This window comes from Lissotriton vulgaris, chromosome 2_1, assembly GCF_964263255.1.
Source record: "Lissotriton vulgaris chromosome 2_1, aLisVul1.2, whole genome shotgun sequence".
Lineage (NCBI taxonomy): Eukaryota > Metazoa > Chordata > Amphibia > Caudata > Salamandridae > Lissotriton > Lissotriton vulgaris.
The window spans coordinates 1,536,611,089-1,536,683,177 of NC_141687.1; positions in this window are offsets into that span (position 1 = coordinate 1,536,611,089).

Below are 72,089 nucleotides of genomic sequence, written 5' to 3' on the forward strand. Positions count from 1 at the left end.
TATGATTTTTAAGAGACGCATGTAACTGGGGCGGAGAGCAAGCAATTGTTTTTGTCACAGCGCTGGCTGATTCATGCATTTTAAAGTCCACAACTGACAGTCACTAAAGGAATTGCAGTTTTGGTCAGACAAGGGGTAGACTGTTTAGTTGAGGGTGAGGCGGCTGATGTTAAGGGTAGATGGTTGATTGTGAGTCTTAGGATAAAAGGTCAGTCATATAATATTATTGGATACTATGGTCCAAATCAAGATGATTTGGGGCCTTTAGATGAATTGGCCAGGGAAATATTAGGTTTTTCGGGTACAAGTATTTTGGCAGGTGATTTTAACACAGTGCTGGACCATAAGTTAGATTGATCATCTAATTGTAGGACGTTGGTGAATATGAAAATGTCGAACAGAGTGAATGGATTGATGGTCCAGTTAGGACTGTGTGATATATGGAGACAGAGGTCCGGACAGCTATTAGGTTATACCTGTTATAATATAAAGTAGAGTCATAGATCACGGATAGAATATTTTTTGATAGATCCTAGATTGATGGACAGCGTGACACAGGCAGCTCATGTAGGCGTTCACCTCTCGGACCATTCAGAGGTCACTCTGTCTCTAAAGGTCGAAAGCGGTACTCTGGGCTCAATCTGGAGGTTGGATTGCACAGTTCTTTATGATCAGGAAGCTTTGGATAGTTTAGGACAGGAGATTGAAGTTTTTTTGAATAAGAATGTGGGGTCAGCAAATATTGATTTTGTCTGGGAGACATGCAAGGCTTTTTTGCGAGGCAGGCTAGGTGCTTTGGGAGCAAATAAAAGGAGAATATATTTTAACAGAGTAGATGAACTGGAAAAGAAAATCCGTTAGCATGAGGCAGAGGTAATAAGTGTGGGGGACTTGAAGCAGAGGAAAGGATTGTGCAGGAGTTGGCTGAGTTAAAAGCAGAGCTGGTTGCGGTCCTAAGTCATAGGGTTAAGGAGAAATGGGACGCAAGCCAACTGGCACATTTCGAGTATAGAGAGGGGACAAGTAAACTGCTAGCCTGGAAGGCGAGGAAAGACCAGGTTTGGAATTTGATTAAGGAAGTTAAAGAGGGGGAGTCAGGGCGGGTTGTCACAGACACTAAAGACATTGTGGAAGCATTCTATAGATACTTTGAGGAAGTATATAGAAAGGATCTTAATCCAGATGCACAGGCAGTAGGTGAAGGCGTTGAAACCACTGTAGGAAGAGCTTCAGGAAACCTTGAATCAGGAGATGCTGCAGGGAGAAGTGGAAGGCGTAATTAAGCAGGTGAAGAAAGGGAAGGCACCAGGACCTGACGGGCTTCCTGCGGAGGTTTACAAGGTGTTGACTGGGAGCTTAGCGCCTATATTAACGCAATTATTTAATGAGGTCTTTTTGGGAAAGGCTTCTCTCCCGCCATCATGGAATGAGGCGAATATTATATTATTGCCCAAACCTGGAAAATCGTCAAAGTACATGAACTCGTACAGGCCTATTTTGCTATTAAACTGCGACTACAAGTTTTTTGCAAAGATTATGGCGGATAGGCTTAGTAAAGTTGTCTCCCAGCTAAAACACGAAGACCAGAAAGGCTTTATCAAGGGTAGGTACTTGAAGGAGCTAACTTTCTCCCTCATAGGGAGTATAGATGCGGCTTCTACACATAACCTTCCCTTGTCGGAAATCGTGCTGGATGCCGCCAAGGCGTTTGATCGGGTGAACTGGGCGTACCTACAGGCCCTGATAAAGCATCTTAAGTTGGGTGTAAATTTTAGTTCGGTTTTGGCACTACTATATCACCCCCCTACATCCAGGGTATTAGTGAATGGGATACTAACTCAGCCAATACAAGTAATGAGAGGTAAAAGACAATGGTGTCCCCTTTCCCCCTTTTTATTTGACCTCTACATTGAACCCCTAGCCTGTAGGATTAGGGAAGCAGTGAGGATCCCCCCGTTTGAATTTGAGGGATGGTCAAGGAAGATTGGGCTATACGCCGATGACATAGTCATTTTAACCTCCAAGTTGCAGCAGTCGATGGGTTGTTTAAATGAATTAACAAAGGAGTTTGGGGCTGTTTCTGGATATCTTATGAATGCTGATATGACGGAGGTTATGTCCTGGAATCAAACTGAAGAGGGTATAGCCTGCAAATCGGAGATACCTTATCTAGGAGTGAGGATAACACAAGATATAAGGGAGCTCACTAAAGTCAACTTTGTTAAAGTTAGGAAGGAGATCTCTGCTGCTCTGCGAGGGTGGGCTAATCTCCCGTTAACATTGTATGGTCGAGTCAATCTGGTGAAAATGATGGTTTTACCTAAGATAATATTTTGGTTTAACTCATGCCGCTTTTATTTGAGAAGGACTGGCTCGCAAGGCTGCAGAGCGAGATATGTTCATTTATCTGGGCGTCAAGAGGGTACCGCTTGTCATGGAAGAAGATTAGGAGAAAACTTTTGAGGGGAGGGTTGGCGGCCCTGGACTTTCAGATCTATTCATGGGCTTTTCTGCTGAAGAATTGCAGAATGTTGTTGGGTACGTCGGGGAGTTCATTTATAGAGAAATTGTTGCCTGCATTGCTTAGAATGGAGAATGTGAAGCAACATGGTTTTATGTATAAATTTGCCGATCCAAAGTACTTTAAAAAAATTAGATTAAGAGTGTTGAAAGATCCAGCGATGGCCTTGTTTAAAATTAGGAGGGCAGCGAAAATCCCATACTACAGTTCAATGTTCCGATCTGGGATACGCCAGGAGTCCCCCTTTGGACCAAGGATGCGTTGGCAAAGGCAATGAGAGTGGATGGTCCGCAGAGGTGGGAAGATCTGTTTTTGGAGGGCACCCTAGCTCTATGGGGGTATTGTGAGCAGGAGTGGGGCCAGAAATTTTCCAGGTTTAAACATTTGCAAATCCAAAGCTGGGCGGCGGGCAAGGAAAATCTAATTGGTCATCATAATGACTTTGAAGAGAAGTTAGGGTTGGATTTGCAGATTAAAAAAGAAGTCTGTTGTAGTACTGGTCAATAGTGGAGTTGGAGGACGGCTCTTTTACGCTGCCGGAGACCCTGTGGGGAGAGTGCTTGCCAGAGATTGCTTCAAAAGACCAATGGCAAGTAACAATGTCGATACTGTACAAAGTGGTTAAACCTGCAAATTTAAGGAGAAATCACTTGTTCATCCTCCGAAGGGCATACTGGTCTCCCAGAAAACCTGTGAAGTTCAAGGCTGGCGGAATGGAGGTGTGTCCTAAATGCAAGAGTCCTAATGAAGATGACCTACATATTTTTGTGACCTGCCCAGCGATAAAAAAAATATGGGAGGCGGTAAGTACGTGTTTGTTATCAGCTCTTGGCCAGCAGATAAAGGTAAGCCCTGAACTTGTCATGACAGGACGATTGGACTTACAAGGTAAGGGCTTGGATGACAATGCAAAACGTGTGTTTTATGCCACACTACTGGCTCGGAGAGAGATATGTAAAATGTGGGTTTCTGCTGATCCCCCAACAGAACTGAATTGGTTAAGATCGATGAGAGCTATTGCCAAGTTAGATTTTGTGGATCGGCATAAGAAAAGATTTAGATTTTGGACCCCCTTTCTGTTATGTTTTGGGTGAAGGGTTGGGTTGTAGAGATAAAGGTGTGTGAAGTCCTATGATTAAGCTTTCTCTAAATCTCGGTTGGTTCAAGTCTCGAGGAAGACCGGTTAAGGTGGTAAACTTCCTCCTAAGAGCAAAGCTAACATATGAGATGAGTAGCCCAAGGGCGGTATCGTGAAACTCGGGCGAGGAGAGGGCGAATGAGGACAAAAAAACAAAATACTAGTAATACATGGTGGCCTTTTCAAAGCAGCAAGAAGGAACTCCACAGACAAACTAGCGACAGATGAGGTGCTACCAGCCGTGGCCCTTGCAGGTAAGAGCTGGGAGGCTGTTGGGCTGGGTTTAGGTGGATTGTCACAGATGGTGAGGGAAAATTAAATAAATATTTAAGCTTTCCCTCATCGCCATCGGTCGAAACCCCAAAACGCTCTTCCCAACCCGGCCCCAACGCTCTTACCTGCACGTGCCGCGGCTGGGTGCTACAGATAAAAATTAACATGGGGGAAGCCACACTATATGCAAACATAGGTAATACACAGCAGTTTAGTAGACAGAGGCAGGAATTAGCAAAACAAAGAAGCAAGAGGGAGGGAGGCTTAGAAAAATAACTAACTGACAGAGAGTGACTTTAAGTCCTTCAGCATATACAAAGGGTATGTAGAAATGTAAGATTTAAAATGATTCAACAGAGATATGTACACTGTACATATTTACCACCTTCATGACTTAGCCATTAAGTGCCCCGAGATCCCATGTGAATTCCCCAGAAACAAGGCTGAAAATGCCACTCTTCCATGTGTTCTGGGCAGGGCCGGACTGGCCATAGGGGGCACCAGGCATTTCCCCGGTTGGTTGCTAGGATTGGGGGCCAGTTTTGGGCCCCTGGGGGCTGATTTTGCTACAGGGCCATTTTTGCAGCATAGCTGCAATATCGACGGCTTTAACGAAATCGGCCAAAACCACACCATGGCAAACAGCTCAGCTGCACCCACAACCCCCTGGGGGCTGGCCAAGCACTTTCCCAGGGCCGGGTTTGGTTCCCAGTCCAGCCCTGATTCTGCGCACTCCCAATGGGTCACGATTCCTGGGAAATGTTTACTGAATAAGTAGCTCAACTAATAGGGAAGAAGAAACTACAAAATACTAAATTATACTAGTTTGGGCTCTCGCCATGGCCAAAACTGGAAACCTCCATCTGTTTATTGATAGTCCTATCAATGCTCTTAGCCAAAAGGGCAATAGCCAATAAATAGATGTTACCATAGTTACCAGATGTGGAGATTTGAACTTTACAAATTGGTGCCAATGGAGAAAGATGCGGGCAGGTGACTTAGGCGACGGAACTGGTTGGCAGGCAAGTGTGGTGAATTAGGATTCCTTGCTAAACCCACTTGCCCTTAAATTAGTTGCCATAGAAGGGAGTATGAATAAGTAACAACAGCACATGTATTTTGCTATGCCGACCCTGAAAGGAGTACAAAGAACCAATTGATATAAAAGAAAACTGTATTTGCTGCTTACGTACACATTTCACTGCTCCCATAAAAGATTACTGCTGACCTTTCCCTTTCACATTACACTTGTTCATTAGAAGTATTTCCATACAATGTTTTATTCGCTCAAACGTATTCTTGAATTTCTGGGTGTTGTGTACAGTAGGAAGCTGGCTCTGTATACACTACACCAAAGTGAGGTATAGTGTTCACAGAGACCAGTGGATCCCCAAAGGTTGACAGAGGCAAAGTTAGATAGCACCTCATTCTCTATTTGTTGTAGTGTGATCGAGCAGTAAGGCAGTATCAGAGGACAGTGTTAAGCATTTGTTGTACACACTGAAAGACTGAACTTCAGATCAATTGTTTTTTGTATAAAAAAAATCTTTTGGGTATTTTATTTTCTAGAACCAAGCATGCCTGGCACAGGTAAGCAATAAATACTTTACAGTAGTAATGAAATTGAAATATAGTTTGAATGATAATTGTATATGCACTTTGATTTGATTTACAGTATTGCTGCAGAGAAATGCAATACTTAGTAAATGCAGTACATACAGGTAGATTCATCAAAGTCCCCTTTTGCAAGTCTGTATTAGCGATTTTTAAGGAATCGCTATTACAGACTCGCAAAACGGGATGCATATAGAAATCGCAATATTTTTTGCGATTTCTACTGCTTCCTTATTTGCGATTCGCAAATTGCTAATCGCAAATAAGGATGCGATTTCCGATTCATTCCTATGGGCCTAAAGGCCCATAAGAATGAATGGGGAGTCAATCCTTATTTGCGATTAGCAATTAGTGAATCGCAAATAAGGATGCGATTTCAAGGGTGCCAGGGTGTTCAAAGGACACCCTGTAGCACCCCTGAAATGCAAATATACACAGGTGTTGCGCACACACTTGTCCAAAGGACATGTGTGTGTGTAACATACAACATAGAAAAAGGCACTAAAGTGCATTTTTCTAATTTTTAGCTATTTACCACGAAGTTACACTTTGCGGTAAATAGCGGCCCCATATTGCGATTCGCAATTTTGAAAAGGTTCATGAATAGCATTTAAGGAATCTCAAATTGAGATTCCTTAAATGCGATTCTCCGCAATTTAGCGAGTTCGGTAATTGCGATTTTTGCAATTGGGATGATGAATCCCAAATGCAAAAATAGCGCTCACAAAGGGCCGGAATCTCAGAATCTGGCCCTCTGCGAGCCGATTTTACTTTGATGAATCTGGCCATTAGACTTGAATAGGCTTGTTAGTAAAATAGTAGGTAAGTAACTTTTAAAATTACTAGGCTTACACAGAGTACTATACCTAAACACTACTCTGGGACATTTCCTGAAAACAGGTAAGTAAAGTATTTTTTCTAGATTATGCAATTTTAAAGAATTTCTTTAGTTTCTCAAACTCCACACAGAAACTTTTAAAAGAAAAACAGTCAATGTTATCCTATGGAGGTAAATAGTGTTAGTGGTTTTGAGGTAAGTATTTTGTAGTGGAATTTGAGCTCCTGGGGTTAGACTCAGGGGTCTCTCAGGGTCAAGGATGCAATCTAGTTATACCGTCAACTGCACTAGGGTGGCTAGGTCCAGAGTGCTGAAGTCTAATGTTATCCAATGGGGGATATGGAGCCTCTGGTTGGTGGCTGCTGGCAAGCAGGTCACTTGGTTGAGGGAGTGAAGCTCCTGGACTTTAGCTCAGAGCAAATGGGGAAACATAGTAGCACCAAAGGTGCATCTTCAGCGGCACTAGGGTGGCCGGGTGCATGGTGCTGTTTCGACGTTGGCCACCCTATTGTTTTCAATGAGGAACCTCCAGTTTGCAAAGGCACTGCAGGCCTGGGGACGAAGGTCTTATTGGTGCGATCACCACTTTGAGAGGTAAGTTGGGAAGTTTGGTGTTGGTTAGGCACTGATTGTTTGGGCACACAAGGCTGTGGGGCATCAGGTGCAGGAGTGCCTTTTGGGGCCGGATCTTCTTACCAGCTCCTGTTCGCAGTTGGGGGTACCTTCTGGATTTAGGCTGCAGGCGTCTGCTGGTGGCTTGAGGCAGGTCAGGGGTCACTGGATCTTGGGTCAGGATCACCGGGGGGACCTCCTCGTGGTGTTTGCCCACACAAGCTTGGGCCGTGGTCCACGGGTGCAGAGTGGAGCATATTTGCAGTATCCGGCCAGAGCCCGAGGTTGCGGATGAACAAATCCAGTGTTCAAAGGAGACAAAGTCTTTGGGGTTGAAGGCAGGCAGGTCCTCCAGGGTTTTCGAGGTTGCTGGCTGCGGGACACACTGGGATTTTGCAGGAGCAGGTTCGAGGTGGAGACAGGCCGGTAGGGCTTGGGCCAAGTCAGTGGACATCTTCCTTTTGTTAGCTGCTGCACTGCTGTTCTGTCCTTCTTCTTCTCCTTGTAGTTTCTTCGTGTCTGAGGAAAGAAGTTTCAGGTGTATCCCTAAATACTAGATTTAGGGGTGTTGCAGGTAGGTAAAAGGCAGGAACCAATGGGCCCATTCCCTGGGGTGGGTATACCCCCTATTATGCCACCCTCCAGTAGGAGGGGGCATGAGCCTGTCCCTGGTTGGCTGGGTCCCCTCATCTTCAATATGGCATAGACTGGGAGTTGTGCTTCACCTCACCTCCCCCACCTTAGGGTTGGAGTTGGCAGAGATGGGCACACCTCTCTTCCTCACTTGTTTTTTCCTGCAGGTTCTCTAGCCCAAAGTGGGGGTCAGAACCAGTGGGGACCAGTTGCTGAGACCAGCAAGTGGCCTGGGGAAGCTCACAAAGGGGGCAAGCCTTTAAAGCTTCCCCTTCATGAACCCTGCCCATCCTGGAGGAGTAGGCTTGACACCTCATCCAGGGATGTACATTGTTTAAGGCCCCAGAGAGCCGCAGGCTCTCGACCCAGGGGTCCAGAAACATGTCTGGTGGTGGCGGCTGAAAGCAGCCACTCAGCCTTGATGCTAGCGGTAGGTTAGTTTTCAGGGGCCTCCCTAAGATGTTCTTTGTGTGCATTTTTTATTAAATCCCACACTTGCATCAGTGTGGATTGAATGTGCTGAGAAGTTTGATACTAAAGTTCTCAGTTTTCTTTGCAGCCATTATGGTGCTGAGGAGTTTGTAATGACAAACTCCCAGTGCCATATAATGGCAGCACTGCACTTACAATGTCTAGGAATGGCCTTATATACTGTAGGGCTACAGGGCTCATGCACCTGTACCCTCACCACTGGTATAGTGCACCCAGCTAAATGGGTGACTGATCTATGCCAGGGCAGTGGGTTGTAGGCATGGCACACAGGATGGGTGCCATGTCGACTCTTCACTTTGTTCTGCACCACAACATGCAGCCTGCAAAGGCAGTGTGTGTGTGTAAAGGTCCAGGGCCTCTAAGGGTGGCACAAGAAGTGCTGCAGCAGTTAGAGGTCTTCTAATTTACCAGCGAATGACCTGTGGCCAGAGATGCCAATTGGGTTAGCTTTGGGGAAAGAGCACATGGCCTGGGAACGTGATTGGCAGGGACCCAGGGCACATCAAGTAAGAGTGCATCAGTAGTCTGGCAAAAAGTAGGGGGGTTACTGCAACAGAAACCCACTCTCCTACATGTACCCCTAAAATCTTACACCACAATATCACACCCACGGATGGGTGGGTTTGGTATGGTTTTAAACCTTAATTTCATGAGGCAATGTACCCCAAAATAATGTGTAAAAAGAACACAATAAAAATACAGTCAATTAACTAAGGAAAGGCTCAGAAAGTGAGATCAAGTGTGGAATTAGAAAATTAATAAACAATTATTTCAAACTTTCAATAAAAAAAAATATTTCTAAGTGCAGATACATAAAGTCAATTGCCATAAAATCTCTTTGAAGAAGGATAATACAAAATAATAGGCAAAGTCAAAAATTGTCCAAGTACCAAATAAGAAGTGAAATGAATAAGAAATTAGACAGCATCCTTAGAAGCAAGGTGGTCATCCGGCTCGCACCCAAATTTGAGGGTTTACATAGGAAATCATAGAATGAAGTGGAAAGTGCAGATTCATCATGGGGTGAGCAAAATTAATACATTCTCACCAAATCAGAACATTGATTTAAAGCTGAATTAAATAGTGTCATACACTATCCTAAGGACTATCCCGCTATGTGACTATCATTTCAGCCCCCTCTATTCTAATGTCATCTGGAGATGTCAGAAGAAATAAAATACATATCAATACTGATTCATTGTGAGAGAAATGAAGCGTTGCTGAACCCATGCTTCTGAGTCTTCTTTGAGAACAGCGTCAATCGGAAATAAGGAAACTTTACTTGCTTGACTACATGCAGCAGGAATTATAAAGAGTGAACAACAAGGATGAGACATACTTTTTGAATAAGCTGGCACTGAGGCCTAGCTAATGCCAAGTTACCATAAGCCATGAAAATGCAATTGAACAGGTCATAGCAAAATCATTCCAAAGACAAACACATAAAATAAGGGTACACATTTGAATCCAAGTGCAGATTACTATTCTGCAAATTGTTAATAATAAACAATACAATTAATGCAGAGAAAAAATTACAAATGTATGATTTATATAACATGTAAACAGGTGAAGTAAAGTACACTTAAATATTATTAAACTACAAATTTCAACAAACATTTTTTAATGAAGGTTTTAAAGTGGACACTAGCCTGTCTTTCCCTCCACTCAACTCAGGTTTCCCTGCTTGTATTATTTAGTTAAAAATCCTAGGTGATGGTTTGAACATGAATTGATTGATGTATGGCAACTCCCAAAAATTTAATGAGGGCATGGGGTGCCCAAGAACATTTTCAAAGAATTTAGGAGATTTAAAGGGGGAGCGCTGGAGAGATGTGGTGAAAAAGGAACTATGATGATTCTGTTCACAACCTGCCGATCTATCTGAGACATTAGGGTGTGAAATTTGTGATGCCAGTATTATCCCCCGTCCCCAATCACTAACGGACACTATCTCTTTATTTAGTCCTTTACAGGGGGGTGGGTGTAACTGGCGTAATTTTCTCTAGCGTAATTAATCATAATGACAGGAGAATTACTGGTAAATATGCATAACTATGATAGAAGTGTACCAGTATTTAGCACTTTCTCTTTGTGCAAAATGCATTATTGTTCTACAAATGGGCCAGAGGACACATTTTGCACTAAGGAAATAGCACTAAAGGCTACAGGACATAAATAGCAGTTGAGAGCAGCCGCTCCCTTTCTCTTACATCATTGTTCCTGTGCTCCTGCGGTAGGATTCTTGCCTCAAATTAGTCTTAATGACTCAAACTAGCGTAATTGTGTAATTATGGTAAGCCCACATCACAAAAATAATGCATAATTACTGAAATTGTTTCAAGTAATCAAACATATTTACAATTTTGCCCAGGTCTACAAATGACCCACAATTTTGAAGTACTGAACGCAACAGTACACACAATATATTTAAGAATATCAGGGGGAGAATTTACACAGTGTTTGCACCACAAAAGTGAAGCAAAGCAGTACTTAATAATTGTTTTACTCCTTACATTCTGCTCCAAAAAATTTTCCTAACCATTACTCACCATTTCCCTGACACCTTTAACCACACAAAACATGCACCAGTGGGGCCATAACACTGCACATTTATTCTGTTCACTTACACTTGGCTTCAGGGCTTCTGGTGAATCGCAATGGAGAAATGCTGTAACATTTGGTGGAGGGTCTAAAACCTATTTAATATTTACACTAAACGTTCAAAACATTTTACCATGTTTTTATATTAAACACCTTCATTCAGACACACCACCATAATGGCAATGGATCTGCTAGAACGAAAATTAGGCGTAGGAGCAAACAAAGGCCAGCTTTAATTCTTCATTTCTCTAATTTTTATTCAAAGCAAACTTTTAGTATGTCCGACATTAAGCATTTATTAATTCTTTATTCAGTAAATCTTAAACTTCGTTTCAAATTGATCATTTTATTAAGAGCTCAGAAAAATCGCCGATTATAGAATTCAGTAAAACTTTAGCAAAGAACATATAGTTCCAAATTCGCCCTCACCTAACATCCCTAACTAACACCCCCATCTTATACTAACAGTCCTGCAAAACAAACAAAGAGGAAAAACGTTAGAGTTCTTACATCCAGGAATAGGTCAGCAAACGGGCAGCAGCTCCAGTAGAAATCGGAAAGGTGACCCCTTCTAATCAAAATCAGGGGTTTTTATTCACTATTTTCTAACTTCATCTATCTAAAAAGTAACTAACATCACCAACTCGAGTTCTGATTGGACAAATTTGGGGTAGATGAGCACTTCCTCATCATTACAGTATAATTTCATGATGATTCAGCAGAAAAATAAAGGGGCTTTGTTTAAGACAGTTTGTGGCCTAGGCATTTCCTTTACTTGAAACATAGGAGAAAATTCTCAGGCTTTGAGCATTACATCGTACATGCTTGGCACCCATCCTAGGTTCCGGGAACGGTGTCCATGAACTTCGCATCCAAGCGCAGTCAGCTCACTCGCGCTGGCACAAGATGTACATGGGCAGACCAATACTCGCTCGCAGTGACTCAAAGCGGCCCTTTTCAGACTAGGCCTCACAGGCCACATTTTGGAACTATCATAAAAACAAACACAAATTCATGGTAATTATAGTAATGAAACCCTTTTGTTTACCTCCCACCATTCTAATACTTCCCTATTAATTGTTACCTAGCAAATAAGCCACATATAAGCGTTTTATACTTACATAATCGACCCTCTCTTTGCAAAAAACATACGCAAAAAGCACATTTAAATAGCATTTTGCTAATATCTAAACGGCACATTAGTTCACAATACGATAACATTACATAATAGCCAGTATAATTGCAACATGCAAGCAAAATTAGTATTCCCTGTGTATAATAATAAAAATAATGTGTGCATCTTACTCTATGGCTGATTATTTTCACAAAACATGCAATCAGTAAATATTAGCTTTATGGGACATTGACTTTGAGAGGGGTACACAACATTTTGTGTTTGCCACCTTTCTCCATCAATTCCCTCATCTGGTGATTCTATCACCAAATAACTCCCAAAATTTTGGACACTTTATCAGATCATGTTTCAATTCCCTTTGCTAATATTATCTATACTTTTGTTTCTTTCACTTTTGAATCTTTGGAAAACTTGTCTTTTATTTCTTCCATTTCTATCTCGTTCTTTTCTCTCATACTTGCCTGTTGTTCTTCATTCCTTCTTTTTATTGACTTTCTAAAATCTCTTCTACCTTTGTATATGCAGCATAACCTTATCATAAAATTTACTATCACTAGGATTGTTATCGGAATTAGTATTTTACCTATAATTGAACTACCTATTTCTCAAAACCAATGCTTAATTGCTGAGAAACGTTTACCCAGCCTTTCAAGGACACCTTCAACCTCCAGTGGTTCAATTTTTTTATGCAAATCTGTGATATTTACAATATACTTTTCAATATTCTGACTTTTATCTGGAATATAAGAACAACAATGTTGAACTTTCAAAATTCCACAGACTCCTCCCTCTTTTGCTAAAATTATATCAAGGGCAAGTCGATTTTGCATAACCATAGTTCTCATAGCAAGCATTTCAGTATTTACCATCAGGAATCCTCCTGCTGTATCAGTTGATAATCGATCAACTATTGAGGACAATTTTCTAAGTCTTTTTGCATTGAACGTAATCCCCACTGCTGGTATCAGTGCTCCAAATACGTCACCTATTATTTCTAACAGACTTTCTCGTCTTTTCCGACTCAAAACTTTACCTATTTCATGCTTTACATGTGTACCTCTATCTACATGGAAAATTTTAGGAAAGACCAAACCCACATAACATGTTCCGTACCAGTGGTCCGTCAGTCTATAATAAGCTCTGTTCCCACAAATATAGTAAATCCCAGGAAAAACAGAATCATTTCCTCCTTTGAATCCCCAACCTCCTAAAATTCTATAGGTATCTTCACACTGACTTGCACCCACAGAATAATTATCATACATTGTGTTATCTCTTCTAATACAAGATTTTCCCAACATTGGTGCATCTATATTGATTTCTACATTCACATTTTTATCTTCAATGTTCTCATCATCAAATGTATAATATTTAGACTTTGCAGTTTTTTTATTTTCTCATCACTTTTGTAAGCAATTCTCCTTTCTTCAACCATATTTAAGAAAGATTTCTCTTCAACTCTCATTTTACATGTCAAATTATAAGTAAAGGCATACTCATGCGTTAATTCATCTACTTCTAAAAAATATTCTCCCATTACCTCTGCACGTTTTCCTTTATTTAGTGTATTATCAATTTTTCATTTTGCAAATATTTCATCCACATTGGAATAATGATATTCCAATTTCCCAGTTTTATAAAATAAACTTGCAATTACACTACAAGTTACTCCATATGTAAGAAGAAGGTGATGATATGTCGCACCTTCTGACACTGATGCAGGCAATTTTACATAGACATAACAATCATCAACATTCATTGTTTTGATATATTCAAACAATAATTTTGAAAAGGTGTTACTAGTGAAATCACTTATGGACCTGTCTTAATGCAATTCTGGTTTGTACACGAGTTTCAGGTATCTTTTCTTTCTCAACTGGCTTACTTGAACTCACATTCGCTTTTAATTTTGTTAAATTAGTTTGGAAAGGAATCACAATAACTAAAATCATCCATAATATAATTAGTAATCCCATACAAATTGTAAAGCATCTATACCATTTCCTAAAAATTGAACATTTCGTTTTATAGTTATTCATTGGCATTTTTCTAACAACGTTTCTTCGACCTTATGTCACCTATATGTTTCACTCCACTCAGTACTCTAACAATGTTTCTTCGACCTTATGTCAGTTTCTATTCTAATTATGCTATATTTTAGGTTTTCTAACAAGTTTTCTTCGACCTTGTGTCAACTCTGACCTCTCCTATATTTACAGATACCTTCTCACAGGACTTCAGACTTTTTACTTGAATATCATATACTTTGAGCACCTAACTTTCCTTTTCTCTAAGCTGACCTTTTTACTCACTTTTCACACTTGACTTTGTGTTGTACAGATCTTCTTGGCTACTATTTACTTCAACAATTGGTGGTACGACAATATATGTCCATTCAGGTGATTTATACTTCTGCTTTGGACGTCTTACTCTCTTTGGCCTTTGAATAGTCTCTATTTTCTTTCCGAGTGCTTCCTTTTGACTGGTAATCTCATTTACTTGATCTTCTTGCTCATTTGTTGTGTTCTCTATTTTGAATCTCAATCCTCCAGCTTCTTTAGGCCAATTGTCTCCTTTACAGACTCTTTTAGTCTTTGGCTCTATTGTATTATGCTCCACTCTCCAAGCTCTTTTTCTTGTGCTTTTCCTTAATGGAATCTCATCTGCACTGTCATCAGTTTCACTTTCTGTGTCGTCTACTGTATCATTGATTATGATCTTTACAATGTCTTTGTCTTCTTCAGACTTTGTTTTCTCTACTGTTACTCTGTTAGGAACACCTTCAATAACTGGTACTTGGAATCTCATCTTTGTCATGAGTTATTTCCTCTTCCCCTGTTTCAGGATTTCCGTTCCTGTTTTCGGAGTCTTCAGTTTGCGTTTCAGTTCTCTCTTTTTCAACAGTTTTCTCTTCACCTTCTTTTGCATCTTTTCTGGTGCTTATCTTTACCGATTTTCGATCTTCAGGTTCATCTTTTGAATCTGGTATTTTAACAATCTCCCTTTCACCTTCACCTTCAGACGCAGAACTGGCTTCTGATACTTCCAGATGTCGACGTTCCTGACGATCTTCAGTATCTGGATTATTTTCTGGTTCACCTTCAGAGTCAGAGTCAGTTGTACTTTTACCGTCGTATGGGTATTCAGGTTCAGGCACACGGATGGTGTGACTTGCATGAACCCACCTTTTCAATCCAGCACACTTAACTGCAGTAATACTAACCAAGATAACTTGACGTTGTCTTTGCCACTTTGGTACCAGACAATTTCTTCTGCGATGAACTTTTACTCTTACGCAGGCCCCAGGGTCTAGATCATAAACTGTATTTTTCTCTTTGGAATTTGACTCAGTTCCCACCTGGTGGAGCACAGAAGTTACCACATCAGATAGATTTTCTGATGTAATCCAGTATGATGTCATCATTAATAGTCAATAACTTATTAACTGGCACATAGGCCAGTCTCATCACCTTGCCCATCAAAATCTCATGTGGACTTAATCCAGTTTTTCTGTCAGGTATACTTCCGGGTGTCATCAGAACAAGCGGCAAAACATCAGGCCACTTCATTCCTGTTGCCAAACACATCTTTGCAATTCTGTTTTTAATTGTTCCATTTACTTGTTCAACCACCCCCGAAGCTTCAGGTCTATATGCACAATGTAGCTTCTGGCATATATCCAGAGCTTCACAGATCATCTGCATCAACTAGTTTCGGAAATGGGGGCCTCTGTCTGACTCAATAGTCACCGGAAACCCGAAACGCGGTATTATCTCTCGCAAGAACAGTTTAGCAACAGTTAATCCATCCTTCCTCCGCGTGGAGAAAGCTTCTACCCATTGGGAGAACAAACAGATTATCACAAGAACATATCTGAGTCTGTTGCATAGAGGTAGCTCAACAAAATCCATTTGAACTCTTGTGAATGGGCCACCCTTCCGTCCTATGGTTCCCAAACTTACAACAGTCTTTCTGTTTAGGTTAAATTGCTGACAGACTAAACACCTCTGATTTGCACATCGCCATTGTCTAACCCAGGGTGGTGTGGAGTGCAAAAAAACGATGGATTAGGACCCAGATCTTTTGACTGGGTTGAATGTGTGACATTGATCCTCATTCGGTCCATCACCTGTTGTTTTTGCAGACTAAACACCTCTGGCACAAACTTTCAGCAATCATTCTAAACTTGGATTATACCAAGTCTGCCTAAAGAAATGTATCATGGCGTCTCTTCCAATGTGAGCTTGACCATTGTAAATTCAGGCCATATCTGAAATCATGCTATCAGGCATTACTGGTCTTTCATCTTTGTAAACCCAGATTTCACCTTCCTCCCTTTGTCTACATCCTGATTTTAGCCAAATATCTTTTTCCTGTGCTCCTGCCTCTTCCTGCATCTGTTTTACTTCCTGCCATGTCTCAAGTACTGTGGTTAGCATTAAAGGACTTGGAACATGTTCTTCAGTTTTTCCCCGATTTATTGAAATTTGGTTCTTTGCATTGTGCTTCGCAATTTCATCCGCATAATTATTACCTCAAGTGATATAATCTTTCCCTTTTATGAGCAGAACATTTTACCACAGACAATTTTTCAGGTAATTGAATCACATTTATCAATGTTCTCACAAACTCAGCATTTCGAATAGGTGTTCCTGCAGAGGTCAAATAACCTCTTTGGGACCAAAGCTGTCCATAGTCATGAACAACTCCATAACCATATTGACTATCAGTCACTAATGTTACTTTCACCTCTTTCCCTAATTCACATGCCCATATCAAAGCAATCAACTCCGCTATTTGAGCAGAATGAATTCCTTTCAAACAGGATGCTTCCAGCACTTCTGCTACTGTACAAACAGCATATGCAGCACTTAGAACACCACTGTCTGTTCTCAAACATGATCCATCCACAAACATTACAAAATCGGATTCAGGTAAAGGTTGGTCTTTGATGTCTGGACGAGGCTTTGTACAAAACTCCAGAACATCTAAACACTTGTGATCCAGCTCACCTTTACTTCTACCTCAATAGTGTCAGGCAACAATGTCGATGGGTTGACATTCACACATCTTGTAATTGTCACATTCTCAGCTCCCAAAATTATTTTCTCATAACGAGTCATCCTGCTGTTGGTCATATATTGAGTCTTTGCTCTTGTAAGGAGAATCTCCACTGAATGAGGTACATACACTCTCACAGGAAATCCCATCACAATTCCTTCACTTTGTTCCAGACTTACACTGGATGCTGCTACTGCTTTCAGGCAACCTGGCCAAGCCACTGCAACAGTGTCCAAAACAGCTGAGAAATACGCAATTGTTTTTCTCATTTTTCCATGTCTTTGAATTAACATGGACAAAGCACACCCTTCTCGCTCACTGCAGTACAGTTCAAATTCTTTTTTATAATCAGGCATTCCCAAAGCTGGTGCTTTACACAACTTGGTTTTTAACTGTTCAAATGCTTCCATCTCTGTTTTAGTCAAAACAATAGGGTCTCTTATGTCTGCCTTTGTCAGCCTCTGCAATGGTTTTGCAATCAATGAAAATCCACTTATCCATTGTCTGCAATAGCCTACCATTCCCAGAAACATTCTTTCCTGTCTTTGAGTCTTATGTGACTGCATTCCTTGAATCATTTTATTTCACTCAATTGTAACCTGTCTAATTCCTTTGGCAATCTTGTGACCTAAATATCGTACTTCTTTGTGACAGAACTGTAATTTTGATGGAGACACTTTATGTCTCTCGTCAGCCAAATGATTCAACAATGCTACTGTATCAGTTACACAAGCATCCTTTGTCTTTGATACCACTAATAGATCATCAATATACTGCACTAACACAGATTCTCCAGGCATTTTCAAACTTTCTAGTGACTTCTTTAGCAGCTGATTAAAAATCGATGGACTCTCAGTGTACCCTTGTGGAATTCTACACCACGCTAGGATACGATCTTGGAATCGAAACGCAAAAATTGGTTGGCTTTCTGGATGCAATGGAACAGTAAAGAACGCATTGCATAGGTCATTCTCTGTGTACCATTCTGCATCATGAGGAATCTGGTACAAAATCACTGCTGGATTTGGAACAATCGGGCAACATGGGACAACAATTTTATTAACCTTTCTTAGGTCCTGTACGATTCTAAATGTTCCATTTGGCTTTTTCAATCCCATAATCGGTGAATTACAAGGACTGCTCTCAATTTATCTTAAAATTCCTTGCTCAATCATTTTGTCAATTACTGGAGTAATTCCTTCAATTACCTCTGTAGTCGTTTTATATTGGGGTATATTTGGGTAACTTACACCTTCTTTTATAGATACTTTCACAGGATCAACACCCTTCATCAAACCTATATCTTTTCCAGTGAAATCCCACACGCTTTCTTTTACTGCCTCTTTCAATTAAACCGGAATTTTCTCTTTATCAAAAACAGAGAACAGTTTATCCTGTTCTGCTTCAATCATGAGCATTGTCAATTTATACAAACTGTCTTCATCTGGGGTCTGTAATTCTATGCCATCTGGTGAACAATATATGGCACAGTTCATTTTACACAGTATATCCCTACCTAGCAGATTAATAAAACTGCTGTCGCACACCACAAACCGAAGCATATCCTTGTATGTCCCAATCTCTATTTCAACTGGTTTTTGTCAAAGGAGTATTTATTTGTCTATTAGCTACACCTACAACCTGGATTGTTTCAACCGAGAGAGGAAGATTTTGAATTTCCACTGATCTAACAGTAGAACGGGTAGCACCAGTGTCCACTAGACAAGTTATTTCCACATCATTCACTTTTCCGCTCACAAATGGACCTGACTGATCTACCTCAAGAGTGGGTCCAAGCATACACTCTTCTTCCTTCCTCAGGCACTGTCAGAAACTGTCATGCGGCTCACTGCCATCCTCTTCTTGCAACCAATACTGAGGACACGCATTTACTTTCTGCGGTCTTTTTACATGCTCACCTCCGCTGAATCCTGTCTCTGCACTGTATTTCTGCTGATTCTCACTGTATGGCAGTGGCAGTTGCGGCACCTGACTTTGCTGGTTTGCTATCTGCTGTTGTTGCGGTTGCTGTTGATTTACCTCAAACTGCACCAGCGAATTCAATGACGTATGCTCTGAGTTAACTCTTGGCGGACATTTACACTCTTTCTTCTAATGCCCTAACTTGCCGCAATTAAAACAAGGGAGTTTTTCCTTATATTGATCTATGCTTCCCACTAATTTTGGTTTTCCTTTAAAATTTCCTTGATTCCCTGCGTTCTTATTTTCCATTTGCGCCACTTGCTGCTCTGCAACCTTCACTTGTGCCCACATAGCTTTTTCTTTCAACTTCTTTTGTTTAGCATCTATTTCCTCACTGCAATATTTTGCCTGTCTTAGTATCTTATCGACTGAACTCGTTTGCCAATCCATCATGCTATGTTTAATCATGTCTGAAATTTCTGGTCTTAATCTATATACAAATCTATATATGAAGTGGCTCATGTCCTTTTTATTTAATTCTTCAGAGCCACTGTACTGTTTGAAAACTAACAACAATCTTTCGTAAAAAGAATGCACAGATTCTTTCGGTTCTTGTGTAGGTCTATCTATTTTTACCCAGTCAGTTTCCTTTGGAGGTATTTTATTTTTCAACCATACTATTACTTGTTCATACTTTTTCATCACAACTGGTGATGGAGCTCCTGTTACTTTGTCCCTTGCAAGTTCTTCTCTTGGCCAATCTACAGCAATTTTACATTCTGTCCACAAATCTGCTGGCACTACTATATCAAACAATCCATCTAAATCAATCCATAAAACTTTTGACACTTTTACAAATCTGTCAACCTGTCGGTACCATTCTACTGGTTTTTCTCTCAATCTCGGGAAGTCGTTTGTAAATGATAATATATCCTGTCTAGTCCAAGGAACATGTACATATCCTCCTCCAGGTATTTCTCTCATGGGGCACTCAGTAATCACTACTTCTTTCTCTCTGATCGGAAAAGCTAAAGTGAATTTATAACTGTTTATTTCTCTTTTCTTTGCCCATTTGAGTCTCCACTTACTCAGATCTCCCCATTTTTCACAAAACAACACAATTAATTCTTTTATCTGACCTATTCTCTCAGCTGTATTCATATTTTCAATGTCTTTCTCCACAAAGTCCACTCTGTACGATTTTTGCAATGTTTTGAATTTTGAAAATTTCACTCCTAATTCACTAGCTAAATCTTCTATTTAGTCATGCATTATTTTTGTTCTCCATGTGATACTTTTGCACATAAACATAAGTTCATCATCCTGATATGTTTTTAATCTATCCGTTCCAATTGTTCCGATTATTAATTCTTCCATATCTACTTTTAGTTTTTCTACATCTAATACTTTTAGTTCATTTTCTTTAAATTTTAAAGTCTTAATCCAGTCACTTAATTCCTTTTCTGATGGTCCTATAGGAGTGTGTATCAAATCTAATTTATCTAGGCTTTTCTCTGGAGTTACAGAGTCAGATTCAGCACAAATCGGGTAACTATATAATGAACTTTGGTTAAGAGTCAATTCAGGCGGATTTACATTAACAGTCCTATTTATTTCCGACAAATCAGGATGAATATTTCCTCTCACTTTCTGTAAACCTTGTTGTAACGGGATTGTCATACTTGGTTCTTTTATTCTTTGATTTTCAAACACTGGTATTACTGGCCCTATTGTCACAGGGACAGTCACTGCTTCCATGTTTTTCGTAAGGTTCTGAATTAATTCATGTGCAGAACGTTCATAATCAGAAATACTCGGTTGCACATCACTTCGAATTTCACTGCTTTGTACAATTTTATAGGATTCATTTGTACAGAGGTACCTGCAATTCTTGCTTCCACAACAGGAGTGTTCGGAGCATATCTAACTTCTACTCTGTTCGGCATATCTTTTAAATTTGAATATTGTCTTGTGGTTTCACTAGTTCTTTCAATTGCAGACGGGGCACTTAGAGTAGTACATAAAGAGCTTTGGTGATAGGGCGGTCTCCTATTTAATATTTCTTCTAACACAGTATCCTCCGATTCACTCTCTCCATAACTCTGATTCGCTGTTTCTATATTCTTCATCTTTTCTGTACATTTCCGACCCTCATATTCATCCGCTAATCTAACTGGATACATACCATCGCACATACTACTATTTCTCTCTCTTCGCATTCTAGTTTCATGTGTCTCACCCCACAAATCTTTACCTCTACCTCTTGGTCTAAGATGCCTACTCAACCTTTCACTCTCTAGTTGATGCATCTCATCTTCCCATTCAACCAATGCTTCAAACTGAGTTGGTCTAGGTCTCGGTTCAAGATTCATCATTTTTGTCTCTCAAATTTCTCAAAATTGCCACTAATACACCATCAACTTTAGTATACTGTACCCAATTCTCCAACCAAACACACGTATGATAACCATATTTTGTCAACATATAGGAAGCAGGTGTTTTGGGCGAAGGAAATATTTTTCCCTCTCTCGTAACTACCTCTTTGTCTTTTACAAACATATTTTTCAGCCTTTTTGACCATGAAGGTTTCTTCTTGTCATCATCATAGTAGTAGTATGACATTTTCGGTAAACTTTTCCTTCTTTCAAAAGATCGCATACTTATCTTTTGCTCATTCCATAACACCAACGTATCACAGCGCGGTTTGCACTAATGCACCAGTAAGAACACGATATGTCACTATCATGATTAACCAATAGCTTTTGCTGCTTTCTGTGATGAACCTTTCAGCGACACTTTTGACGTCACCAACGCTCCGGCTTCTGCAGCGCCGATTGACCCCTCCTTTACAGGGTTTTTTGAGAAAGCCGTATTCACCAGATATTTTATTAAATCAATTAGTAACTTACACAAAACAATTCCACTACTCTGTTTCGCTAATAAAGTGATAGAATTTTCAATCGCACAAGTATTCTGTAACCGGAGTAGACAACGGTTATCTCCTCAGAATTTTTAGACTCGCCGATAAAGCAACACTACTGGCTTTACCCTTCTGTCAGGTAATAACGAACTCTCTAGGAAAGCACATACAGAGATATTTTTCACCTCCTTAGAGACAATCCCAGAGTTTCACCTGAACGCATATTGCAATTTCATTTACGCACATTCATACAGAAATCCCTTTCTCAAATATACCTGAACTCTGTATTACCAGTAGGCAGCACTCCCGTCTAACCCCCCACAGAATTCCAGTATTGATAGCAAAAGAGAGACGCCACTCCCTTTACCCTTCAATCAAGCTTAGGTTAAGACCTACTTATTTCTTCAGCGATACGTTTTAGTCAGAATACATATTGATCCCTATGCTTGAAAGCTGAGATTTCATAGACTGCCTTTGCTATACATTTATCCTTTCACACCTAAGGTCCGTAAACAGTGATATACGACGATAAAACTGCAGTATTCGGTGATACTCCTTTTTGAAACAGACTAATGCACTGTGTGACTTTACCTTGCCACACTTCCTCCGTCTGCAGACAGAGGCACTAGCTTCACGCAACACTTGGAAGCTTTTTCTGAACTACATATAACGTAATACGAACTCATCAGATGTTAGTCATAATTCTGTACATCAAACTCTATACATAATCCTAGCTATTTTCCTTAGCAACCACTACTCTGCTACCAAGATATAACTGCTACAGCTTGGCTCCAAAAAATATTTCTAATCATTACTCACCATTTCCCTGAAACCTTGAACCACACAAAACATGCACCAGTGGGGCCCATAACACTGCACATGTATTCTGTTCACTTACACTTGGCTTCAGGGCTTCTGGTGAATCGCAATGGAGAAATGCTGTAACATTTGGTGGAGCATCTAAAACCAATTTAATATTTACACTAAAAGTTCAAAACATTTTACCATGTTTTTATATTAAACACCTTTATTCAGACACACCATCATAATGGCAATGGATCTGCTAGAACAAAAATTAGACGTAGGAAGAAACAAAGACCAGCTTTTAGTTCTTCATTTCTCTAATTTTTATTCAAAGCAAACTTTTAGTACTTTTAGTATGTCCGATATTAAGCATTTATTAATTCTTTATTCAGTAAATCTTAAACTTTATTTCAAGTTGATCATTTTATTTAGAGATCAGAAAAATTGCCTATTATAGAATTCAGTAAAAGTTTAGCAAAGAACAGATAGTTCCAAATTCGCTCTCACCTAACAGCCGTAACTAACACCCTCATCTTATCCTAACAGTCCTGCAAAACAAACAAATAGGAAAAACGTTCATCAAGGAATCGGTCAGCAAACGGGCAGCATTTCCAGTAGAAATCAGAAAGGTGACCCCTTCTAATCAAAATCAGGGGTTTTCTAACTTAATCTATCTAAAAAGTAACTAACATCACCAACTCGAGTTCTGATTGGACAAATTTGGGGTAGATGAGCACTTCATCATCATCACAGTATAATTTCACGATGATTCAGCAGAAAAATAAAGGGGCTTTGTTTAAGACAGTTTGTGACCTAGGCATTTCCTTTACTTGAAACATAGGAGAAAGTTCTCAAGCTTTGAGCATTACATCGTCCATGCTTGGCACCCATCCTAGGTTCCGGGGCAAGGTTTTCTTGAACCTCCCATCCAAGCACACTCAGCTCACTCGCGCTGGCAGAAGATGTACATGCGCAGACCAATACTCGCTCGCAGTGACTCAAAGCGGCCATTTTCCGACTAGGCCTCACAGGCCACATTTTGGAACTATAATAAAAACAAACACAAATTCATGGTAATTATAGTAATGAAACCCGTCTGTTTACATCCCACCATTCTAGTACTTCCCTATTAATTGTTACCTTGCAAATAAGCCACATATAAGCGTTTTATACTTACATAATCGACCCTCTCTTTGCACAAAACGTATACAAAAAGCACATTTAAATAGCATTTTGCTAATATCTAAGCGGCACATTAGTTCAAAATACAATAACATTACATATTGGCCAGTATTATTGCAACATGCAAGCAAAATTAGTATTCCCCGTGTATAATAATAAAAATAATGTGTGCATTTTACTCTATGGTTGATTATTTTCACAAAACATGCAATCAGTAAATATTAGCGTTATGGGACATTGACTTTGAGAGGGGTACACAAAATGTTGTGTTTGCCACCTTGCTCCATCAGTTCCAGCGCTAAATTTGTGTAGTGCTGTAAATAAAGTGAGCGGAACGTTTGCATTACTTTGTGACAAAGGGGCGTACCATGGGTGGTGCATGGGCGTTCCCATGCAACCACCCAAGGTTTATGATGCTAAACCCTGTTTACTAAATAAATTTGATAGGGTTTAGCATTAGAAAATAAAAAATAAACAAAACAAAATTAAGAAATATTTCTTCGTGGTGCATGGCAGCTGATTTCAGCACTAGCACTAGGGAAAGGAGTCGAGATAGCCATATTTTGGAACATTTGCGGGTGCTGCACTGCACTGCATGGATGTGAGGAAGTACTCACCGATGCGGTCCGGTGGGCCGATAATCTTCATGAACAGACTCCCAATACAGCAACTCCCAATCTGGATCCATGTCGTCTTTTCCTCTCCCTACAGAGAGCTGGAAGGCAGAACCCGGAAGAGGATGGCGGCAACCCTGGAAGCGGTCTAAGGAAACCAATGAAAACAGCGGACTGCGAGGACAGGGGCGGGCATCCAGACGAAGCAGGACAGCGGGAGAAGACATCGGAAGGAGCGGCGCAAGGAGAGAAACCGTACGGAGGAGACTGCGTGGAGAGGCCCAGGAGCGGAGAGACCCAGGACGAGGAATCGGACGAGCCCTGGAGTGAGGAGTGGTGGATCCCACCGGAGGATGCTGAAGAGCGGCCGCGGACTCAGGAGAGTTTGTGGCAGAAGCCTGTGAGTGAGGGGTTACCAAGTGGACTGGGCAGTGGGGGAAAAGAACTGGAGGGTGGAGGAAAGGTACCGGAGGGTGCCGGGAGGAGTAACAAGTACTGTTGATTGACTACCAAGTCCTGTTGATTGCCTACCCCGCTACTTTCGCCGTAAACTTGAACTTGACCCGTTATAGTGTTTAATGGACCTCATGTGCCTAGTTACACCGAATCTATGTTCGAATCCATGTTTAATAAATTTAAAGGCATCTATTTAAGGCGCGGGCTCCCCACTGGACTCTTGATTTTCCTTGACTTTTCCTCCCATGATTCCTTACCCTCACTACTTCCTACTTTGGCATAATCACTGACTTCACACCCAAATCTGCCTAGTACTGAACACAACCGAGGTGCGGTGACGGGTTAAAACTTCCTTCATAAAAAGTAAACTAGTGTTCTGACGGCTCCCTCTCTTTCCTCTTTTATGAGCCTCCAGGGAACACCCTTCGATTCCGAAGACGAGGAGCCAGGACCATCGCCCTCTGCCCCCCTAAATACCAAAGAGGACTCACCGGAAGAGGACTATTGTGACGCCCGGACATCTGTGTTACCTGACCCTACTCTTGTTCAAAATAAAACCTTGCCTGTTCGCAAACTCATCCAGCCTCCTCACCTGTATATTAGACCCGCACTCCCACAAGTGGTGTCAGAAGTGGGATCTAAAGGCACTATGGAGGCCGGTCTAGCTAAAATGGCGGAAAACCAAGAACATCTGGGGAAGGTTATGGAGCGTTTCCTGACCATAGTGGAAGAAGACCGGGGCAAAATACATCAAGTACTTTCCGAATAAATTGACAGAGGCTTTAGGACAGCAAAGAGGCCCCACAACCCTACCCTCAGTGGTGTTGCAGAGATATGTGAGCGGGGAAGATCCAGACTTTTTCTTCAACAATTTTGAACGGATGGCTACGGCAGCCTCATGGCCCGCCAACAAATGGGGACAATACTTAGTTCCTTTATTATCGGGAGATTTACAGGCAGCATACCAAGCTGCGACAGTGCAAGCAGGAGTTACCTATCCTGACATTAAGAGATGTATTATGGAACGCCTAGGAGTTCATGATGAATCATATCGACAAAAACTTCAACAAATGAAAGAGGGACCACAAGAGACACCTAGAGCGTTGTATTTCTGGTTTAGGGACATGGCAGATCAGTGGTTAAAACCCACCACAACCGATAAAGACGGGATTATGGCCAAAATGTATTTGGAACAATACCTGACCTTCTTGCATCCCCCCATTCAAAAGTGGGTACGTCAACAAGCCAACCTTACCCTAGAGACAGCGGTGGAGATAGCTAGTGCCTATAGTAGAGCACAGGAATTACAGAGAGGTAAAGATGACTTCCATGGAAAAATGTAGGAGGCCAGATGCCTCATCGCCCTCCTCGACCTCCAGCAGTTAAAAAACCAGAACCAATATCCATTGTGCCAGGAACTATCATCTTTAGAGCTCTGATGGGGCCTCAGTGTTTCCAGTGTGGAGGTATAGGTCACATAGCAAGGTTCTGTCAAAGAGAGAAAGAAGAGCCCATGGAAATTGGAGTAGCTCGGAATTATGACTGTTCCTCATCAGAAAGGAGACAACCACCTTATCATTGTACTGTGTCAGTGAATGGACAGCCAGTGACTACACTGGCCGACACAGGATGCCTACATAGTGTGGTTCATCCACAGGACCTAAGTCCTAATATTGGTCCCATTGATGGAGCAGTCGCTATAAGATGTGTTCACGGAGACACTAAACCCTATCCTACCGCTCAAGTACAGATACAACATGCCGGCGATACCGGCACCAACCTTACTGTATGTCTGATACCAAGGTTACCGGAACAAGCTATTCTTGGGAATGACTATCCCAAGTTGTCACAGCTCTTAAAGGACAAATCTGACCAAGCAGACGAATGGTGGGCCAATGCCCAGGAGGAGGGAAAAGAATGGCCACCTGCCAAAGTACGGAAAAGCAAAAGTCAAAGAAGAGCAGAGAAGAACCGGACTCAAAGTGTATTGCCGGTGTATCAAGACGAAAATCCATGAGAGACTGACAGAAGCTTTCAAGCAGCCCAACATGAAGATCCTGTATTACAGGAAGCTTGGAGTCAAGCATTACAAGACGAAGACCCTCAACATGTAGGCCCTTATTTTTTTACGAAGAACGGTTTGTTATACCGGAAGGGAAATCCCAATCAGAAAGCCCAACTATTGGTTCCAGGTCCCTTCAGAGAAAAAGTATTGTATTTAGCCCACAGCCATCTTCTTGGGGGTCATTTTGGGGCTGACAAAACTGAGAAACAGATTTTAGACCTTTTCTATTGGCCCGGAATATACCAACAGGTTAAGAGATATATTGTAGGGTGTGTCTCGTTTGTCAGCGGAATAGCAGATACCATCCACGACGAGTTCCCCTTAAACCAATTCCAATCATTGACGAACCTTTCCAGAGAGTGGGAATGAACATAATAGGGCCTCTATTACACTCGCGTAGTGGCTGTCGATATGTACTCGTAATGGTAGATTACGCCACGAGGTTTCCTGAGGCCATACCCCTACGAAGACCGGATGCGTCTAACATCGCTTAAGCCATGATCACGGTCTTTTCTAGAGTAGGATTTCCGAAAGAAATCTTGTCTGACCAAGGGACACCCTTTGTGTCTCGAATAATGAAACAAGTATGTACTCAGTTAGGAGTCAAACAAATCTGTACCTCGGCTTATAATCCACAAACGGATGGATTAGTCGAGAGGGACAATGCCACTATAAAAATCACACTAAACAAACTCCTTGCTTTGGAATCTAGAAATTGGGAAGACATGCTACCACTGGCTTTAATTCGCCATTAGGTGCAAAGAGCAGAAAAGTACGGGGTATTCCCCATTTGAGTTGTTGTACGGTCATAAACTGCGTACTTTGTTAGAAGTGTCACAAGAAAGATGGGAGACTGAATCCCATGACTCTAAACCCATCACAGAATATGTATTGAATCTGCATACACACCTAGGTCAAATTAGGACCATTGTCAAAAACAACCTAGAAGAAGCCCAAGAGGCCCAAAAGAAACAGTATGATAAAGGAACAAAAGAAAGGACTTTCAAGGTAGGAGACCCAGTACTACTTATGATGTCCTCCTCAGATCATAAGTTGTTGGGACAGTGGCAAGGCCCATACACTATACTTGACCAGTTTACTCCTGTGACCTATAGACTTGAGTTAGACCCAGTTAAGCATACATCCCAGGTATATCATGTTAACTTACTAAAGAAATGGGAAGGTCCTGTTCCAACCAATGTAAACATGGCCCAAAGTGAGTCCACCCCATTTGAACAATGTGTAGACCCTGGGTTGCCTGAAGATCTGAAAGAAAGCCTATCACAGGTTTTGAAACCGGTACAAGATACTTTTTCCACCAAACCTGGTAAAACCACGTTTATGGAACATGCGATAAAAACTGCTCCCGGGAAGAAGGTGAGACTTCGACCCTATCGCAGTCCCAAAGCCCGGAGACAAACCATATGGGAAGAAGTCCAAAAAATGTTGGAGATGGACATTATAGAGCCCTCCATAAGTGAGTGGAATTCGCCAATAGTTTTGGTTCCAAAACCAGACGGGTCGGTGCGTTTTTGCATCGACTTCAGGGAAGTCAATAAGATTTCAGAGTTTGATACCTATCCCCTTCCACGTGTTGATGAAATGATAGAAAGAATAGGACAAGCCAAATATATCAGTACGCTTGTTAGTTAGAGGCTTTTTTCTACTACAGGACACTTTTCCATAAAAACGAACTAAGCACTTTTTCTCTATTCTAAGCTTATTTTACTTTATTTTGTTATGGCCAGTAAGAGCACAATTTTACTCCCCCTTTATTTCTGGCTTCTCCTGGACCATTTGCAATAGAATGGGAAGACTGGCTACCTATGTTCGAGAACTACATTCATGCAATTGATGGATCAAAATTTAGTGCTGAAAGGAAAAAAGCCTTATTATTGAATAATCTTGGTAAAGAAGGCCACCGTATTTTTAAATACCTACCTAGCGCAACTTTAGCTAATGGTGATGCCATAGAGAATGTGTATGATGAAACAAAAAAACGCTTAGAAATAAGATTTGCTAGAGAAGTCAATATAGTAATGAACCGTCATCAGTTTCACACTCACAAACAAGGAGAAAATCAGTCAATAGATGAGTTTGTGTCAAAACTAAGAGAACTATCTTTAAAGTGAAACTTTGGAGCGATGACAGATGAAATGGTTCGTGATCAGCTTATTGTACAGTGTAAATGCAGGAAAACGGAAGAAAGACTTTGGGCAGCCAAGAACCCGACTTTGAAGGATGCCATTAAAGTAGCTAAAGTTCTTGAACACTCACAATTTTGTATGCGTGAGATGAACAAAAAAGAAGTTTCAAGTGCCAGTACTTTTTCAGCACCTTGTGCAGAATCGGAAGTTGCAGCTGTGTCTAAACCTGCAAAGTACTTTCAAAGAACACATTTTCAAAGGGGAAGACAACAATTTAGGTCTTGTTACAGATGTGGTGGCGCTCATAATCCTGATTATTATAGATGCCCAGCCATTGAAGAAAATCGTTTAAAATGTGGACGCAAAGGTCATTTTTCAAACATGTGCAGAAAATCTTTCAAACAAAGGATTGCAACTATAGACAATAGTAGTGAAACTACATTTGTTGATGTAGATTATGAGTCTTCACAAGTAGATAACATTTTATGCGTTGATGATCCTGATGATCAAATAGGTAGAAAGAATCAACCTAAAGCTGAGTTCAGAGTCAATGGTGTAACTGTTGATTTGGTGGTTGACTGTGGTTCTATGTATACTATTATTCCCAAATCTATTTTTGACAAACTGTGGCCCAACTGGTAATTACATCCTAAAGATATTAACCCTGGTGGGTATCAAGGGGAATCCATTGACATCATAGGCTTTATGAAATCAACCATTGAGTTTAAAGGGAGAGCAACTGATGGTAAAGTTTATGTTGCGAAAGATGGACCACCTATCTTAGGATGGATGTATCAATTTGACTTATCTATCTATCAGGGCTCCGACACAGGTTTTAGTTATAGAAGATCCCTCTTTGGATGATATTTTAAAAGAAGCTAAGGATGTTTTCAAAGAAGAGTTAGGTTGTTTCACGGGATATGTACATAAGATAATTTTGAAGCCCAATGCTATCCCAATCCAGCACAAAGCACGCAGAACACCTTTAATAGCCAGGGAAGCAGTAAAGAAAATGCTTCAAGATATGCTTGACTCAGGTGTAATTGAGCCAGTTGAGAGCTCTTCGTGTGTTTCTCCAGTGGTTATCACTGAGAAATCCGATGGCAAATTTAGGTTCTGCATTGATCTTAGGTCCCTCAATCAAATTGTGGCAGTCAATACTTTTCCCCTTCCTAATATTAATGAATTCATTTTAGCACTGAGTGGTGGGAAGTTTTTTTCAAAATTAGATCTTAAAAACGCCTACCATCAGATTAGATTGCATGACGATTCCAAATCTTTGATAGCATTTATTACCCCGGAAGGCATTTACCAATGTGTCAGGATGCCTTTTGGATTATGTTCCGCTGCTAGCATATTCCAAAGAATGATGAATGTTTTGTTTAAGGGGATCAAAAATATAATTATCTTTTAGGATGATATCTTGATATTTGGGGATACAGTAGAACAGCATAACCACACTCTTTGTGAAGCGTTATTCAGAATCAGAGAATCTGGTCCAACACTTAGACAGGATGAGTGTAAGTTTTTAGTAGATAAGGTAGATTATTTAGGGTATGAAATTTCAAAACAAGGAGTAAAACCCAAACAGAATCTTTTAGATGCTATTTGATTAGCTCCCGTTCCATCCGATAAGGACAAATTACGATCCTTTTTGGGATTAATCGAATATTACTCCAAATTTGTTAAGGATTTTTCTTCTAAAACAACTGATTTAAGATCTCTTTTAAAGAAGGGGCTTGGTTTTTCATGGGAGAAAGTTCAGCAGACTTGTTTTGAAAACATTAAAAAGGATATTTGTTGTGCTGAGGTTCTTACTCCTTTTGATACAAAATTACACTCTGTTATTACCGTTGATGCAAGTGCTACTGGCCTGGGAGCAGTTTTAGCTCAGATACACAATGGTAGAGAGAAAACTGTAGAATTTGCATCAAGAACCTTAACTCCATCAGAGAGCAATTATTTAGTCATAGAACGTGAAACTTTAGCTGCTGCGTGGGCTTGTAAGTATTTTAGGACTTATCTATGGGGAACCAAATTCACACTTAAAACGGATCACAAACCCCTTATAAGAGTGCTCCTTCCTCGAGGTGATACAGAGTGTTCAGCTAGATTGGCTAGGTTGGCCTCTCGCCTCCAAGAATTTTGCTATAACATTGAGTATATTCAAGGTTGGAAAAATATCCAAGCCGATTGTCTCTCTAGATTGTCTCTAGATTGGAAATCGGTTGATAAACTTGCTGTTTTAAAAAAAGAAAATGAAGGTGCTGTTGCTTTCATACAAGATGCTTTGAGCTTGTGTGAACCCCAGGCTTTGAATAAAGATGGGTGGGTTAATGCTATGCTTGCTGATAATGCCATTTTAGAACTTAAGAAGCTCATAAAGAGTGGTTGAAAAAGGGAGAGCACCGTTTCTATTACCAATAGACCTTTTGTTAAAGTTCTGGATGAATTATCAATCTGTGAAGATAGCGTAATCATGAGGGGTGACTTATTTATTCCTCCAGCTTCTTTGAGACACAACTTGATCAAACTAGCCCATGAGGGACATTTGGGACAAACTCGAACAAAACAGAGGTTAAGGACAAATTGGTGGTGGCCAGGAATGGATTCTGATGTGAATCTTTATGTCTCTAATTGTCAAATCTGCAAGGAGAGTGACAAGCGTTTGAAAACTGGCACACAGGCTTCTTCTGGTCATATTTCTGATCCGGGCTTACCCTGGCATACTGTATGTATGGATTTTATTGGTCCATTGAATAGTCTTAAAGAGAACTTACGTTTTGGTATTGCTCTGGTGGATGTTCATCCGAAATGGTTAGTAGTAAAGTTTTCTAAGGATATCACAACATTGACTACCATAAATGCTTTAAAAGGGATTTGGAAAGATGAAGGTCTACCTTCAGTGCTTATAACAGATAACGGTACGCAACTAACTTCTTTTGAAATGAAAACTTTTCTGTCCACTTGTGGTATCAAGCACAGCCCTACTTCCCTATATAATCCACATGGGAACGGAATTGTTGAGAGAGCCAACCGTCTCATTAAGGGTGTTATCCAGATGGCTATTTCTAGTGGTAAAGATGTAGACTCTATGGTATCGGATATGGTCTGGGCTTATCGTTATAGTGTGCATAGTGTAACTAATAAAACACCCTTTGAAATGATGCGAGGAAGACCTCCAAATAAAAAATTGGTTCCTACATGGTTAAAGGAGATGGTAACTAATAATATTTTTCCCACCAATTTGTCCCAAGTTACTTCACATGGGAAGTTGATCAACAAAGGGAACTTAGACAAAATAATTTGCTCTGGAGATTGGGTTAAAGTACAATCTGGTAGAGTAGGAGTTTCCTTTAGAAAATGTTTAGGACCTTTTAAGGTCAAACTCACTTTACCATATTGTGTGGTGTTAGAAAATGGTGAGAGATGGAATTACAGGGGGGTGGCTTTATACCAGAAAGGAAGTGTACGTACAGAAGGCTGTGGAAGTTCAAAAGATTTAGTTAAGAACAAGAGTGGTGACAATTGCTTTGACAATACGTTTTTGTCTATGTCTGATAGTGACCTTGTTTATAATTCCCAGGAGTTCTGTGCTCCTCAAAGTGTGGTACAGGGAGGAGGTGATGCTCCTGTTCCTGCTTCCGTTTCTGCAGATCCTCGTGCCTTGAGTCAACCTTCCCGGGAGGCAAGACTTTACAGAAATCGTTTTCCTCCTGGTTACTTAAAAGATTACATTTGTAAATAACTGAACATGTCTACTTACCAATTTGCTTATTTGTGTATATAGGTTATTTAACACCTTTAGACTTCTGCTGACTCTTTTCACTTATTTTTGTGTATTTATTTTTCTATGATTATTCTTTATCTTTATTCTTCTAGATGACATTGATTTGTATTATTTTGTGTCTTTGTTCAAATAAAGAATGAGGATATGTTGTAATCTCATATGTCAGCTTTGGATTGTAGAGCACTGTGCCTAGTGCATTCTACATTCCTTGATAGCTGACAGTTCTATTCTCTGGCAGTTGATTGCTGACCAGCCAGAGGGAGAGCCACATCTTTCTACCCGGAGGATCTTACTATATTAAACAAGATTACTTTCATCAAGAAGCCTCTTGTCAACTAACTACACTATATCAAAGGGTGAATTTTTCCGATACTAAACCTTGTCTACTTTATTTAGTAAATAGGGTTTAGCATCAGAAACCTTGGGTAGTTGCATGGGAAAGCCCATGCACCACCCATGGTATGCAAAACCGCGCAATGCACTGCTTTCCGGTATGTTCCCATTATTTCCAGTGCTAAACAAGTTTAGCACTGGTAAGAAAGTCAGAGAAAAAATATTTTGTGCCGATTTGCATCACTTTAAACCCAGCATAAAATCTTATTGAATCTCCCCCCACCAATTGTCATGGGAGAAATCACCCAGAGCTCAAGGAATTTATGTCTTATGAATTGAGTCCCTTCATCATCATGCAAATAGGTATGCTTTGATTATTAATTGTAAAAGGATGAAAGCAGGGTAAAATAGCTAATCAAAACAGTGGGAGACATTAATGTGAAATACTGCTTTTTGTTGCTCCTGAGCCATTAAAGTATGTATGTCACGGTGCATTGTGATGTCATTAAGATCCATTATGAATCATCACATATCCTGCTCTTGGCCAAGGGCAATAGTATGTGTAACTTTACGCAGAGGCACAGAGGTGGTATGATTTCTCATCTACATATCCTTGTAAAACAGCAACAGGAAGAGGTGAGTGAGGCATCAGAGGAGAAGGAAAGAGCTGAATAATAAAACAGAAACGAAAAAAGAGAAATAGGAAGGGGAACACCCACGCTGCCAAGTTTGCTAGATGCACGCATGACTAGCTACTATGGTCCAGTTTTTTCTTCTTTTTATTCTGGAACGTATAGTTGTTGGTTTTATAATAATATAAATATGGCAACAATTCCCCGAATGTAAAGGAAAAACTTGGACTGGGGCAGCGAGTCACGCATAGCTGAGCACATAATGAAATTTCAAGGCTGAGCTTTCTGTGAAAATAGCTCAGCCTTTAATTTTAACTTCGATTATAAATATAATTTTGAGCCTGGTAGGTCTGTGCGATCATGTTGGAGGTATTTTGTTTTTATACAGGAATAGTTATGCTGTTCAACCATGAAGGTGAGCAGACCACAGAGAGAGCAATCTCAATAAAGGCTGCAGCAAGAATGCTCGCCTACCATTCCAGTTGTTGTTCGAAAATTTCATGTGGTATCATTCCCATGGCTTTCCCCTTAGTTAATTCTTCGATTGCCTTCTTTAATTACCCTGACCCAAAGATTATTCTTGCTTTTCGATCAGCATCTCTTTTTGCTTTTTTAAAGCTGGAGGTGGGGTGGTCTCATCTAAGAGCCTGGTGTAAGGTAGGGTGGGGGTTTACTCAATGGCCAACTTCAGATAGATGAGATATCCATGCTTCTCCTGAAATATTAGCCTCTTTCTGGCGCCCGACCTTTTGCTGTGTTTGTGTCCTCGCTGCTAGATGACCTCAAAGAATTCCACATTAGTGTTTTGTAACCATGGAATCCTGTCCGTAGTCTGAGGCAGTTTGAGGCTGGAACAGGAGTGTCTAGATTGTCCTCCTCAACTTACAGCTGGGTTCTTAAATAAACCTGCTACTTCAACCTTTCATGGAGTGTCTTACTTCGCAATATTGGCGACGGGATGGTCCTGAACCCAGCAACATTGAACCCACATTCACGTCTTATGGATACCGTTTAATGATGAGAAGTTGAATCTACATATTCTACATTTGACTGTATCTCTGAGACATATTTATTGTACAAATGGAAGTAAGTGCAACACTTCGAATTTGCAGAGTACCTTTTGTTTGTCATCCTTTGGACTGGCAGTTTACCAACAGTTGAAGTGGTTGCGTTGTTTGAATGCAACCACATTGCGTGTCTCGCTGTCTCTCTCGCCATTCCAGAAGAATACGCAGCATTCAGAAAGTTATCCAGGAACGTGTCTACGCGTTCTCCAGCGCGTGACGCAACTGCTGTGAAACAAGAAGCTGTCTTTGTAACCTAGCAACGGTTACTGACTACAACACACTTTGTTCAGATCCTGCGTGTTACGCAACCACTGAGAACCTAGAAGCATTCTTTGTAACCTAGCAACGGTTACTGATGCCAACGCGATTTGATTGGATCTTGATTTTCTAGCAACGTTGTGACGCCACACACACCGAAATACTACAGGAAGCATCTGGTGTATCCTAGCAACTGCCGGAGAAGACGGGGAAGATTGTTCATGTGACTACACAGTAATGCCTCACCTTTCCACAGCTTTTATTTACGAGAATCTGATTATTTAGGGATTGACTGCTACCACGTCTCTGGCTACGGTGATACGCACACTGTGTATCATTTTATGGTGACAGTATTTACTGTATGTTACTTCAATAGTGCTTCTTTATTGGAAAATTTACAGCTTACTTCAGCCTACAGTGATACACACACTGTGTATCATTATTGGACAGTTGTAATTTCATTGTATCTTCTATTTTCTTTTTTTCTCTCTTCTGTATTTTCCTGTCATATTTGAAAATTTATTTTAGTTTCATAATGGCTACAATGAATTTACCTGCTCCTCAAGCATTTTTGGTAAAAGAAGGTGATGTTTCTAGTTTACAGTGGGAAGAATGAAGAGATTATTTTATTAATTATTTTGAAGCTTTTGAAGATGAAGAGATGTCACCTAAAAGGAAAAAGAAAATACTGCTACATTGTTTAGGTAAAGGTGGGTTACGTATTTACAACCGTATGAAAAAAAAAGCCAGGAGCAGTAATGAAGGAGATGTTTTTATGCATGCATTAGCAGACCTTGATTCTTACTTTGCCCCTACAGTGTGCAAAGCTGTACACCGCTACAATTTCTATCATCGTAAACAAGGAGCAAATCAGAAGGTAGAAGATTACATACCATCTAAATTTGGTGCTATAGAAGAGGAACTGATTTGTGATCAGTTAGTTATGCATTGTAATAATACACATTTGCAGAATAAATTATGGATGAATGGTGACTCCAGTCTACGAGAAATTACTGCTATAATTTCTAAGGATGAACTCACATCCAGGTGTGCTAAGACTGTAGTCTCTTCGAATAGTAATTCTCAAAATGTTGAAACCATTAAAATTGTGAGAACGCGTCCTCGTCAAGAAGATCATACAAAAAAAGAAATGATAGAAATATTGTAACTAAAGAAAAAAAGAATTTCAAAAATCTACAAAATAGGGCATAGTAGACTTAAGAGGTGAATGCTATGGATGTGGAAGTTCATTCCATCTTGCTCATAACAAGAAATGTCCTGCGCTAGGACAAAGGTGCACTAACTGTAAAATTCTTGGACACTTTTCTCGTGTTTGTCAAAAGAAAATAAGGTCTGTTAAGTGTGTTGTTGATGAGTACTCATGCGAAAATGAATGTTCAGACTCTGAAGATGTTACTTGCATCATAGAAGAACCTAATAGTAATGGAGGTACCATTAGGAAGAAACCTGTGTACAATATTGTTATTGGAGGAGTTACAGTCACACTAATGGCTGATTCGGGTTCACCATGTACGATTGTTAATCAAAATACTTGGAAACAATGTTTAGAAGAGAATCTTGGAAGTGTTTTGGAAGTACCTGACATTCATCCTCATAGTTACACTGGCAAACCTATCGACTTGATTGGATTAAAAAAATTACCTTTTGAATTCAAGGGTAGAAAAGCTGATTGCAAACTTTATGTTTCTAAATCTGGACCTTGCGTCCTAGGGTGGTGGGACCAGGGTGAGTTGGGAATAATGTTAAATCCCAACAGTGCTGATCCGGTGTTAAGTGTTGCGGAAACTAATAACAAACGGTGCAGTCTTATCATTTCTAAATTTCCTAAAGTCTTTTCAGATGAAGTGGGAGAATTGAAAGGTTTTTCACACAAAATTATTCTTAAAAAAGATGCCCATCCTTGCATTCATAAAGTCAAAAACATTCCCATGGGCGTCAAAGAGGAAGTTATTAAGGAATAAAATAAACTTGTTCAAATGGTTTAATCAAACAAATTGAATCATCTGATTGGGCTGCTCCGTTAGTGGTCGCATGTAAAGCCAACTGCCGTATCCGCTGATGTGTGGATTTGAGAGAACTGAATAAGAACATTTTCAAAGATGTTTTTCCACTTCCCAAGATTTCTGAATTACTCTCTGACACCAGGAACTAACAAATGTTCTCCACTATTGATTTGACCTCTGCTTACCACCAGGTTCCCCTTCATGTAGAAAGCAGACACCTAACAGCTTTTATTACTCCTATTGGCCTTTTTCAATTCAAGTGAGTACCTTTCGGGTTAGCATCTGCTGCAGTTATGTTTCAGCGGTAATGCATCAGATTTTTACTGACACCAAGAATATAGTATTTTTTCAGGGTGACATACTTGTCATGGGGTCTGACAAATGTGAGCATGACAATACCCTGATCAAAGTTCTAGAAATTTTAGAACTTAAACGGCTTACGGCTGAAGAATCTAAGTGCAAATTGGCTAGGAACTGTGGGCCATATGTATCAAGCACTAATGCGTTCGCAAACGGTATGTATCAAAGAAATCTGCGTTCAAAATAAGGAATCGCAAAATTTGTGATTCCTTATTTTGCGATTGCATTTAAGGAATCGCAAATTTTGCAATTCTTTAAATGCAATGTAAGAAGCATAAAAAAATGCAAATTGGCCTTAAGGAGTCGCAAATTACCACCAACTTCAAGTTGGTGGTAATTTGCAATTTCTTTGAAAAATGCACTTTTTTGCATTTTTTAAAGTGCAATGTGAAGCACATACATGCCCTTAGGGCATGTATCTGCACCACATGTGCACCCATGCTTATTTCAGGGGTGCAACAGGGTGTCCTTTGGAACCCCTGCACCCCTGAAATTGCATTCTCAATTTGCGATTCGCTAATTGCCAATCACAAATTGAGAATGTCTTCCCATTCATTCCTATGGGCCTCTGGGTCCATAGGAATGAATTGGGAGGTGTTCCTTAATTGCGAATCGCAATTTGCGATTCGCAATTAAGGAATATGTAGGATTCGCAAAATTTATTGCAAATCCTACATACATAGCATTTTGCGATTCTCAAATAGCGATTCGCAAAAAATCGCTATTTGAGAATCGCAAAATTACTTCTTTATACATATGGCCCTGTGTTACTTATTCAGGGCATGAAATTAACTCTAAAGGGATTTTTCCTAAATCTGAACTTCTTGACACCATCAAAATAAAGATGAAGTTAGAACCTTTTCAGGATTAGCAGAATTTTATTCGTAATTCATACATAATTTCTCTGGGAAGATGTACAGTATCAGACAACTTCTTAAGAAGGGTTGTGTTTTTTCTTGGTCTCAAGAATGTCAATCCAGTTTTGGATGCATCAAGAAAGATATTTATTTTGCGCCCGCACTCAAGTGGTTTTCTCCCAACCTCAAGATCATCATCAACACCGACGCTAGTGGGAAGGGCCTGGGGGCGGTGTTATCTCAAATCCAAGAGAATGGCAATGAATGTATTGTGGCAGTCGCTTCTAGAGCTCTCAATAGCACTGAGGAAAATAATCAGTGATTGAGCGAGAGGCTTTAGGTTGTGTATGGGCCCTTAAAAATTTCAGGCAATACATTTGGATTATATGTGTGTAACTGTGAGTACAGATCACAAACCTTTGATTAAGGTACTCACTTCAAAAGGTCTTAGCAATGTTTCGCCTAGGATTTCACGTATGTCTGTCCAATTACTTGATTATGTTTATAATGTAATCTATGTTCCTGGTGTTCGAAATAGGATTGCTGACTTTCTCAGCAGATACCCTCTTCGCAATACCTTTGAAGAAACGAATGAATGGGATGACTGGATGGTAGCTTCTGTTTTTGGTAACGAGTTACAAAGCGTTTCTCATGATGAATGGAAACAAACCCTAGCTAATGATTCAACCTTGATTACTGTCATTAACCTTGTCCAGAAAGGTTGGGCTACAAAATCTTTGTTAGAGAAGAATCTCTTTCCTTTTCGGGAAGTTAGGAATGATTTATCAGTTGAGGATGATTTGTTAATTAGAAAAGGAAGACTTGTCCCTCCTGTAGACTTTCGTAATAAAATTATTGGCTTATGCCATGAAGGTTATTTAGAGATTGTTAAATGCAAAGCTAGAATTAAACAATCTTATAGGTGGCCTGGCCTCGATAAAGATATTGAGAGAGAAATTAGAAATTGTGTTCAGTGCATCAATTCTGACAAGAGTTTAACTAGTCACAAAACTCCCTTACACCCTATAATTGTTCCTCACATGTCTTGGGAAAGAATTTGCATCGATATTTCTGGACCAGTCAGAAATGTTGATAATGTTTCAAAGTACATAATTGTTGCTGTAGACCACTTTTCTAAGTGGCCTGAATCCAAAATAGTTGACAAACCTGATACTGATTCTGTACTCATGTTTTTGGCTGACGTATTTGGTTTTGAGGTTCTTTCTAAAGACATCATTTCAGATAATGGCGGACAGTTTATCAGTGAGACATTCAGGAATTTCCTTAAAGAAGCTGGCATTAACCATAGAACCACTGCTAAATATCACCAAGAAGGAAACGGTTGCATAGAACGCTTCAATAGAGTAATTAAGGGTGTTATTGAAATGTCTTTTAGTAATTGCTTAGAGTGGGAAGATGAGCTAAGAAAAACAGTCCATGCATACTGAATAACTCGGTGTGAATCTTCAGGGTATGCCCCATTTGAACTCATGAGGGGAAGAATTCCTTATACTAAAGACAATATGGGTTGGTTAAAATGTACTAATTCTGTAACTTGGTCTTCTAAAAAAGTAAGGAAGTCTTTGGAAGATACTCAACACAAACAAAAAGAAGCTTTTGACCATACTCACAATGTGAAAAAAGTACATCTTTGTATTGGTGATATAGTGAAAGTAAAAAAGGGAGATTGACACATAAAGGAGAAAGTAAATGTTATGCTCCTTTAAAAGTTATCAAAGTAATGTGTAATTCTACTTTATTAAGTGATGGAAAAGTGTGGCATGCCAGTAGGATTGGCAAGTTTAGAGGTGAATTTGAAACTAATGTAACTCAAGATAACCATTTTAATTATCATCCAATTAAATATGATTGGATCCAAGATTCTCCTTGTAACACTGAGTCTACCTCAGATGTTGCAAAAGATATGAGATGTGTTTCTGTTCCCAATTCTCCTCGTGTTATTGAGGGCGAAAATGGTGGTTCTCCTTTCATTCACAATGATCTTCCTAGTCCTAGTATGAGTGTAACATCATCCAAAGATCATTGCGTTCATGAGGGAAACTCTGATGTAACTAGTGCTGGAAGAATTTGTTTTAAACCTCTTTATTTAAAAGATTACATTACACATATTTGTCCTTCTTAATTTATTCTAGCATATGTTTTATTTTATTTGTAGGAAAGGTCATTAGTCAGGATTGCACCTTACTTATAATATACATTTCTCATATTGTTGTTTTATTTTGTTATCTTGTTTTTTTATTCTTTTGAAGGAAAGGAGAAGTGTTGTGTTTGTGTTCTCGCTGCCAGATGACCTCACAGAATTCCACATTAGTGTTTTGTAACCGTGGAATCCTGTCCATAGTCTGAGGCAGTTTGAGGCTGGAAGAGGAGTGTCCAGATTGTCCTCCTCAACTTACAGCTGGGTTCCTAAATGAACCTGCTACTTCAACCTTTCGTGGATTGTCTTACTTCGCAACACCTTTCACCTATATGCCCCTTGAATGTCTGTGAGTCATTCCCTGATACTGCAGGGCATATTATCGATTGATTGATTGATTGATAGGCTTTATTTTGGTATACAAGTACCATAAAAGCAATACAAAAGCACAATTCATAATGATATCATATACACTATGTTACACATAATTGTTTAAAATGGATACAAGAATTGATTTAAGAGGTTAAAATAAGGATTAAATTGATAGTGAAAGCCTTCTGTTACGAATCAACCAAGTTCATTTCAAAAATTTAGCGACAGCGCATACAATCACAGAGGATGTGTCAGTCATTAAAATACGCATCACCGCTGAACACTGACGAATACCCAAAAGTCTACAGAGTGGTTTAAGGCAACGAGACCGCGGGGCACAATAGTCCGGGCATTCAAAGAAGATGTGGGCCACTGACTCTATGCGGGTAGGACAGGATGCACAAAAAGGGGAAAGTTGGTGAGGCCGCTTCCAGCACGCAACTGCCTCCCCTACAGGTAGGGTTCCCACACGAAACTTAAAATACAGGGTGCGGTCAAAAGGGATAGAAATAATGTCTAAATAGGTTTCGTAAGCCACCACATCCTTAATTCTCACAAAAGCTACTGTTGCGTTACAATGGCATGAGTCTAAATGTAATTTTGCAGAGACCCAGTTCCAGTACAGCTTTTTAACTGTAGCCTTTGGTGGGGCAGATTTCGTAGCCCTAGCATCGGGTAACCCTATTTCCATTAACAGTCTTTTGATATCCCTCAGCCACTTGATCCTGGACCACCCTGCCATATCCATGACCTCAGATAGAGCTTCAACGTAGGAGACCAATTCAGGCACTCACCACAACCTCGCCCAAAGAAGCAGTGGGCGAAGCTGCGCTTGGTCCCCGATGGGTCTACAACCTAGATCCAGTAATACTGGCACATTTGGAGGACTCCGTGGCAAGGCCATCAGATCTTTCAAAAACTTGGTCTCCGATTTGACTATTGGGTTTAGGTTGCATGTGCCCCACAACTCCGCCCCATATAGGGCGGGTCTGACCCCTCTCGCTTTATATATTTCCACTACTGGGGCAAGAGGTTTACTGGATGAGGAGCGTTGTTTCTTAAGTAGTGTTCCTCCTACCCTTTTATGTCCCAGTAGCATTTTGTAAATGTGTGGATTCCAGGAAAGGGAGTCGTTGAGGCGGATGCCCAGATAGTCAAATTCGGAAACTCTCTCTAATGGCTCGAAGTTCAAGGTTGATACTGCAGGGCATATTATCAAGAAGGGCATTAACATTATCGCCAATTTAGCAGCAGAAAACTGCTGCTAAAGCGGCGATTATGAGCTTGATAATATGCCCTGGAGAATTCCAATAGAAGCCCATGTTCACACCAGAACATGGACTTCTATTGGAATTCTCAAGGGCATATTATCAAGCCCATTATCGCCGCTTTAGCAGCAGTTTTCTGCCACTAAAGCGGATATAATTCTTAATGCTGTTCTTGATAATATGCCCCCTGGTTCCTTCCATGGGAAGCCCATGCATGCATGGAACTTCATATCTCAATTAGCCTTTCTGCAGTCTTAGTCAAACCAAGTAATGTTGTCTGTTTTATTGGTGGGCGGTGGATCTTGAAATGTTCTTGTACAGGTTTTTCCTGACTTACCTGTGTTATTAAACAAAAAATTGTGTTATCAGTCGTCCAGTTCTACTGATGGGCAATTTCCTTATCCACTTTTATCACCATTTCCTGCTCAACTCAAATAAACTTTATTTGGTTAAGGAAATCATCACCATAAACGTGACTAAAACAGTCGAGGAGGCTGGATATATTAAAACACATTTTAAAATTGATGATGGATCCATCACAGATATTAAAAGAAGGGTTAAAAATTAAGAAAAAGTGCATTCGCGCATATTCAGATAAGCGCTTTCCTCAATTTAAGAGTGGGTACTAAAAAACGTGTCACACTGAAACAAACATGAATATAATAACTGCAGATACGTCTAATCACGGAGCACTCGCGTAAAATTTAAATTCTTAGCAGGAGCGCTAAAAAATAATTTCTAGGATTTCTATAAAATCAACAAAACTCGATAAAGTGCATAGCGTCTTCAGGGGAGTGACCATCACATTCACGAGGGCTAGGCTCAGTAGGCTTAACTCGCCATAACAACTGATAGAACATGGTAAATCTAAAACAGGTCAATATGAACTGATAGTGAGTGTAGCATCCTGCCAGTCCAGATACTTGCCTACCACGCCACACATGGAGGGTAACTTTACACATCTTTATTCAGATGCTTGTAAAGTCAGAACTCAACATTCTAAGCCTGCCCACCACTCATCTCTCCAAAGCTTATGTCACAGGCCTACGTTGTACAGTTGGAACAAAAAGAGTTCCATTGTTCTTTTATTTACAGGACACCACGGCGCTCACTTTGTTAAATTAAAAGTTACAACTTTTTAAAATAGATAAATAAACAAATAAAAGAACAAAATAAATACATGAATGAATGCACAGATAATCATAGATATACAGCCAATACAATTCTTAAAATAAGTTCTCTTGACTCTTGAATCACACATCCTGATAGGGTCACTGGAAACCAGGATCTTGAATTGGAATTGTCAGCGCTCTGCATAGGTGAGATGAAATTAACAGCAGACACGGAGTCATCAACAGTCTGTAAGGACCCAGTGTCTACACTGACACTGATGCTTGGAGAGTGAGGTCCACATTTAAAACCCGAGGAATCTCTCTTAAGGGACTTCTCAGGACACTGGACATTCACCATGTGTCCTTTGTTGTTAGTGATGGTTGATGGTACAGCTTCAAAAGTTGCATCAGACTTTCTTTTTCTGTGAACTGAAGTTTCTGGTGGTTGATTGCTGCAACCCATCCCCCGGCTTTACCTGAGGACCTGTTAGCCTGAAGAATGTAGAAATTATCAGGCACTGCTGCCAGGATATTGGGGACAGGCTCAGCAGTGAGCCATGTTTCAGAAAGGAGGAGGATAGCCGGTTTATCAGAGTCGACAAGCTGGAAAATTTCAAACTGATGTTTTACCATTGAGCGGGTGTTCAAATAGCTAATTGTAATTCCCTTTGCCTCCTGTTGCTCGGGGATAGCTATAACTGGTGGGACCTTATCCTTGACGGAAGACTCCCGACTGCTAGATTTGTGGGAGACTTCTGAATGAATGGACCTATGTGTTAGTATCCCTACCTCATTGAGATTAGCCCGGGTCTTAAAATCAATAGTCCAATTTCCCTGCAACCGCCTCAAGTCAGCTGCTGAGTAGGTGATAAAAAGGGGCATGGTGTATTGCCCCTGGCCCCAGTTGGCTGCATATGGGCGCAGACAGGCTTGCCTTTGGCGCGCCTTCAGCGCACCCGCTGTGCACGTCCGCTGCGCGACCAGGAAGGCATGCTGTTTATGTAGGCTGCAAGCGCTGGGACGCTAACTGCTCTGTTCCACCCCCAACAGCCCCCGGCAACTGGAGACTAGGATTCCTAAACGCGAGTAATTGGAGGAAAATAACAAGGGACCCTTGGGTTTTGCAAAAAGTTATTGGCTTCAAGATAGAGTTTCTGGGGTCTGTACATTTGAGGCAACCAAGGAATTAAAGCTAGATACAGAAAAGATGTTCTGAATTGACATAGAAATAGCACAATTATTGGGGAAAGGGGCTTTAGTTTATGTCCAGAACGTGGAAAAAAACAGAGGATTTGTGAGTACCATTTTCTTGCAAAAGAAAAAAGACATGGGTTGTGTACAGTAATAAATTTAAGGGTCAAATTTTTATCTGGTTGACAGGCATTTCAAGATGGAAGAAGTCTATCCTTTAATGGACACTTGACATTCAAAGGATTTGTTAGTACAACTAGACCTCAAAGACGCGTATTCCACAGTTCTTATGAACACAGAGTCAGAAATTCCTCAGCTTCAGCTGGAGGAGTGTCCTGTACCACTTTCTGTGTCCTCGGTTTGGTCTGTCTTCGGCTCCTTGGTGTTCCAGATTGAAATTCATTCATATGTATGTTGACAGTTATAAGGTCAATAATAAAAGGAACAAATCACTGAATGTCATCACTATCTCAAGGCGAACTGTATCCTGTCACTCTTCCCGTGATCTGACAAGGACGCCAATCCTTGTCTTGCCTGCAGGAAAATAAATACTTCAGATTTCACTTAGGGCAATGTATTGTGCCCATATATTCACGATCTCGAGCGAGGACGCCAATACGGGTCCTGACGGCTCTCTATCTCCCGCCATGAACAGTAAATGCAAGTTTATTGTACATTCAATCACATACTTGGGTATGAGTCATGAGGGCGTCAAACTCAGAAACGTATTATGAGATGCAATCATAGAAGTCCCTGTACCTAGTTGTAAAGATGGCTTAAGATTCTTCCTAGGTCTTGCAGTATTTTATTTAAAGTTTGCCTCTTGCGTTTAAGGACAAAGCGATACTTTGAAGCAACTGTTAAAGAATAAATATCAATTTCTGTAGACTGATAATGTGATGAGATATTAAAACGATCAGTAGTGAATGTGCATAGCCCAACCTTTACTTGGTTTTCATCCAAGGGCTAATAATATTATCACATTAACACGTTGGATGCTAGAAGCTAGAGACTGGGGGCTACGCTAAACCAGATTGTGAATGGAGGCCATGGGAGTAATGTTGCCCTTGCATCCCACTTCCGCAGTCTGAACAAGTAGCATTGAATTATGTGTGAGCAAATTAATATTTAGACCCTATGCATGGGGTACTGCAGTTCAAGTGAACCCTGATCACAAGCCATTCCCAAAAGTCTTAACTGCAGAAGGTTTAGAAAAGGTTTCCCGAGAATTGTATGAAATTGCAAGACTATAATTTTGGGAGCCAGTATGTTGACAGTGTGAACAATAAGGTAATATACTGTCTTAGGGTGCTTCCTATATCAATTTAGAGGAGTTCTGTGGGTGCATGGGACATATTTCAGGTTGCCTGTGTACACAACAGTGAATTAAATGTTTTGATCAAATCCGAGTGAGAACGTGAGTATGAAAACAACACTGCCTTTCAACAAATAGAGACTAGGTAAGGAATAATGGGGGCAAAAGAAAAACAGGGAAGAGGATTCAAAAGAATCTTGGGAAGTGAAGCATGTATTGTTAGAGGAATCTGGATTTTTCAAAAGAAGAAGTAGAATTGTGCCCCCAAACAAAGTAAAATCTATAGTAAGCAGACAAGGTGACATTCACTCCTCCCCAACTTCCATCACCTTACCACCCCGCTGCCCAAGAACTCTCAGAATCAGGGTATGTTGTCCAAGGCGTAGCTTTTTAATCACATCAATCCAAGTAATTCACCAATCAATCAATCAATCAATCAATCATATCACTTGTATAGCGCGCTACTCATCTGGAAGGGTCTCAAGACGCTTGGGGGATGGGGGCCGCTACTGCTCGAACAGCCAGGTCTTGAGTTGTCTCCTGAAGGCGAGGTGGTCCTGGGTCAGCCGCAGGTGGATGGGGAGGGAGTTCCATGTCTTGGCCGCCAGGTAGGAGAAGGATCTGCCTCCGGCGGTGGCTCTTCCGATGCGTGGTACGGCGGCGAGGGCGAGGCTAGTGGATCGTAGCTGGCGGGTGGGGGTGGGGGTGTGGAAGGTCAGGCGGTCGTTGAGGTACTTGGGGCCCAGGTTGTGGAGAGACTTGTGTGCGTGGGTGAGGAGCCTGAACGGGATCCTCTTGTTGACGGGGAGCCAGTGCAGGTTCCTCAGGTGGCCGGAGATGTGGCTGCGTCGGGGGATGTCTAGGATGAGTCGGGCGGAGGCGTTCTGGATGCGTTGTAGTCTTTTCTGTAGCTTGGCTGTGGTTCCGGCGTAGAGGGTGTTTCCATAGTCCAGCTGGCTGGTGACGAGGGCCTGGGTGACCGTCTTCCTGGTTTCGATCGGGATCCATCGGAAGATCTTGCCGAGCATGCGGAGGGTGTGAAAGCATGAAGAGGAGACGGCGTTGATTTTTCTGGTCATGGAGAGGGAGGAGTCCAGGATGAAGCCCAGGTTGCGTGTGTGGTCTGTCGGCTTGGGGGCGGTTCCCAGGGAAGGGGGCCACCAGGAGTCGTCCCAGGCGGAGGGTGATGGTCCAAGGATGAGGACTTCCGTCTTGTCTGAGTTCAGTTTCAAGCGGTTGTTCTTCATCCACTCGGTGACGTCTTTCATCCCTTCGTGGAGGCTGGTTCTAGGGGTGTTTGGGTCTCTGGTGAGGGAGAGGATCAGCTGGGTGTCGTCGGCGTAGGAGTTGATTTTGAGGTTGTGTTGGCGCGCGATGGCTGCGAGAAGTCGCATGTAGATGTTGAAGAGGGTGGGGCTGAGTGATGATCCTTGCGGGATGCCGCAGATGACTTCGGTGGCCTCGGAACGAAATGGGGGAGGCGGATTCTCTGTGTTCTTCCAGCTAGGAATGAGATGATCCACTTCAGTGCCTTCTCTTGGATGCCGGTGTTGCTGAGGCGTTGAACTAGGGTGCGGTGGCAGACAGTGTCGAACGCGGCGGAGAGGTCCAGGAGGATGAGTGCCGCTGTTTCCCCGTTGTCGAGAAGGGCTCGGATGTTGTCGGTGGCTGCGATGAGGGCGGTCTCGGTGCAGTGGTTGGCTCTGAAACCGGACTGCGAGGGGTCGAGGGATCCATTAGTCTCGAGGAAGGCGGCAAGCTGTCTGTTGGCGATCTTCTTGATGACTTTGGCAGGAAAAGGGAGGAGCGAGATGGGGCGGAAGTTCTTGAGGTCGGTGGGGTCCGCTGTTGGTTTCTTCAGTAGGGCGCTGAGCTCGGCATGCTTCCAGCACTCCGGGAAGGTGGCGGTGTCGAAGGAGGTGTTGATGACGTCTTGGAGTTGGGGTGCAATGGTGGAGTCGGCCTTGTTGAAGATGTGGTGCGGGCAGGGGTCAGTCGGAGAACCGGAGTGGATGGTGTTCATCGTGCGAGCTGTGTCTTCGGTGGTCACTGCGGTCCAGGTGCGGAGGGTGGCAGTGGGGTGCGTTGGTTCGACGGTAGGGAGCGAGGTTGGTGTGTCGAAGCTGTTGTGGATGTCGGCAATCTTGCGATGGAAGAACGAGGCGAGGGAGTCGCAGAGATCTTGTGAAGGGGTGATGTCGTTGTTGCCGGTGCTGGGGTTGGAGAACTCCTTGACGATGCTGAAGAGTTCCTTGCTGTCGTGGGCGACAGACCAATATGCAAGTAAAATATGCTTCCTGGATGTATAAAATTATTCACAGAATCACATATTAACTGCATCAACATGTCATCGGCAGTAAGAAAATTAGGTATGACATTACACTTATTACACTCTGCTGCGCACATTGTGTCGGCAGGCCCCAACGCGCTACAGCATACAGTCAGTTGCACTAGTTGAAATCCAGGGCACGGTATACCGCACCGGCCCACCGGGGTACCTGAACACAGGCAGCCTCTCCAAGATTGTACTCAGTCCATACGACCATTACGAGAGTAAAATATCCTTCTTTGATATATAAAATTATTCACAGCATCACACATTAACTGCATTAACATGTCAACAGCAGTAAGGAAATTAGGTACGACATTACACTTATTACACTCTGCTGCACACATTGTGCCGGCATATTATTATATGCAATCATAGAAGTTCCTGTACCTAGTTGTAAAAATGGCTTAAGATTCTTCCTAGGTCTTGCAGTATTTTATTTAAAGTTTGCCTCTTGCTTTTAAGGACAAAGCGATACTTTGAAGCAACTGTTAAAGAATAAATATCAATTTCTGTAGACTGATAAATGTGATGAGATATTAAAACAATCAGTAGTGAATGTGCATAGCCCAACCTTTACTTGGTTTTCATCCAAGTGCTAATAATATTATCACATTATCACGTTGGATGCTAGAAGCTAGAGACTGGGGGCTACGCTAAACCAGATTGTGAATGGAGGCCATGGGAGTAATGTTGCCCTTGCATCCCACTTCCACAGTCTGAACAAGTAGCATTGAATTATGTATGAGCAAATTAATATTTAGACCTTATTCATGGGGTACTGCAGTTCAAGTGAACCCTGATCACAAGCCATTCCCAAAAGTATTAACTGCAGAAGGTTTAGAAAAGGTACACAACAGTGAATTAAATGTTGTGAGCAAATCTGAGTAAGAACGTGAGTATGAAAACAACACTGCCTTTCAACAAATAGAGACTAGGTAAGGAATAATGGGAGCAAAAGAAAAACAGGGAAGAGGATTCAAAAGAATCTTGGGAAGTGAAGCATGTATTGTTAGAGGAATCTGGATTTTTCAAAAGAAGAAGTAGAATTGTGCCCCCAAACAAAGTAAAATCTATAGTAAGCGGACAACGTGATATTCACTCCTCCCCAACTTCCATCACCTTACCACCACGCTGCCCAAGAACTCTCAGAATGAGGGTATGTTGTCCAAGGCGTAGCTTTTTAATTGCATCAATCCAAGTAATTCACCACAGACCAATGTGCGAGTAAAATATCTTTCTTGGATGTATAAAATTATTCACAGAATCACATATTAACTGCATCAACATGTCATCAGCAGTAAGAAAATTAGGTATGACATTACACTTATTACACTCTGCTGTGCATATTGTGCCAATTACAAAAAACAATTTGATGGACAGAATATAGATCAATGTCTTACATTCACCCCAGTACAAGGATCTGGGCCTAAATCCATCGTTTTTTGCACTCCACACCACCCTGGGTCAGATAATGGCTTTATGCAAATCAGCTCTGACCCTGTGCCCCATGGGAACAGTCCAGTCCGAACTACAACAGCCATATCTTCCCCAGACCGGAATCAAGCATCCGAGGACCGGACCGGTTTCGAGGTAACACCTCTCATCAGCCCGGCTAGCTTGACTCCAGTGGTGTGGAGGCTCTGGGACCCACGTCTGAGCTACCCCAGTACACTCAGGGAGAAAATTACAAAAAACAATTTGATGGACAGAATGTAGATCAATGTCTTACATTCACCCCAGTACAAGGATCTGGGCCTAAATCCATCGTTTTTTGCACTCCACACCACCCTGGGTCAGATAATGGCTTTATGCAAATCAGCTCTGACCCTGTGCCCCATGGGAACAATCCAGTCCGAACTACAACAGCCATATCTTCCCCAGACTGGAATCAAGCATCCGAGGACCGGACCGGTTTCGAGGTAACACCTCTCATCAGCCCGGCTAGCTTGACTCCAGTGGTGTGGAGGCTCTGGGACCCACGTCTGAGCTACCCCAGTACACTCAGGGAGAAAATTACAAAAAACAATTTGATGGACAGAATGTAGATCAATGTCTTACATTCACCCCAATACAAGGATCTGGGCCTAAATCCATCGTTTTTTGCACTCCACACCACCCTGGGTCAGATAATGGCTTTATGCAAATCAGCTCTGACCCTGTGCCCCATGGGAACAGTCCAGTCCGAACTACAACAGCCATATCTTCCCCAGACCGAAATCAAGCATCCGAGGACCGGACCGGTTTCGAGGTAACACCTCTCATCAGCCCGGCTAGCTTGACTCCAGTGGTGTGGAGGCTCTGGGACCCACGTCTGAGCTACCCCAGTACACTCAGGGAGAAAATCACAAAAAACAATTTGATGGACAGAATGTAGATCAATGTCTTACATTCACCCCAGTACAAGGATCTGGGCCTAAATCCATCGTTTTTTGCACTCCACACCACCCTGGGTCAGATAATGGCTTTATGCAAATCAGCTCTGACCCTGTGCCCCATGGGAACAGTCCAGTCCGAACTACAACAGCCATATCTTCCCCAGACCGGAATCAAGCATCCGAGGACCGGACCGGTTTCGAGGTAACACCTCTCATCAGCCCGGCTAGCTTGACTCCAGTGGTGTGGAGGCTCTGGGACCCACGTCTGAGCTACCCCAGTACACTCAGGGAGAAAATTACAAAAAACAATTTGATGGACAGAATGTAGATCAATGTCTTACATTCACCCCAGTACAAGGATCTGGGCCTAAATCCATCGTTTTTTGCACTCCACACCACCCTGGGTCAGATAATGGCTTTATGCAAATCAGCTCTGACCCTGTGCCCCATGGGAACAGTCCAGTCCGAACTACAACAGCCATATCTTCCCCAGACCGGAATCAAGCATCCGAGGACCGGACCGGTTTCGAGGTAACACCTCTCATCAGCCCGGCTAGCTTGACTCCAGTGGTGTGGAGGCTCTGGGACCCACGTCTGAGCTACCCCAGTACACTCAGGGAGAAAATTACAAAAAACAATTTGATGGACAGAATGTAGATCAATGTCTTACATTCACCCCAGTACAAGGATCTGGGCCTAAATCCATCGTTTTTTGCACTCCACACCACCCTGGGTCAGATAATGGCTTTATGCAAATCAGCTCTGACCCTGTGCCCCATGGGAACAGTCCAGTCCGAACTACAACAGCCATATCTTCCCCAGACCGGAATCAAGCATCCGAGGACCGGACCGGTTTCGAGGTAGCACCTCTCATCAGCCCGGCTAGCTTGACTCCAGTGGTGTGGAGGCTCTGGGACCCACGTCTGAGCTACCCCAGTACCCTCAGGGAGAAAATTACAAAAAACAATTTGATGGACAGAATGTAGATCAATGTCTTACATTCACCCCAGTACAAGGATCTGGGCCTAAATCCATCGTTTTTTGCACTCCACACCACCCTGGGTCAGATAATGGCGTTATGCAAATCAGCTCTGACCCTGTGCCCCATGGGAACAGTCCAGTCCGAACTACAACAGCCATATCTTCCCCAGACCGCATGCATATTGCATATTGTGCCGGCAGGCCCCAACGCGCTAAAGCACACAGTCAGTTGCACTAGTTGAAATCCAGGGCACGGTATACCACACCGGCCCACCGGGGTACCTGAACACAGGCAGCCTCTCCACGATTGTACTCAGTCCATACGACCATTACGAGAGTAAAATATCCTTCTTTGATATATAAAATTATTCACAGCATCACACATTAACTGCATCAACATGTAAACAGCAGTAAGGTAATTAGGTACAACATTACACTTATTACACTCTGCTGCACACATTGTGCCGGCAGGCCACAACGCGCTACAGCAAAGTCAGTTGCACTAGTTGAAATCGAGGGCACCGCATACCGCACCGGCCCACCGGGGTACCTGAACACATGCAGCCTCCCCAAGATTGTACTCAGTCCATACGATGTGGGTTTGGGCAGTAGAGTCCAGGACTTCCAGCAGGTCAGTCCCTCCTCCCCGCCTACCCTCTGCACACATCAATCCTACCCTCTCCTGGGGTCCATCCAACCGCTGAACCACCATTGTTGTGCATCCTAGACTGTCAGCGCTCCGCCACAGTGTGAGAAGTTCCCTGGCGCACTCGCCCTCCCACCCCCCTGTCGCTGACTGTGCTCCAGAATAGTCCCCAGAATCATCTGGATAAAGTTGTCCTGCACTCTTGCTCATAGATGTATCCCATCCTGACCAAACAACTCCTTGTTCCATATTTGGAGCAAGTTGTGCCGAATTGTGCTCATTGTTGAATATGCAAAAATTCTTATGATGGTAATGTTCACCTTTATTTTGTTTTTCCTCTCATTTTCTTTTGATCTTTTAGGATCCGTTTATTGATTTAACTGGAACTCTCCCAGCACCATACCGCTGGCGGTATCGACCCGCAAGCTAGAAGCTGAATACTCAAGTAAACTAGCACAATCCTCATTCCAAGAGCATGCAGCACATATTATTGTAACAGTGGCTGTGCGCAGTGAGCCAGCAGGCCCTGCCTTGCAACAGCTTTCCCTAAGGTTCCACCTGGGACATCCCTGCCCCTTCCTCCTAAAGGAAATTTACTGGAACATGATTGTGACAACTTCACCAGCTGTCCAACTCATCTACCATCAGGGGAGGCACACATACTTATGGTGACATCCACTGTGCGCAGTGTGCCAGCAGGCCCCATTTGCAACACCCTTACCCATGTTCCATGCAGGGCATCCCTACCCCTCCCAAAGGAAATGTACTGGAAAATGATTTTGACAACTTCACTGCATATATTTCACTCCTTCACCAGCAGGGGAGAAGCACATACCTATTGTGACATCCGAGGTGCCAAGTGTGCCAGCAGGACCCACCTTGCAACAACCTTCCCCATATTCCACCCAGGGCATCCCTGCTCCTTCTTAAAGGGAATGTACGGGGAAAATGATTGTGACAACTTCACCATATGTCAATATTCTCCCCCATCCCGGAGATGGGGGGGCACTGCATACCCGATTGGCACACTGGACAGTGCTTACTCTGAGTCAGTGGAAGCCCGTGCTGGCCACAAAGTAATTTATAGGGACTGGCACTTATATTTTATAGTGTGCTTCTCAGCAGCAAAAATCTGGGTACCTGCCCTCACTCTTTTACAACGTAAGAACTGCCACTGGGATACCTGCTCCCAGGTGTAATCCCCCACACCTGGCCAGCTTGTACCGGAAGTGAGAGTGTAGCACACCCCTTACCTTCTCCTGGGTTTGATCTAAGCATGGGCAGAAAATCCGTTCCGCTCGCGGATTTTGCAAATTTTCGGTAAATTCGCAATCCGCGAACGCTCGCGAATTTACCGATAATCCGCAAATTCGCACGCAGCGGATTTTTTTTTCTTGGTGATACAATTTTGCGGCGTGCGGTTTAAGTTCGCAATTGCGAACATGTAGGTGCGGCGGGCAGCAACAATCTTGCATTTGCGAAATTACAAAAATTGCAATTCTGCACAAGAAATCTACTAGCAAGCAGCATAGACCTACTGAAAATGATGATTTTTATCAGAATAACTCCTCAGGTTGACATTTGCCTGCACTTTTTTGGATTTGAGGCCTTTTGATTTTCTTTGGATAACTTTTGGATTAGAAATCAACTTTCTCATATAAGCTTGTTTTGGGCATTACAGTTGCTGTAATGCTGTTCTGCAGAAAAACGAGTTTTGCAAAAGTGAAAGCAGGTTCAAAAGTTCAAACTCATCATTAGTAACCATTCCCTGTAGTGCTTCCTGACAAGGGCCCCTCCAGAGTTCAGTTGCTAGTTGCAACTATTGTATGACCCTGCTCTGACCCTCACAGCAGGCTCATAGAATAGCTACAAGTAGGCCACAAAGGTCCTGGAAAAAAAAATTGCACTGCAACAGAAAGCAAATTACAGATAAGGAAGCAGGTGCCAGACTGGAATTTTAAAACAGTGACACATTATTAAATCAACCCCAAATTAATTCATGTCAGTTGAAGCAGGCAGGTGTGCTTGCTTTTTCCCCCCATTATCTACAGTGATGATGAACCAGAGGGTGGCATTGATGTACCAGAGGGTGGCATGGGTGAAACAGAGGGTGGCAGGGGTGAAACAGAGGGTGCTGGGAACCTGTGATGATGAACCAGACGTAGAAACAACATAATCGTGACCGTTGCGAGACGACATGTAAGTTCGCAATTGCGAACTGGTACAGAACCCTCGCGAACTGTCAGAAATCCTTGCGAACTGGCAGAAATTCTTGCGAACACAAAAAAATAAATTCGCGAGAATTCGCAGATTTTGCGGATTGCGAGATCGCAAATTCGCAAAATTCACGAACGCCAGATTCGCAAAATTCGCCCATGCTTAGTTTGACCTGCTTCCCAGTTAACTACCAAGATTCCTCGTAATAGACCATGGGGACTCCACTCCCTACTGCAATATTATTGGCCCCTTTTATCAGAAATGTTATCTCGTTGGTAAGTCATGTACTTTGTTAACTGAGTGTGTGCGCGTTAGCAACAACGGTAACGCATGACAGTCGCACAGGAACTGAAGCGAGATATGTATAGACAACCTGTATTAGCATGGCCGCAAGCAGCACAATCTCCCCGCTGATGAGGACTGCTATGCTTTTGCAAAGGGTGAAGAGTGATACCATACCATGACACCCTACACTATATTCCTGGAGTGGAGCACATGGAATAAGGTACTCTTAGACATTGCACCGGCATTGCACACGCTCCAGGGGGTGTACTCAGCTTTATTCTTAGCTGTTAGACAAGCCTTCAAAATAGAGCTCCATAAACATATGACATATTCAATATTGCATCCGATATAACCGTGATTGGTAGCAGGGGTTCTAGCCACTCCACCTGCTCAGCTCTGTGAACCCAGTAATTAACGCCAAGAGACCCACCAAAAAAGAAAATGGAGGAGAAATGTTAAAATTCAAAAACGGTTATCACAGGGTTGCAGGGATAGCCACTGCACAGATCACTAACTCAGCCCTTGGCTTAACAGCCGATCCATTGCAGAAAACAAAAGCGGTAGGTGCAAGTCACAAGCCAATTGTGCCTAAAAGGCCACAAGCAGCTAAACAAGCTAATATTTACAGCTGGGCCTTGAGAGATGTGCTGCAGCCCTCATGCCATGAGCGTTGATGAGCAAAGTCACGCTACCTACCATTATTCACCAAGGCATGACGCAGGAAATGAAGAAAAGTCGGGACTTGGAGAAGAACTCTCTTTGCCACGCATCTGCAGGCTTGCTTATTGTTGTGTTGATATGTGAAGCCCCACAATTACCTGCTGTCCCCTGGTATTTATCCCAAAAAACTTCTGGGCCCCACCCTATAGCTTTATGTGGAGTTTACTGGTGTTGGAGTCTGGGAACTGGGGCATGGTTTAATGCATAATGCGCAGCCCCCACCGCCCTGCAGTGACCATTTTTATGTAGCAAAGGACTTGTTGGAGTTCCGGCTTGCTAGCCTCACATCTGGAAACTGTACCATTTGAAATAATTAAGGAGGTGTCGGCAAGGTTTGTTTAATAGCTGAGCAACATTCCAGGGGGAAATTAAAACACAACTCAGATAGGCACTTCCAGCCACATGGTTTACCCCTATACTAGGCACCTGGTACCCGGCACAACAATTACTCGCTGTTTCCATGGCAATTATCCTAAGAAATTCTGGGCCCCCAACCTCAAATTCCATGCGGAGGCTCCTAGTGTAGACTTGTGGACCCCCACGCCCCAGCTCCATGTGGAGGCTACTGGTGTAGACTTCTTGCCCTCCACACCCCAGCTCTATGTGGAGGCACCTGGTGTTTGAGCTTGGGAGTGGAGGTACCCATTATTGCGTTATGTGCAGCACACACTGCCCACAGTGACAGCCTCGCCTAAGAGGGGAGAGTACCTATCTCCTTGTGCAGTCCCATATCCGAGGAGAAGCTGAGAATGTTTGCCTAGTCTCCGAAGGAATTGTTCTTTTAAGGACGAATACATGCAACATGCTAATGCCCTTAGAGAGAGATTACTAACAAGAGGCTACCCCTCTAAACTCTTGAAGCATGCAATGAAGAGAGCCTGGTGGACACCACGTGAAGCTCTACTGTCTAAAAAAGAAAAAAGACCCAAAATCGCATCGTTTGTGTATCAACATTCTGTCCCACCTCTAACTGGCTAAAAAAAGTAATCCACCAAAATTGGCATCTAACAAAAGACCTTGATACTCTATTCACGGCAGCACCTCTGTTCGCCTTTAAAAAAGATAAGAGCATGCGAACCAGATTGTATGAGCTGCACTCCCAAAAGCAAAGATTCAAACCTTAAGAGACTATGTCAATCTGCCGCCAATTGTAGGACACGACAAATGTGGAACATGCATTTGCTGCCCTTCAACCAAAGAAGGAGACCTTTTTCAGCATGACAGAGTGTTTTGGAAACATGAAAAATTTACAAACTGTAAAACGAAATACGTCGTCAATGGGATGTTATGCCCCTGTAAAAAACTTTACATAGGCAAAACGTTATCAAGAAATTAGACAACGCATTACCCAACATAAATCAAGGATTCGCAAAAACGTCTTGACAGCACCCTTAGTACAACATTGGAAAGACTCTACACATACTGAGAACAATCTAAAATGGACAGTTATTTCAATAATTGAGTCAAACCCATGCGGCGTGGACCTGGAGGCCAAATTATCAAACAGAGAGGCATTACTTATTCGGAAATACAACACTGCAATCAATGGGCTCAATAAATTGTCGGAACTTTATCATCTGTAAACCAGCTAACATGGTAGACACAGAGAAGAAGACCCAAGTGCAACAGGCATTTGACAAAATTATAACGTAAGCAGACCCGTGAACAAACTCCTTCCAATAATTGCGAACGACCAAAGAGTTTACTCATCATAGAGCAATTCCTGTATTTCTTTCTCAACTAGCCCTCATTTTTGCACAAATTTAATCTGCATTCACGGACACCTTCCATAAGAATTAAGCGACAAAATTCATATTCAAGGAGATCAGCCTCGGAGACAGGCTCTCCGACATGTTATGACAGCAGAAGTTTTAAACATTCACCAAATCACTTTTTCCATGATGTACACTTTGTCACAATTAGGACATTTTAAGGAACAACTATGTTGTTGGTGTTAGAAATATATCCGCATTAAGAAAAACGTCCGTCCAAAGATGTTTTGCCGATTTGTCATATAAATTGACACGGAACTACAATTCCCAGCAACCCAAAAACACTGCCAACGCATATTGCATGCGCCGCAATCAAGAGAAGTACCAACATGGCAGATCTTTTTTCCCATGATGTACACTTTGTCACAATTAGGACATTTCAAAAAACGACTTTGTTGTGCTAGAAATATATTCGCAATAAGAAAAACACTAGTCCAAAGATTTTTTTGCCGATTTGTCAAATAAACTGACAAGGAACCACATTTCCCATCAACCCCAAAACTCTGTCAACGCATATTACATGCGCCGTAATCGAGAGGAGTACTGACATGGCATACTACGGACTAAGACGCTGCCGATAGGAGCTCTGTTCTAAATCTGAAGGTAAGAGCCTTGAAATGAATTCCTCGCGAAGCGTTTTCATAAGCCAAATGGGACTTTTTCTAACTCAGTCTCAAACGCGTCTGGGCCGACCAGTACAGCCCCCCTGTCCACGCTTTTTTTGATAGAGCGAACCTAGAAATGAATTCCTTGCAAAGCGTTTTTATAAACAAGAAGGTACTTATTCAAAAGCAGCCGCGATCACGCCTGGGCTAACCAGTAAAGCCCTGCCCGTGCTTTTTTGATAAATCAAGCGCACTCACACCAGAAGGCAAGAGCTTCCTTATAACAACAGCATCTGTTCTCGTATATATGTTTAAAATAGGAGCCTTAGACTTCTTTTGTGTTCTTCAGGTTTCACAAGAAGAATAAAATACGGAATACAACGAGTTTTCAAAACAAGAAACGCTGAAGGTAAATCCCTCAAGTGTAAATGAGTATATTCCACATTGTTAACGGTCATTAGAAACTCGTCTCTGCTTTTTTCAGCTTTTTTTCAAATCCCTGTGGACTTCTTACGTCTAAACGATCATAATCAGCGCAAATTCTTCAAAACATTCCGGTCACCATCAAGTGAGTACCATATTTGATCGACAACTGCGAAATGCTTGTTTAACAACTTCAAGTGTATTTATTTACGTCCATATTTTAACAATCTCTACAGAAACAGAATTGAAATGGACTTCGAAAATTAACAGGTACAGCAGAAATTCCAACTTCTTGCTCACCCCTCCATACCCAATGTAGACTACCTGGTGGCCCGTTCTCTCAATCGTCCCTCTCCTCTCACTGTTGTCCTTATCTACCGCCCCCCTCAAGCCATGCCGTTGTTCGTGGCTACCCTGCAGGATCTCTTGGCCACGCTGGTGGTTAACAACTCTTCGCTGCTACTACTTGGCGATTTCAACTTTTGCCGGGTGACCCCAGGGAGGACTCATCGTCTAAAGACTTTTCCGCTACACTTCAGTGCCTCAACTTCACACCTCACGTCTCGGCTCCCACTCACATTCAGGGTCATATCCTCGACCAAATTTGGTCATCACGCTGTAACGTTTCATCCACCTCCATCCTTCCCTGCGTCTGGTCGGACCACTCTTTGATTTCATTCTCCATCCATTTGGGTCCAGCCGAGAAAGTCCCTCTACCCAAAAACATTCTGGCTCGTAGCTGGAACCAGACTGACCTTAACCTTCTCTCGTCTTCCTTGGCCTCTTCTGCCCCTGACCTGACCGACCTCTCTCTGGAAAGTCAGGCAGATGCCATCAGCACCTGGCTCTCCTCTTCCTGCGACCAGGTTGCCCCGCTCAAGAAGGTCAAATCTGTCCATCCCTATGACGCGCACAAATGGTTCACCAGCGACCTTAAAATTCTTAAACTCGATCTTAGGCGCTCGGAACGCCATTGGAGACGGAACTATTGTCCCACTCTCCGGGCCAAATATAAATCTCTTCTCAACGCCTATAAAAGAGCCATTCTAGCGGCTAAAACCAAATACTTCACTGAGAGAGTGGTCCTCTCTGCCAATAAATCCCGTGAAATCTTCTCATTAGTCCATAACCTCGCTACCTCCGATCGCACCTGCACGTCTCTTGTTCCTTCTCAGATTTTCTTTTCTTTACTGAATGACTATTTTATCGACAAGATCATTAACATCAAAGCCAACATCACCATTGTGCCTCACCCTGATTTCTCTGGTTCCATTCCTCTGCCCCCCTCTCCTCTGGTTCATTTTCAACCTATCTCTTCAGAGCTTTTCCTTGACTTGCTTGTTAAGGTTAAGTCTGGTTCTCCTGCGGGCTGTGCTCCCGCACGGATTCTTAAAACAATCTTTACCAATTGCCCCGCTCCTCCTCTCACTTTCCTCAATGCTTCTCTGGGTTTGGGTTCTGTCCCTTCTTCTTTCAAATCCGCTATAGTTCTCCCAATTCTTAAAAAACCTGGTCTAGACCCCTCTCTTTCATCCAACTTCAGGCCTATCTCTTTGCTCCCTTTTCTGGGGAAGATCCTTGAAAGCCATGTTACATCTTGCTTGTCCACCTACATCGAGGAGAATCATCTTCTGGCCTCCCACCAGGCGGGTTTTCGCCCAGGCCACTCCACTGAGGGAGTGGTCCTTGCGGTCCTGGACGAACTCAAGGGGAAAGCTGACAGCAATCTCCCCCAAGCTCTGGTCCTCCTCGATTTGTCCGCTGCGTTTGACACAGTCGATCATGCCATCCTTCTCAATCGTGTCAGCGCAGCGGGCATCCAGGGCGCTGCCTTTTCCTGGATTGCGTCCTTCCTTCAAGGCAGGTCGCAAGCAGTTCACCTCTCCGGCTTCTCCGCCCCCCCCTCGTCCGGTCACCTGTGGGGTCCCTCAAGGCTCCTCCCTTTCCCCTCTTCTCTTTAATCTTTACATCCGTCCTCTTATCTCTTCCCTTCTCGAGCTGGGGGTCTCTGTGTATAACTACGCAGATGACCTCCAGCTCGTCTTTGATCTTTCCTCTCCTTCTGACTCCCTTCCCAAATTCTGTTCCACTTTAGTCTATATTTCCCAGTGGATGAGCTTCAATCATTTGAAGCTCCACCCGGACAAGACAGAGCTAGTCCTCACGTGTGGTCCCTCTAATCCCTGGTCCCCGGCACACTGGCCCCTTTCCTTTGGTCCCCCTCCCTCACCGGTTTCTTCTGTTCGGACCCTGGGCATTAAGGTCAACCATGACCTGTCCATGCATGCTCAAATCAGCTCCGTCGTGTCTTCCTGTTTTTTGTCTATTCATTTAATCCGTTAGATTTCCTGTTTCTTTTCTGTAGAGGCCCTCAAAACCATTGTCTTGGCTCTCATCATCTCTCGCCTTGACTATGGGAACGGCCTGTACGTAGGCATCCCCGCCTATGAAACCCGCCGCCTTCAGGCCATTCAAAACCAGGCGGCCCGCCTTATCCTCCGCCTACCCAAATCTTCTCACATCACCCCTGCACTCAAATCTTTGCACTGGCTCCCTGTTCATCTCAGATCCTACTTCAAACTAGCCTGCTTGGCCTTTCGGGCGCACGCTCGCTCCGCCTCCCTCTTCATCAATGCCCTCATCACTTCTCACACCCCCAGCCGCACTCTCCACTCCTCTTCACTCTCTCTTCTCCACGTCCCCCGCTTTCGCAAATCTCGCACAGGGGGCACCTGTTTCTCGGTTCTTGCCCCCCGGTTCTGGAACACTCTCCCTCTCTCCATTCGTTCCATCCCCATCTACAGCCATTTCCGCAAGGCCCTCAAAACTTTCCTGTTTTCTCAGGCGTTCCCCAGTTAGTCCCCCTGGGTCCCCTCTGTGAGTCTGGATGAGTCCTCAGCGCCAGGAAGCCGCTTGGCCGCAGTGCGCTTTATTAAGTTTCTTTTTCATTTCATTTCATGAGTGTTGGATTGGCTGAGTGAAAGTTGAAGGTGGCATAATAGGATAAGATAGTATGAATGGTCATTTATTATCTTCCAGATTTTTCTTCACGTGATCCTGAGGATAATCCCCATATCTAAGGGGATTTGAAACACATTGACCCCCCTCTTTTTGTTAGGCCAATCAAATACATGTGTTTGTATTTTCAATAAATTGAAAAAAGGAGAGATTATCTATGATGTCCTATGTTTAGTGCTTCAAACAAATTGACTAACTAATTCAGGGACAGCCTCCCCACCTGTTAGAATTGTAGGTGAGGGAGACCCTCACAAAATGTCTTTTTCTTTTCTTTTCCTTTATTTGTTGTTTCTTGAATGAATGATGCTTACGAGTGCGACACGGAATGCGAGGTGTTTCAATTGTTGTGGAATGGTGTCGATTTTTTCACTTACATTTTATTTAATTTTTCACTGATTTCTTGTATATAGATTCATAGTCTAATTTGTAAATAGGAGCTCCCCGTGTAAATAGAATGTGTTCAATTCCTTGATTACTTGAAAAATTGTCAAAAATATGGCACTTTGATATATAATAACTAAGAATAAATAAATAAATATTTTCAAGATTAAATCAGGACTGAAAGAGTAGTCCACTCAGGATAATTGTGGTTCCATTATTCTGCAAAACTAAATAAATTACCGAGCAGTATTGGCATTTTGTTTTGTTGATCAGTATTGAGGCGCGGCTTTACTGCGCTATAGCCAAACCCTTGTTGTTTATTGGTGCCTAATCTCCAAGGCAGCAAGCCCACACCAAAAGTATGTACTTGTCAGGTGTGTTTTTTGTGCACCGGCACTGAAAGATACGCATACACTCTCTTATAAGGCGAGAATCACTGAGGAATAGCCAATGTGCTGTATTTTGTTTAGGGTACCTTGCAAGACCACTTTACGCTAGGTGTTTTTAGTCTAAGGGAGCACTACTGCCACCAGAATATGCGTCCTTATAGCATTCCCCTGGTTAGAACGTGTGTAACTCTGCACCCAATCTTTACATGCAGTAGCAACTGTCATATGTATAGAAATGGGAGTAGTACAACTTCACCTAAGTCATGGGGCTTTTAAACCCACCCGTAATTCCTGGGGTTAATTGTCCAAATAGTAGGCACTAAATCTACCTCTGCCACCAAAAAATGCATCCTTATAGCGTTTCCCTGGTTAGAACTTGTGTAACTGCACCCAATCTTTCCATGCAGTAGCAACTGTCATATGTATAGAAACAGGAGTAGTATGACTTCACCTAAGTCATGGGGCTTTTAAACCCACCCGTAATTCCTGGGATTAATTACCCGACTAGTAGGCACTAAATCGACCTCTGCCACCAGAAAATGCGTCCTTATAGCCTTGGAAGGATGAAAGGCTGAGTGAACCTAGACCAGACTGCCATACTGGATCCTGTATGACCCCGCTGTGTCCTGTCCGGGTCCAAGTCTGTAAGTCATCTCCTTTTTGATAATGCCCTCTGAGGGTCTCCTGGTGCCAAATAATTGCTCCAGGGGATATGGTATTTTCCCCACACTCACAGAATGTTGATACTCCAGACTAGTACCTGGTTCCCACTGGCTTTAAAGTTAACCGCCCAGGCCGTTGTGCCACATCCTCTCCCTCGGAGAAGTAACTAAGTTTTTACATTTAAACGGTCAAACACCATTAAAATGTTCTGACCAAACAATTGAACACCATACACTGTACCGCCCATGCTGAATCTACAGCGTTGCCCACTGGCACTGTACTGACGCGCCATAATACCTGCAAAACTTGTGCTATTGCTCTGTTAGTGACGGGCACCTGTATTAATACCTAACACCCTGGCCCTACTTCGTGAGCACCTACCACTGGCCACAGACGGGAGAACGCATGAAGGAGAAAAAGAGCAACATGCCTGCTTGATACCAAACGATACCATAGGTGCTCCTGCTACCAGGGGTGCTGCTTTTGGTGGACTTCAGGAATGTGGTGTGTCTTCCTCTGCCGGCTGGCCACACCCCCATCAAAAATGTCGGGCAACTTCTTGGGACATTGCCGCTGCCATCTCAGTGAGGACCACATACCGGCAGGAGAAAATTGAAAAAGTACTGTTAAGTGGTGGACAACACAGACATTCCTGCATATTTAGAAACACTAGAGTACCTTGCACATTCTGTGCTCTAAGTCTCCTGCCCCAATTATTACTCCCATTGCACACCCTTCTCCTACAGTGCCCAATGCCCACGGCAGTGATGTTTTGACTGAGCTGCTTTTGGTGATGTCATTGACAGCACAATTATTGCATTGTTGGTGACGAAAATTACGGGCTATTTTTGCAAAACTTGTTCTCCATTGGTAACTACCCATGTGTGGTTCTATATATATATATATATATATATATATATATATATATATATATATATATATATATATATATATATATATATATATATATATATATATATATATATATATATATATATATATATATATATATATATATATATATATATATATATATATATATATATATTCAACAGCATATGCAAAAGAAGAAAAAGAAATGGAAACACAAATTTTATCCTGTGAATGTAATTGCTAACATATGAGAAAATAGAGGGGCAATTAGTTCTCCTGTAGGAATAAAGACCCAAGTTCCAACTAACATTTTTATTGGTTACCCAGTATCAATGGGATTACGATGTTAACTCTCTGCAGTGATGTGCAGTGATAGATAGAGACGCTTTAACACAGATCTTTGTCTTTATGTGCTCATAAATTATTCATCCCGCAAGTAATCGACACACCGAGAAACTGCCACATTTCAACTGCCCCGATTAAACATGATCAGCAACCTACCTCCCATTATGCCCTGCAGCCTGTGCACTTATGCCGCAACACCTACTTCATTACCATAAATCTGGCATCCTGCAGGCTGTGGCTCCAATAAAATACATCTGCAAGGCACATACACATTGCACGAGGTAGGGGGCAAGAACTCATAGGCACTCTTCCAGCAACCTGTGACTTGGACATAAACAATGAATGCTTCAATTATGGGAGCTGTGTTTACACTGAGAAGCAAAGTACGTTCCGCAAATGGATCTCACTGCGTCCTGCATCCGGCCAAACATTCTCTACCAGGACACAACTTGTAAGTGAAAGTGTTTAATATTAGGTCTGCCTTGCCACTGGCATACAGTAACGGAATAACCCCGAAGGTCTGAAGACTGCCTATGGCCACGGAATGCCGACCTGTTCTGATACTTTGGCGGGGCTTTTTCCGTCCACCACCCACCGCATCTCCATAAACACTGCGGGGTGTCATTGATGGAAAATATAGTCTGCAGAAGACCTTCATTTAAAGCTATATTGCACGTTTTGATGTAACATAGCTACCCAGGCACGGTGTGCAGTAACTTGACCAACGAACCGCCCCCCAAACGAACTGTACTGCCGACCGTCAGAGAAACTGATTGCCATATGGCCAGGGACTACCTAACCCCTCCCCTCCCTTATCCAACCTTATTAAATGACATGAGAGGAATTTCTTTGGAAGCGGGGGTCGTCCAACCCCCGACCCCCGGCCGTATTTATTAAACATAAAATTAAAACATAAATTGAAATAAACAATTATTTACATGAGTACGCAGAAAACATTTTCCATGACATTGATTAAAATTGATAAATACAGATGGCTAACCTTTTGTGAGTCTGGTTTGTCTCTTTTTCTTAAGCATGTTTTGTGAGTCTGGTTTGTCTCTTTTTCTTAAGCTGTTTTGTGAGTCTGGTTTGTCTCTTTTTCTTAAGTTGTTTTGTGAGTCTGGTTTGTCTCTTTTTCTTAAGCTCTTTACAATTCTTGACCAGGGGATCAGGAGTATTCCCCGTCCAAGATCCACGGACGCAATCCCTTACTCTCCATATATGTTTCTGGTAAAATGGCTAACCTTAACATAATTCTAGTACAAGGTATTTCCTATCCAAATCTAACATATTATCCATAATCATACAGCATTTACTTTTCTGCGTATCCAATTTGGGCCTACGGCAAGGTCAGTAACTGCTGTCAGATCCTTATCAATTAACCATGCCTTCCAGTCGGAGTGCGTATTCGCAGAGGGACCGTTTACTGTGAGGGTCCTCCCCCCTGGGTTACCCCATATGCTCTATTAACTCCATTAAATGGGGCCCTTGCATCTCTGCGCCATTTACTGGCGTCATTGTACACATGCGGAATGGCCATCCAGCCTAGAGAAAGCATGACTCCCCCCTCCCCCGCACCCATCAAACCAACTGGCTGTAAATGCCCCTGGAGTTCTAGGAAAGACCACTTGTCCCTCCCTTTGGGCGACCCCGTTCAAGAATGGCGCCGCCCTGTAAGGACCTTATTACTGCTCACCATTCATGACCTTACTGCCTGACCAAGGAATAGCACTAAATATGACAGTTGATGACCTGTAAATGGGATAAAGTTCTAAGGAACAAACATATTAATATGACACACCTGTAATCCATTATATAAGCAATAACCCCAAAAACCTTCATAAATCACAACACCAATAATCTGCTTTAGGGGATGGTGGTGTGGGGAAAACTATTACAGCCTCTCTAGAGGCTGGTGAGGCAGGCTGTGGAGCACGGAGTCAAAGAGGCAGACTCTCGTGCTCCCTGGCCTTTTAACCCCTTACCTGCCAGGCCGGTTCTAACCGGCCTGGCCTTTGCTCCTCTGGTGACCCGGAAGTGATTCTCATCACTTCCGGGTCACTGGGAGGCCCGTGGACCAATCGGCTCTGAGGCGCGCCTGTCGCATCAATATCGCGCAACAGGCTTGCCTACACGATAGAGGGGGGGAGGTGGTGCGGCCACCATACTTGTGGCGTGGCCGATGCTGGCCGCGCTTTTCTCTTTTTAAATATTTTTTAACATTGCCGCGCGAACACTGAAGCGCACACCTTCGCATGGACCACCCAATGCATGGACCACCCAACGCACAACACCACCACCAAAGCGCCACACAACAAAAAGTAATTAAAACTGTTTGCATCAAACAGCGCAACTTTATTTCCGCATGTACCATGGTGAAGTGCTACCCCGGGCCGAATTGTCGAAACCCAGATCACAAAGCCACACCCACCACGCACAGGTGCGCTCTCTACCTATCGGGACAGCAAGAAAGACACTGCAGTTCTCGTCGCACTGGACTAGATAACGGCCTCATTTAACTTCTCATAATACATGAAACTTGCACTGCGAGCCGCATTTACCCCTCCCCATACTCTCAAGCTTCCCCACTCACATAGCAGCCTCGTTAGCCAGCGCCATCCTTACCCAGTGTGGTCTTTTAATCAGTTAATGTTCCCTATTTAACACACAGGAGGGAGAGCAACCCCGCCTATCCCAGCGTTATCATTATCCCTCTGGATAGTCCCCGCAATATTTTTTCTTGCATTGACCAAACAGCTGCCACCAACTACAATTATACCACAAATCCAACATTTTATTTTTTTATTTTTTTTACAAAAATTGAACATACACGAAATGTACTCAGTAATACCGCATCTTTGTACGGTACCTATTGACCTACGAGCCATGATACCATAAATTACAACTAAATGCCCCACTGTGTGGGCGCCACTACTACGCCATGGCCACCCCAACCCACCATGCCTCACTATGCCAACGCCAACCAGAATTCTCGGCTGAGGTCCGAGGGAACAAAGAGAACTATACCCCTGGGGAGCAGCCTTAAATAACCTGCTAGGTTTCATTTCTTTCTCTGCGCCGCCCACTGATGTCACCTCAGCCAGCCTTTTTCTTAACCAGCCCTCCCTTTCTGGGACCCGGGTCGAGCTCGCCCCGTGGCGTTACTAAGGGGGCCTCTCCCCTAGGCGCGTGGGGCGCCTGCTCAGGATTATGAAATTATGTCATGAAGGACATATAATAAATATCAATGGGAAGAGGAGAATTATGGATACATATTGGTGACCAGGTACAGGTGGAAATGTTGAGTTTACAGTGCACATTTGTTCAAAATACTGCACTTTAGGTAAATCCCTTTCAGCTTTCCACCCTCCTTTGTGTCCCGTTGAGTGGGCTACCATGCCATGGAATATAATCCGGGTGGACCTTGTGGTTCCTTTGCAGAAAGAGGATGGAGTGTGCAAGGTTATCATTTTACTTGTCAATGTCGGAACTGACTTAAAGTTTGGCAGACAGACTACCCAATCATAAACGTGACTGGATATCTGTCATGTTTATGATGAAGTAACCTCTCTGCCAAACTCTTAACCATGACTCACGTCAACAAGTAAAATGATTATCTTGCACAATCTACCCTCTACCTTATTACAAGTGTTTTTATCCTATGCACTTGTAATAAGGTGGACAAGGTATCCGTTTGTCACATTTGTGACAGTAACCATATGCAAAACTCAGGCCCATAGTCTCTAAGTATGTGGAAGTTAAAGTTGTCAAAGAACAGATTTTTCATCGCTTTTGAAATTACTGGATTATGTGTTCATTAAAGAGATATTACAAAAGGGGTGATATAGGAAAGTTGATTTCAATTTAAATCTGACTTGTTGCAAGATTTCTTTTTAAGGTGGTGGTGTTCATCAAACAAGGCCTGTTTATCATCCCTCTGGCAAAGGGCTAGTAGAAAGACTCAATTGTTTGCTGAAGGGTATAAGACTTCTTGCCAAGGTGAACCAAAAGTAGTGGATTTTAGAAATCAAGATGATGGTTGGGAGCTACAGGGTGACACCCACCTTAGTTTGGTACTACTTAGTTGTAATAACGAGGCATAGAGAGCCATTTACAAAGGACAATCTAAGGTGGGAAGCTGAGATCCTGTTTGACAATTGGTCTCCTGAGGAAGAGTGTGAAAACATTATGAGGGATTAAAGAATGTACAAGGAATATTATGACAAGAGGCAATGTGTGAAAGAGACTGAAGTTGTTGTTGGTCCGTCAGTTTGAGTAAAAAGGTAACGCATCTTCAAAGCTTAAAAGTAAGTTAACAGGATCATTGAAAATATTTGTCATTTTGAAAAAGGTTAGAAGGTTAAGTGATGGAAAAGTATGAAACATGAACAATTTAGCCCCAGTGAGAGGGTGGCTAAATGATAAAACTTTACCTAGAGACACATGTCCAACCATTAATGTTGGTCCAACATTGCAGGATTTGAATGCTAATGATATTTTGACTTAAAATCAGGTGTTGCAAAGTAGAGGGAAGTACTGTTTCTGGTGTTTTTGATATGCATAATCAGAATACAATGTTGAATCACTCTTGTGAACTTCATAAAAGCAGATGGGGAAATAGAGTGGCACCTCCAAGTAGATTTAAAGATTTTGTGCAGACTTTTCTTCAACGACAGAAATGCCTGTTGATCTTTAGATAAAGCAGCCAGCATTTTAATTTACCTGACTGTGGAGGAATGTCTTCTCAAATTTAATCAGTCTGCGCCATTTTTCCAAATTTTTATTGGTTAGATTGTTATGTGTACTTTTGTGATCTGTGCCCTCGCGTGAATCCAAACAGAATCCTGAGGTGATGGGCTGCCAATATAATCCCTGCCTCTCAGCTGAGCGGAGCACTAACTGGTTTGCTGCATTAGTATAATAATTGTAATTTAGAACTGTATATGCCTACCATTTCCTGTTTTGGGGGCTACAGACAACCAAGAGGTATACTTTGGTGATATGTCTTTAGATTACTGTAACATGAGAAGAGGATTCAAAATGTAGCCTAACAAACTATATCAATACATATTGCTAAGCATATTTGATGCTTCTATGGCCTTGTCAGCCATATGTCATTGGCTTCCCTAAGGTCGCTTTTAATACATTTGTGTACACGTCTTTCTATACTTGTGATTCTGGTCTAGAACAAAATGTTTTCCTTTTTATTTCTTCTGCAGGCAAAATGGCAACATGTCACCAGCTTAAGGAGTTGGAGAATGAGGTCAAGTGTTCTCTTTGTCATGACTATTTTGAGGAACCGGTTATCATAGAGTGTGGGCACAACTTCTGTGAGGGCTGTATAACTAAGTCCTGGGCACAGTCAAATGAACACTGTCCGGAGTGCCATTCAATGAGCCAAGGAAGAACTCTCCAACCTAACAGGCAGCTTGCAAATTTAGTGAAAGCAGTCCAAGAAATGGTTTTAACAAGGAAGAAAAGAGAGGAAGAACACCTGTGTGATAAACATGACGAAGTGCTTTATCTGTTCTGTCATGAAGATCAACAGACCCTCTGCACAGAATGCATCAAATCTGAAGGCCACATCGATCACACTATAGTGTCCATTGAGGAGGCTTGCCCAGGATATAAGGTATTTTACAGAATAATATATAAATCATAATTATCAAGTTGTGAGTCTTGCGCAAGAAGCAGCTGGCATTACCATAAAGTCCAGTTGTCCTAGAGATAGGGCAACAATATATTCAGAACAAAAAACCGGGGCGACTATAGACATAGAAATGGGGGTGCAAGATGACACTCCAGTGGTGGCTGAAAGGCTACCTTAAAAAGATTCAGACCTCTTTTTGACCATGCACATACATTTATTATATACACAAACACAAAAAAACTCAAAACCTATATGTATATATACACTTTGTGGAATGACAATTAAATACCCCTCTCCCACACTCTTTGTTCCTTGGGCAGGCTTGTGATCCCTGCTTTGGGTGTTACGCTTTGTCGACCTTTATTCCCTCTTGATTTCTTCTGCGTCTGCATGAATGGCACAAGGTAGCAGAGCAGAAGAACGGGAGACACTTTTCAGATAAACTCTGGGTCTCATTTATGAGACTCCTTGGGCCTCCGGAAAGTCACTTTTTGTGATGTTCCCTGGTGCAGAAGCCTGTGTGATATTTACCAAGCAGCACAAAGCCACTTTTTTGAGTTAAAGGGGCGTGTAATGGGTGTTGCTGGAGGCGTATGGGAGGCGCAACAAGGAGAAATGTCTTTATTTCTCCAAATTTTTAGGTCTCGCTGAGCCAGCGCATGCACTACTCTGCGAGAAATTTAGTGTGTGGGTTTTAGAAGTGCTGCCACAGGCTTTTGGTGGCCTAGCGTGTGCATTCACACGAGCGTGCATGCGCACAGCCGCCATCTGTCTTTGATCGCGATCACTGTCACTTTCGAAACCCCGTGGCTGTGTCACTTTCACGGCCGCAAGGCCAAAACTTGTTTTGTTTGTAATGCCATCTACTGTCAGTCTTCCAAAAATGCCAAGGAAGACATTTTCTCTAATTACTAGAAATTGTTATTCTAATTCTCGTTGCCTTTTCTCCTCACTAAGTTGACTCCAACTCCTCCTTCCCTTCTTCCCTGTTTCCTCTAGTTTGTCAGCAAATGACTTATACACTTATTTTGTCTCAATTACAGATATGATTCGTGCTTCCTTATTTCCATCTGCTTAGCCTGCCTCTTATCCACATTATGGGGAAGACTCGTGGGGCAGGGCCACTGCTGACTCAGCCTTTTATCAAGACATCGCGAGTTTTCTGATTTTGGTTTGGTTTCTAACTCTGAAGTTACCGATCTCATTTCTAGAGCAAATCCTACAGACAGTCAATCTTTTATCCTAATTAATTTGGTGTCTTCTTATACAATCCTTGTCGTGGAGTACACGTCAGTGGGGTGGCCCTGCCCGGCCTCCCCTTTGCCCGGGCGCTCCCGCGACGCGGAGGTGGAGTCCAATTTACAACGCCTCCTGGCACAATTCCTCAGGTGGCGGCTTCCGGCTGCACTGCAGGCTGGGACCTGTAGTCCTTGCAGTCCCGATAGCAAGTGCCCTCCCACGCACTCAGCGGCCGCAGGGGATGGAGCGGACTGCGGCGGCGGCAGGGAGGTTGTGGCGAAATATCAGCCCAAAAACAAAGCAGAAAGCGCAGGAAAGATGAGTGCTCCCTCTGATACTCACAGGTAGGAACTTTAATCACGGGAAACACTCAACTCGACCCAACCCAACCCGGGTTGCAAACTTCAAGCGCTTCAAGCTTCAAGCGCTCATGAGTTCAAGTATCAGAAGCCAGAAGCCAGAAGCCAGAGAACTCAGGCGTATGCAGGGCTCCCACTGCTGCGCCCCCCGTGGTTCCCGTATCCCAGCCGCTCTCAGTGGCTCACAACTGTACCTGCACCTTGATTTTCACAGTAGCGCCCTCCGTAGTTCCTAGCTTCCAACAGCTTTTCTGTGGCGCCTTGCTGCGGGCTCCAGCACTCCAGCGCTCGCAGCCAAAGTCAATCTTAGCTAAGGGTCACAGCATGGCTGAGGATGGCTGAGCGCCGAAGTCTCTGCGGTCAGTACTGCTGCAATTACAGGGAAGCAGAGGGCCCTCGAGGGGGTCGAGGGGGATGGTGGGGGGGGGAGAAGCGGGACCAGTTATAGTAAACGGCCCCCTGGTGCCCTCACAGCGGAAGCTCACCTCCGGCTCCACCCTACTCCGATGACTCTGCTGGTGCAGCTGCCTCCGCTGGCACCGGCGTTCTTTTCTTCGTGGTGCTCGGTGGAGTCCATGGGGCACGATTCCCACCTGAGGAGTACTGCCGCGCCGACCTCTCCCACGCCGCCGCGCAAGTCTTCCCCTCACCTGCTTGGCGGTTACGGTTGCGGCTGGAGAGAAACTGAGGGTGGGGGGGATGTCGCTCTCCCACTCCGCTCCCCCGCTCCGCACCTCTGCGTTCTCGGCTCTGCACCTCTGACTCACGGCTTGTCTTGTGTTGGTGAGTGGTACTCGATACTCGACTCGGGCTCAGGCACGCCGCTCACCACCGCTCTGCTCACACCGCTCTGGTGTCTTCTTTGTTTTCACTTCATCTCAATATTGTCTTCAGTCTTTCTCTTTCACCCATTTTTTTCTCACCTTTTCTTCATCTGCTACTATTCTTTCTTTAGTGAAACAACCTTCCGATTCATCACTTAGGCATAACTGTTGACTTCATTGTAGCCTTACTTGTCTAAACTCTGTCCTAATTATTTTTCCTTCTCTA